At 37.3% G+C, this 72,089-nt stretch overlaps 3 protein-coding genes across 3 annotated transcripts in view; 1 reads left to right on the forward strand and 2 right to left on the reverse strand.

Moving 5' to 3' along the window:
- Positions 1–2,746: 2,746 nt before the first annotated feature.
- On the reverse strand, positions 2,747–34,166 carry LOC145772548 (low-density lipoprotein receptor-related protein 4-like). Its single transcript, XM_082584409.1, has 35 exons — positions 34,094–34,166; positions 32,412–32,567; positions 30,112–30,228; positions 29,775–29,894; positions 29,319–29,432; positions 28,814–29,005; positions 27,299–27,412; positions 26,543–26,659; positions 26,160–26,285; positions 25,416–25,532; positions 23,847–23,999; positions 22,322–22,558; positions 20,939–21,058; positions 20,158–20,314; positions 19,558–19,775; positions 19,042–19,218; positions 18,692–18,851; positions 18,275–18,443; positions 17,328–17,515; positions 17,066–17,200; positions 15,633–15,811; positions 15,096–15,339; positions 13,056–13,186; positions 10,484–10,636; positions 10,174–10,285; positions 9,620–9,788; positions 8,384–8,616; positions 7,714–7,978; positions 7,249–7,442; positions 6,660–6,795; positions 6,229–6,405; positions 5,576–5,698; positions 4,255–4,573; positions 3,966–4,059; positions 2,747–3,314 (listed from the first exon to the last, which is right to left on the reverse strand). Exons 1-35 carry the CDS (start codon positions 34,164–34,166, stop codon positions 2,747–2,749), a joined length of 6,057 nt encoding a protein of 2,018 aa, XP_082440535.1.
- Positions 34,167–36,999: 2,833 nt separating this feature from the next.
- Positions 37,000–47,450, reverse strand: LOC145772166 (uncharacterized). The gene is made up of 2 exons (XM_082584014.1): positions 46,161–47,450; positions 37,000–37,666 (listed from the first exon to the last, which is right to left on the reverse strand). The coding sequence occupies exons 1-2, from the start codon at positions 47,393–47,395 to the stop codon at positions 37,276–37,278; spliced, it is 1,626 nt and encodes a 541-aa protein (XP_082440140.1). The 5' UTR covers positions 47,396–47,450; the 3' UTR covers positions 37,000–37,275.
- Positions 47,451–68,612: 21,162 nt separating this feature from the next.
- Positions 68,613–72,089, forward strand: part of LOC145772306 (protein cereblon-like) — a 5,054-nt gene continuing 1,577 nt past the window's right edge. Inside the window, exons 1-2 of the mRNA XM_082584178.1 lie at positions 68,613–68,735; positions 70,927–71,129. Coding sequence (XP_082440304.1) covers positions 68,624–68,735; positions 70,927–71,129 — 315 coding nt within the window. The 5' untranslated portion in view covers positions 68,613–68,623. The remainder of the gene's footprint in view (positions 68,736–70,926; positions 71,130–72,089) is intronic.

Below are 72,089 nucleotides of genomic sequence, written 5' to 3' on the forward strand. Positions count from 1 at the left end.
AACATTGTTCAGCTGTATCGCTTTGTTTCTCACGAGCAGCCTTGTGGAAGTAAGCTATACAGTTCACAATGGGGTAAAAACGCCAATGAATTACCTCAGGCTACCTTATCTGTTGATAGAATACTACACAATATCTCACAACAATCCTTAAATCAAATTGTAAGCTTATCAAAACTGCAGCACTTTTCTGCATTGTCCCTTTTGCTTCTCGGTTATCTGATGCTCTCCAGAGAGAAACAATTTGCAAGTTGCTTTCGAAACGCCGGTCTCTGTATAATTATTACGTCACTCTACGAACAGCTGAATTTTGCTATCCTGGCTTTGAAACTTCTCTTCAACCGTCATAGGAATTTAATATTTCTGTTGCTGCTCAGCTGTTTATGTAGAAAGCACGGCGTCGAAACGACATAAAAAGACTTTATTCAACGCATTTACAATGCTGCCTCCTACCGAGACAGACCAAAAATACGAATACCATGTTACATCAATCGCGATAATAATTGCATTATGTGTGTGACAATTGGCGGGTGTGGTAGGTTTCTAAATATTCATCCTTAATTTTTCAGAAAATCCTACCACGCTAAGTTGGCTTACGGCTTACGCGAACTGCTTTGATGGGGTAGTTTTTTTTAAAGAATTTGATGTTAACCAAAGTTTTTTTTTCAACCAGTATCGTTGGCAGGGAGTCCGAGAGTTACTTTTAGATCAGTCCGGGATGATTTTAGAAGCCCAGAAGCTTTTCAGAGAGCCTGGAAAGTTGAAAAGACAACGCATCTCCAATTATTTTGTTACAATACAATCGCATAAAGTTCGTTTTAGAGACAACTTCTGCTTCTTTGAAAAAAACTAACTTAATTCTCAATAGTTTTAGCATTTAGTCAGTTTTCCTCGTTACTTTTCTCTTTTCTGAACAAGTGTCTTTTTTAAAGTTTCTTGGTTTGTGACTAGAGGATGTCTTTACTTTAGAGAAATTTTATACACCTGAAACAAACTTTCGTTTTAAAAGTTTTTTGTTCAAACAGTTTCAACCACTGTATGCTGAAAGCATTGCTTGAATGAAATTCAATTAATTAGGACTTCATTAATTAAGTGTCAACTGATAGTAAAATGTGAAATGGAGGTTTCTGAACATTGTAAAACCATAGATATACCGTATTTTGAGCTCACACACTTATCTCATGGCTATAACGCATGTTGTTCTAACCGTTTTGAAGAATTTTGAAAAAAAATAAACTTAGTCGGTGGTAAATGTAAAAGATCGAAATGCCATGAAACTTTCAACCAGCACGGTTGCCAGTACGAAATATTTTTCTTGATTTCGTTAATTAAAGAAGCAAAAAAAAAAGCTGAAGGGAATTTTTAAGGATCTGGCTTTTAAAGTTTAGTTGTCATATTTGTCGTGTCAAATATACTGTAAAATATAGCAATTTATTTACTAGCTTACGGAACATCGAATACTATTTCAATAGGCTATTGTTCCAAACACACAACTCGGTGCAGACTTGCACTAATGATGATCAGGGCCGTTAAGAGGATATTTTCGGCCCATTATCAATGAGACCCTCGAGCTCATAAATCAAGACACTTCTAAGGAAAACGAATAAGAACAAAACAAAGCTTCAAACAAATACCCGGTGCTTTCTCACGTTTTCGGGCACCTTGGAAAGATTCCGATCCCCTAAAATCTACCAGCCCGGGTCCAAAAGTACCACTGGACCCCCTGTTAACGCTACTGATGATGATTCTTAATATAGATCAGGCGTCTCAATCTCGATGGTGGTGTATCATTTCACTGCTGCGTCATCAGCCTCTTATAAAAACCGAACGTGCGGCTGTTCCTTCTTTTGATTAACGTATTATAAGACCAGACATCTCTTCAGATGCGCCCAAGAGGATTGTCGAAACGTGTGTGCGGTGGCATCTCTGAAGTTGCACGTATGATTGTGTGCAACAACATGCGCTGATGAGCTATGACAAAACATTTTTAAAAACGGAATGGCGGGTTCTGAAGAGTTGAAGGTTGCGAGAAAGAAAGATTGAACCAAGGATGTTGTTGGGATAGTTTGGGCAGCAACCAATGTAAACATCAGGGCCAGAAAAAAAGTTACCTGAAAAGAAAATAGTAGAAGACATAAAAAAATATGCGATGCTTTCTTCGTTACTGGAAAAACGTTAAGCCCTGAAAATCATTCCGGCCAAAGGAACAAAATTACATCTTGTACCCAACTGAGTCGAATCATTTAAAACTAACTTATACCTATTATATTAAGAGATACTTTTTATGGATGAATATCGACACTCACCCATAAGGCAAGATAGCATTAGCAAGAAAACTTTTTAGGTTCAAAAGTTGCTTCATCTTAAATAAAAAAAAATAAAAACTTTAAAAATCGTTTTGAGAACTTCCCAAAAATGTAATTTAGCTCAGAAAAATAAAAAAGTTAATTTAAGAAACACTGGTTGAATCAAGAGTTTGATCAGATAACTCATTTTTCTTTAATTATAAAATTATCTGAAAGAAACCACTGAAAGTTGTTTCGTAGGGAAGTCTTGAGTCGATATTATGAAACCGGTAAATACAAAACCCAACAGGTCTCATTTTCAAGAATGAAGAATCAACAACATAAATTCAAATTCCATAGCGACTCTATTAATCACAACCTGTGACAAGTTTAATAATTGTTTAAAAATGATGCACGCATGGTTAAAGGCTCATAAATGGTCTACGATATAATTGCCAATTATTTCAAGCATCAATGGATGACTTTGAATTGTTTACATGGCTAACATCAAGGAAATTTTGATAACCGTCGTCAGTACAAAAAGGAATTGTTGCGTACTCGTGGTTAGAAATTGAATCATGATCTTGTTGGGCAAAGTTGTCGTAATTTTTAGTCTCTTCAAGCAAAGGCAAAGCCGTCACTGGAAAGTTCAATCGTTCGTGCATAGTCTCGACCACATCGAACCTTTCAGGCGGCTTTGTAAAATTCTTTCTGTTGTCAAGACATATATTAGTTGATTTAATGGGAGGCAAATGTCTACCCTGTATATTGGAGCTACTATTTCTTTTGAAGCCGATTTCATTAGAGTTACAGAGTGAGTCATTTGTTTGCGAATTAGCATTCAACGGCAGTTTCCTTTGTTCTCTCTCATTGTTGCATATTGCATTCTGAGCATCGGGTGTGGGAGAACGTCTGGAAGTAATTTCATAGCTTGTTGCGCTTTTTGAATTGACAGAGTAGGTGCGATTGCGGAAGATAACACCGCTGCCACAGGATTCACCATTAGACTTCGCACATTTCTTTTTAAAGTACCTGAACGCAAATTTCATTTTTGTTAGAGAACGATTGTTCTGCTTTAAACTTAGTTGTAGTTGATTTGATACTGTGAAAAGTGTAAATAGGCTACTGCTCAGACAACCACTTTATCTAGTCCTGCTTATTACCCAAAAGTAATTTTACAATTGTCATTGTAATTATTACCAGATCTGGACCAGATAAAGTGGTTGCCTAGGTGCTATCATTAGGATTAAAACAATCATTTTAATAGACTGGTGATATAAATTTAAGCTTTGTTAGCAATTTTCCTAGAGAACTACGCAACTGACTAATTGTAATTCAACTAACGGACTACGAAAATATCAATTTAACATGCCGAAAAAATTAAGTTAGCAAATTTTGAAAACTTGTAAAATTTAGTGATAAAGCTTTTGCCACCTGATGGCGGTTTCTTCAGTATTTGGGGAAACACAAGTAAGCGAAAACAAAAAAGTTATGATAATTATGAAAATTTCCAAACCTGGCTGAGTGTAACTTTTAATTTTCAATAACATTGAAAAACGTGAAGAAAGTTTAAGATATATCAGCGATATATTACCCACTATATTATTCAAACTATTATTATTCAACTATTATTAAACTATTAAATATTATTATTCAAACTATTATTCTTCAACATCAACTTACTTGCAAATCAAAATAACAAACACTGCACAAAGTAAAAGCATCGCAAAAACTGCCCCAAGAACAGCAGCCACGAGGTGAATGACTGGAATTGAAGCTGAAACAACACAACATCATCAAGTCAGTAAGATAAAAAAAAAGTGTAAAATTAAATAAACTAAACTTTTGTAAAACTAAGCATTCTAAAATAAATGTTGCGGTGGTCATCTCAAGGAGGATGCATAATTTAAATTTGTTAATGTTTCATCGAAAAAGGTTAAAAGTTTATACATGACTTGGCTTGTGGACTTACGTGTTTCTTTTTCCGGTTTCGTTTTGTTGATTTTTGAAACAGCAACCGAAGTTGTTGCTGCTGGGATTGCTGTAATTGGTTCTTCTGTTGTGGTTGCCACAACAACAAGTGGTTTGAAAAGATGCAGATGAAAAGTGCAGTTTCTGATATGAAGACTTGCTTCTTCTTCAAAACTAATACTGTCATCCAAAAACGCAACATCCGGACATGAGCAGACGTAGTCACGAGGTCCTCGCATCAAGCAGAGATGAGTGCAACCTCCATATCCGGTGGTGACATCACAAGGATTAGTTCCTGTTTGACGGGATGAAGATACAGCCTTGAAAAATAAAGAATAAATATTGTGGTAAGAAGTATCAGACAGCTGCAATCGCCTGTATGTGTATGAAAGCAGAGACTTTAAAACTATGGCAAAAAACATTTCATTCTATTAAGTATTTATTAATTCGTAAACTTAATTTTTGTTTTGTTATTTGCGAGGCGGAGACCAAGAAGCAGTTATCAATGCGACGCTTTAGCTCCATATATGCTCTTCTTGCGGTCATAATTAAAGCACTTTTCCGGCACACAAAGTGAGGTCATTTCATCGAAAAAAGAGCCTTGTCCAACAAAACAAGGATATTCATTCACAGCTTCTCACGCCAGTGTCAGAGCCAGATAAGAGCATTGTCTATAATGTTTTTAGGTCATTGTCGTTACATGAAGGGGAGGGTAGTTGGTAAGAATGTGCATCGTCTGATTGTCTAAGCTACAATCACACGTTGGGTCGGGAGCCATCTTCCATCAAAAAAGATTGTTTATTTCTCCGGACTCCGTAGCAGGCTTTATTCAAGCAACACCACTCTCCTCTCTCAAGAGTGGGAGCTTGTTGAAGACTTTCGGAAGAATTGGGATAGCAGAATATTGTGTTTCATTGAACTCGGATGGCCATTGTTCTAATCATGCAGTTGCCCGCTTGTGTGTTCCAATTAAAGAGTTCGATATTTTAGATATTTCACTGAATTCTCAAATTTGTAGGCTGTATATAAATCTAGTTATTCTTAAAACTTTTACTAAGGATTAGCATGGATTTTTTTCATTTGAAATGAAATGTCTGATGAAATGCATGTGAAGCTACTTTGGATTAGCTTGAATAAAAAGTGCAAAATCCTAGTGTACAGTGAAACGGTACAAGCTGCGGTAGCCTGCACATTTTAGACTGACAATCCCTCAACTGTATACGTATAAAATGCCCAAAATGTTTTACCGATAAGAATATTCCCACTGCACTGTCGGCCTAAATATGAAGCAGCCTATTTAGTTTCTAAACTACTTAAGTTACCTTTATGTCCATGAGGTTGTCAATGTCTTTGATTATGGTAGTTCGTTTGCTTCCATTAGATCCAAGGACAGCGGAATGGATGTCGTGTGTGCGCCAGTCAGTCCAGTACAGAGTGTTGTACAACTACCAAAATAGAAAACATCATCAACCCAATAAAATAAAAATTGGTATTGTTTTGTGTTGAACTTCTCGGTTAAAAATTAAGTGCATTTTAACCGATTTTTAGAGAAGAGACTAGGTATTAACTATTTCGTCAAGTAGGTGCCGGCTAATGCTATAAGTAGGTTAGCTCAGTCATTCAGTCAGAAGTCTCTTTTATTACGAGGGCAAAGCTTTTTCTTTTGGCTTACGCTACAACAAAACAATGTTGGATTGTTATTGAATATAGATTGATTTGTGGCAAAATGAGCAACAAACGGCGATTTACAAAAGTGCTTACAAGATTAAATGCTCGCAAAGACACAACCGCGTGCTCATGGCAAAGGTCGAAGCGGTAACCCTTCAAGTAGGCTACAAGACTAGCTTGATAAGACTTCTGATGAAATGCTTAAAACCCGAATAATAAACCTATTGTTTTCTGCTTTTCTTCTAGCCAAAACACCCAAAAAAATAAGAATGCATCATCACGCTACAATCGTTAGTGAGAAGCTTACATATGTAATGGAAAACCCATGAGGAACAGGAGAAACAATAATTCTTCGTCTTTTTCCGTTGAAGTCGCACACCTCCATTCGATTAGACGCGTGATGTGCGTCGACCCAAAAAAGTCGAGAATTCGCGTAATCAACAGTCAGTCCATTCGGCCAGTAAATATTTTTCTTTACTAAGATCTGAAAAAAAGAGAATTTATGATGCGTGGTTTCACATTTCAAGTGCTGCCCTTGCAATAATTTGCCATATTTTATAGGTTTTAGGAAACCTCTAAATATGAAAAACATATAAAAACTTGCACCGTTGTTTTCACCAAATAAGCTAAGACTGTTTGGCAGGGTGGCACTTTAAATTTGAAAAAAGTACTTACTTTTTATAAAGAAACTGTAAACAGGTCCACTGCTGTTCAGTTTAGGATAAATAGCTGTTTTACCTTTCTATTGGAACCATCAAGATAAGATTTTTCTATGCTTGGTTTTTCTCCCCAATCTGTCCAGAACATGATTCCACGAGATGGATGAACAATCAATGCCCTTGGTTCGTCCAACTCTTGAAAAATAATCACTTTTCTGAGGAGAAAATGCAATTTGTTACAACACAGGCATATAAATGTTTCTCGGCAACCCAGTGTGGAAGAGTTGACAGCGGTTCAGATGTTTCGCCCATAAGGCTAGCTGTGTAAATGTAGTTTGGCGACTCGCCGGTGTTGAGACATTATCAATTCCCACTCAGCTTAATGTCTGTTCAAATATTATGGCAACCCCAGTGGGTGGAGAAAAAAAAACTAGCGTAAGTGTGACATCTAAAGAAACTTCGGAAAAGCGCGATTTTGCCTGATGAATAAATTTTCGTCTGTAGGATTCAGCTTGGACTCGAGCAAAGAACAATTCTGTAAGGTTGGTTTAAGATGTTGCATGTTTGTTCAAATTTATCAACGACGTGAAAGCATAATTGTTAAAATTAAATTGAAGATTACGTTACAAATATTTCACAAAATAAAAACATAAACAAATAGACTCCACCTGTTGCCACCATCAAGTCGAGACACAGAGATCATTTTTGTTCCAGCATCGGTCCAATACAAGTTATTGGCCACCCAATCAACTGCGATACCGTCAGTAGTGGTGAGATTTTTTGATACTATTGTTCTCACATCACTTTCGTTTAAATTGCACTTTTTTATGACGTTCAGATAAGTATCCGTAAAGAAAAGAAGCTAAAAACATATAAAGAGAAAAAATAAAGTTTTCGAAGACCAATAAAAGCTATAGACAAAGCTTCATGTCGAAAGTCTGCGAATGATCAGCAAAGTGAAATACTTAGTAAAACTACTGCATAAAGTAAGCCTAGTAAGGTATAGTCGTTTGTCCTAGCCTTTCTGGAATATTCCATTAGACATTGAATTGCAGAGGTTGCATTGCAATAATGCATTTGGTACATGCAAATGATAAAAGCAATCAGTTGTTTGCAACAAAAACGTAACCTACTTGCTGTCTAAAGTGATAGTCAAGCGCGATGACATTTTCAAGGTTCTTGATTGGTAAAACCACGTCAGTTCCTAAATCTGCTTCCAAAGAAGCTCGCCTGATGGATAACCTCGTAGCGAAAAGAAGATATTCCTGTGGAAGATCCAAGCAGGTTTTGCCATCAGATTGTAATGAAACACCGGTACTACATGCGCATGTGAATCCGGTTTCACTAACAGGACTGCGTAAGCATAAATGAGAGCAGCCTCCATTTGTTTCTCCACACCTATTGAAGCTGATGTAGAAAAGGTTCAGTTAGTGATTAATAAACTTAAAATAAATCCAAAACTTTTCTTTCGTAAACCTTTCAGGTTTATTGAGGTTTAAATTGGCAATAACAAACCAAGCACAAGAAGGAAATCCAGTTATGCCATCAATCTTGGTGATTTCTTTTGTACCTGTTCAGTGTTCAACTGTGAAAATTCATTTTGAGCTGTCATTAATACTGTAAACAGTCAATTTCAGTCTAGACATAATACTTTTTTGTCGAATCACTCCAAGGCCGTTAAAAGACCTAATCGAGACACAATTGAATAAAGAATCAAATGAGTTGATATGATAAGTTTTATTTTTATGTCTCTCCGTTTTATCCACCTAATTAAATTTCACGTAGAATCAAACAACAACCAACCTCTCTTCATTAACATTTCCCATGGACACAGCTTTGATTCCCATTGTACTTGGCATGTTAGCAGTGACAGTTTCCACTTGCGTTGTGTTATAAAGGTTCAGTTTTTCTATGCTTCTCGTCTGCCAGTCAGTCCAATACAAAAATCCGTCCAACGTTGTGACGCTGTACGGGTGAGAGGCATGAGAATAGATGATCTGTCTGTCACTACCCAACAAATCTGATCGTTCAATTTTCTGGAATAGAATTAAGCGTAAGTATCGTTAAGACTCGTGCAATAGACTTTTTGGTGTGTAAGCTTTGCTTGATGTTAGGTCAGATATAGTTGATTCAGTGCTATCAATCCAAAAGCTTGCACAAATGGTTATTTGGTACATTGTATGTATGTGCACAAACAAGCACAAACAAGCACGAAATGATAACACTGGTCTACAAAAAAAGAATTTTTTTTTGCTCCATGAACTTTGAAGACTGATTTAGAGTAATTTTGGGGTGCTGAATCCGAATCTGACCTCAGATTTATCCTATCACGTCAGGTTTGTGAAATATGATAACAACAAATTGCTACTTTCGTCAAAAGTGGAAGATTTGGCGTTGCGTTTACCACCAACATATGCAGTGCTGTAACGAAAGGTTAGTGTTAGACAGGCCAAAACAGCCTAAATATGGTTACTGAACAAGCATTGCCATAGGCTTGCTTAAATCTTTGTGGTTTCATGCAAAACATTGACGGGGGGAGGGGGTCAGTTACACTTATAGCCTCCCTTTTAGCTTGTTATTACTGCCTTGTTAATAATGTTGCTTAGAAAACAAATTGGTATCAAAATTATAATTGGTAGGTGTATTTCAGCTACTTATGCACCACATGGCCTGGATTTCTGGATCTTGCACAATGTGTATGTGCAATAAACGCAACGTCAAATCTTCAACTTTTGACAAAGTAACAATATGCTGTTATCATATCTCACAAACCTGACGTGATAGCATAAATCTGAGGTCATATTCGGATTCAGCACCCCAAAATTACTCTAAATCAGTTTTCAAAGTTCACAGAGCAAAAATCGTGTAGACCAGTGTAATCATTGAATCAGTATCCTTGCTATTTTAAGAAACTTGATACTGTGATTGATAGAAAGAAACAAACACCAAACTAAACTTGATAAGAGTGTAGAGTTCAAAATGAAAAAGTGCTATATTTTAAAGAAGAAACTAGATAAGGTTGGTCTAACAGGAAGCTACCTCGATTTGGGCATCTCCCCATATCACCCAACCAAGGTCCTTGTCAATGGTGATGGCATTTGGCCATGCGAGACCACTTGAAATGATCACCGATCGGTTGCTACCGTCGAGACTAGCACGTTCTATTTTTGCTGCAGGGTTGCTACCCCAGTCTGTCCAGTACATGTAACTGTCAACAACAAGAATAAAAGGCTTTTAAGTAGAGAAAAATAACCTTTTTTTTCAATTAGAGTTTTTAATAGTACACAATAAGCTTACTTCACAATAACATACAATTCACAAACATAGAGAAATGCTTAAGTATGCTTAATAGTGTTGAACAATTCAATCTGACTAGCCAGGAGCAGCGAAAGACCATTTGGTCATCCAGTCAGCTGCTCCCAGTTATAGAGTTTAAGACATCAGCTTCAAGAACAAATTTTTCTACCGCTCTCCTTGTTTAAAAGCTGATTGGGTGGCTTCATTTCTTGCATTTTTATGTGAAGTAGCATTTGTTTTTCTTTTACTTAATTAATTTAAATGTAAATGTTTGAACAGTTGAAAGAACGACTTACCCAACATCATAATGCAAAGCAATAGCACGGGGAGAATCCATGTTTGTGCTAATCAAGATCCGTTTGTAACCTCCGTCCAATGTAGACACAGTGATTGTATCTCTCCCGTCATCTAATAACGTAGGAAGGATAACTGATCTTCGGGTCAAGTTCGTGCTTTTAGACTTCGCTAGACGGCGGTCACGATCATATCTCAACACTACTCAATGGTTGGAAGGAGATTCCAATAGGTTTAAAATTTTTACTAAATTTGGAAATTGCTACACAAGCGTAAAATTAAAGGTTGAAAAACTTTATCAAAGAAACATACCTGTCCAGTAAAGCAAGCGGCCAATTACATCAACAGTCAAGCCATTAACAACTTCCAATCCTGAGCTAATGACAGTTTCTTCTGTTTTGAAGTCAAGTGACAGCAAACTGCGAGATATTGTACGGGACCCGATGTCAGACCAATACAAGTGACCTTACGACAAAAATTAAAACTAAATATTAGTTGTCGAAAAGTTATTTAAGTGCAAGCATACTGTGATAAGTTATGTTCAAAAGCAATACCTTAAGTTGTTGCAATATGTAGGTTATGCTGTTAAGTGCTATAAAAACTTGTAATGTTATACGTAATGGGAATTGAAAACTCCCGGAAAGTCCAAGCAGTGCCGGTCTTAGGGTATTTCGGCCCTGTGTGGAATATGCTTTGCGGCCCCAATGACAATGATCTAATTCAGTAGCGTAGCTAGGTATTTTGAAAAGAGAGGGGGTTTGACAGCCGGCGGGTGCAGTCTGACGGCGTGCTTTCCGGAGGCGACACCCAGCGGCGGGGGGTCTGGGGGCCTCTCCCACAAAATTTTGAAAAATTATTTGAATTTGTGCATTCTGAGAGCATGTTCAACAAAAATTTGGGTATGAATATTACTGTAAAATGGTGCTGTCCGGTGGCATAGCAAAAGGATAAGATCATGTTTTCTTTGCCATTTTTCGGAAATAAAACTGAAACTGCAACTGACTTCAAGAATTCCGGTACTTGCATATGAATCGAATTGAATTTTTTCCATTGGAAATGACAAAAATTACTGCATTTTCTGAGTAAATTGCGGGCCCCACAATTTGCGGGCCCTGTGCGATTGCACGGTTTGCACACCCTAAAGACTGGCACTGGTCCGAGTAAAATAAATGATGAAATAATGAGCGTATCTATACCGGGAGGCGACACCGGGGTGGTTAGCAAAACACAATGCTCGGTGTTTTCTTCTACAGTGAGCATACTCAGCCTTGTGCTGACGCCAGGTAGATCGTTTCTTCTATGCAAGGATTTCTAAATCTTATTAATTTTTAAAACTTATTTTAAAGACATATTGAAACAGCCATGGCTAAGTCGTTCGTATGAAATGCTATAACAATGTTATATGGTGTAACTAATATGTAAATGCTGCATATTTGTAACATCCTACCATGTTTTTAACTGACAAATTTAAATTATTAGAACGTTTAGCCAAAACTTATGAGGATTGCAATTTGCCAATGCTTTACAACTGTACAAATTCAAAACCTAAATTCTGTCTCACGGAATTTAGGTCACGCTTCCTGTTAACAAATGCCATTCTCACGGAATTTAGCTCACCATATCCGTATTTCTGAAGCGACATAACTGTGTAACCGTTTCGCTTTCATAACTCCCACCAGATTACTGATAAGAAGGCACCACATTATGAAATAAGCGGGGAATTGAAAAATACTGGTAACATATATAAACCAAAGAGCTTGTAACTTTGATTAATAACAAATACATTTACCTTTACGTTTAACTTTTTAATTTTGTAGGCAATCATACCTCTAGACAGAAACCCTAAATTATCCTTTTTATAGCTAGAGACTCAGAGCCTCTCATTAACTTAAGCAAAAGCCTGCTTAGTATAAAAAAACCTACATATTCACTTGACTACTTTAAATTCAGTTACTTTAGGTCAGGGCTTCCCAAACTTTTTTGCTTGCGACCCCTTTTAATCTCCTAAAATGTTTCGCGGCCCCTTTCTATTAAAACGACAAACAGTGCGAAATATACATTTGTGATATTTATTGAAAAGCTTAAATCTAACAAAAACCAAAAGCAATTTACCGGCACTCAGTTCAGTTTGTTTTTATTTATTTCTGACCACAACGACGAAACCTATGGGCAGCCTACTGGAAACAAAACAAAAAAGCAAACACATTTATTCAGTGTGAACAAAACAAGTCCAGCCGTGGCTCAGTGCCTGTTAATGCAGGTCTCAAGGCGGTTTCAATGTTGTTTAGGTTGGAACGGTAGGCGAAGTGAGAACATTTCAGATAAAGCATTTTGAAATTTTGGTTTCCAGATGTTCAATTTTTGATCAACGCATCAATTTTAGATTTCAATGCAAAATATTGATGTCTTCTCTTAGGAGGGACAAATTAAAGTCGTTCAGTTTTTCAAGCAAATCTGACATTTGGCATAATTCCAAAAGCTAGATGTCATTGCGAAAATGGTGGACCAAGACTGAATTTTATTCTGTTGAAAAAATCACGATTTCGGTTTTCAACATTTATTGGCTAGCGATTTTAAAGCTTGACTTTTGAAAGCCACCTCACTTCACGATGCAGTAAAAGAGTTTTTAACTCCGATTCCATTTCACCTCTTAAATTTTCAAAAATACGGGCAGCCTATTGAGTGCGCGACTCCTAATAAAGTTAATAACCGACACAGCATCTCGCACAGAAGTGTTAATATGCAGTAGGCCTATCTTGTGCAAATTAGTATACTTTCTGCGACCCCTGAAGTTCATTATGCGACCCCTTGGGGGGTCGCTACTCCCAGTTTGGGAAGCCCTGCTTTAGGCTACATGCTTTGATACTGATTACAATCGAAATACCTTTTGTCGGGTCAAAAGCCACATCTACAACGTTTCTTATGGGAGTGCGAATATTTAGCTTCACATCTGCTGAATAAGGTACGTCCAACGAAACAACCCGGATGTCCGATCGGTGGGCCAAGACAAGAAACCTGCGAAAAATATATTTGGGTAAAGTTGCACAACAAGTAGGTTGAAACAGGATGCTTTTTAACAGAAGATGGATGACCCAAACCAAATGCCGTAGCATACCGTTATTTATAGCTAAAGTTATTAGCCAGCAAACCTACAAGTTTTCCACGAATGCCGCTTATTTCAAAGCAGTTTGATCTACTAAGCTCATTTTCGAGTTCGTTGAAGAAATAAATTTGTCCTCAACTTTTTTTTATCATGATGCAACTGCGCTTTTGCAACTTTCTATTTCTAGCAAAATGATGTCTGATCAGTGCTTCCACTTCTGACAATTGATAAATCCTCTTCAATTTCCTTTTTTGTCCTGAAAAATCCCTTTTTTCTCAATCGGAAATCTTTCAAAATTTCCTTCATAGGCGAGGTTATTTTTGACGTTATTTAGGTTAAAAAAGGTGCAACTACAACTTTAAAATTATTATAACCTCAGTTAAAGCTATTTTAATCTCGATTTTATTCAGTAGCACCGGTATGTCGAAGCAACGTTGTTTTATTAGAACAGTAGGCTGCACAAAAGCAGCCCATATTTTACAATAACATGGTTTACTTCTTTTGTTCACTGTCCAGCCAAAAACCGCTTGTCAGTTAGTCGGTTCTGGGACATTTACCACCTGGAGTCCTGGACATCATTTACCAATTACCACTCTCATCTTTCCCACCCGGACTCCTAACCTATCCCTAACAGCGAAAATGTACAGGTGGTAAATGTCCAGTTTCAACGAATTATCCATCCATTAACAATTAATTTATTTTTGTGTTTAGTTTAGTTATCCTAGATGCGCTAAGCCGCTAACTTAACACTATTGGCTAGGTTGTCTATTTTTTCTCCTTGTCAGTAACGTCTTCACAATCATCTGAGACTGATAAAAAATGCCAGGATACTAGGCCTATTTATGATACTGACTCAGTCTGACTGTGTACACTATACATGTTGTATACATACTACATATCCTCTTTTATTATGACACCATAATCAGTTAGCATAGGCAAAAACTAACTTTTCTAAACCGGAAGGATATCACTAGCCTAAGCGTATCATACCTAACTGTACGTCGAACCTCAGTGAACTTTGTCATTGCTACTCAACTTCAACTGTAAATCAACGGATTACCTAATTTTAACTCAAAGAATTGAGAACTAACTCTCTTACTGCAGACTGCAATCACGTCCAATTCCCAAAATGGCGAGAAAAGAAATCAAGCGACAGAAAGGCGAAGATGGGAAAGAGAGTAAGAAGGGTTCTGGATGTCCAGTGACGACGGAAACCAGCTGATCATCGTTATTCCAATCGTTTTTAGAATTTTTGAAGGGGAATATTAATAAAATTTTCTTTAAAATTACTAAAAACAACAATTCCCTTTTTAAGACAAAATTTCCTTGTAAAATTGTTAAAAATCCTTAAAAAATCCTTCCTATCTTCATTTCCTTTTTTTATCCTTCAAAGCGTTGAAAAATCCCGATTTCGGGATAAAATCCTTCAAAGTGGAAGCACTTTGTCTGATAAATGTCTTTGCTAATCGTAGAATATTTCTATATTCTTAAAAAAGTATTCCTTTCTGATCATTAAATTTTTAAAGTGTGATTTTAGCCTAAAGGTGTATCATTGCGCGGTCAAGCACTTGCACTTCTTGGCTGGAGGCACCCGTCTTCCTACTGGCAGAAGCACCGTTTTAACTGTTGCATTAGAGCAGCTGACTATTAAAGAAATTAGAATACACTTAAACAACAGAAAAAAGAAAAATGATACAATTAGTTGATCAAAAACAGAATTGTCTATGACAATTAGTTAACTTGTTGGGTAGCTTATTTGATCAATATTGTGAACAACTCAAGCAACGCGAGCACAGTATTCTATTGGCCTACATAACTTACTTGTTCATCGTTGTATTGCAATTGCGTCGGTTCACCCCAAGAGAGAAGCCTGTTGGACAAGCACAAGAGTAGGATGTCTTGTCAGTTTCGTTGGTTGGATTAGGATTAGAGGCAAGCAAACAAAGGTGAGAGCAGCCTCCATTCCGTACAGAGCAAGGGTTTGGGGACTGTGGTCTGATAGTGTGATAATATCGAATGTCCATCAGGTAAGATAATTTTTCATGCAATACACCGCGATCAAGTCCTAGACAATAAATACAATACAAATAAAAGTCGAACAAAACATTTCCAAATTTTGAATCAATCTATAAAGTTTATTAAATACATAAGAATTAGTTATGGAGCCTCTTCCACACAATACACGTTTTCCTAACCCTAATATAAAATTGGTAGAATCAAAAGATAAAAGCTCGAAGAAAAATATGCTACTCCATCAGTAAGCGAATTCCATTCTTTTTACATTGATTGCACGTTTTAAGACGTTCAATCAATGTATATAGATGAATTTTGCTGGTTTAGATAGGCGTATGTAACTACCGGTAGCTTTGTTAGCATAGCTTATGGATTTTGCTTGCCAGTCAGTCCAGTATATTTTGCTTTCGTCCAGCGTAATACCAAACGGATGCGGAAGATCACTGTCTACAATCACTCTTCTAAAGCGGCCATCCACATCACAAGACTCAATCATTTTCTTCCCAGCATCAGCCCAGAAAAGTCTAAAATCAAACATGTCAATATGTAGAGAAAACGTTTATAAAAAAAGTTAATCTAATACTTTGTCCGTTTGCAAAGTATTGCCATCGAAGCATTAAAGTTACTTTGTTTTCTCTGGTAGAAAAGCACTTACAATAGTTATTGCATCTCTTTGACATCTCTTTTCTTACTATTTATAAAAAACATAAGTGCTTGTCTGATGTATTAAAATTTGTTTCATGCTGAGTGAAAACTGTACAGTGTTGCATATACAATTTGATTCTTCATGACTCATACGGCGCAACCTCTCCAGTCTCAACGCTCCGCCGTTATTTCAGTTTCTAGTTGATTGATGATGATGAACTGTTATATTTTGATCAACAACGCACGAGTACAAAATAATTGACACGGCGAGAAGAACACAATAAACATAGCCAGGTCAGAGACTTTAAAGAACCGGCCTGCCACGCCCCGCGGAGGCGGGGAGCGGCGTGATTATGGGGTGGCGATGCACCCGGAAGGGAAGTCCACCAGCTTAGGTCGCGGGGGCCAGGCTGGGGAGTCTAGGTACCTGTGGAAGGAAAGTGTGGATCGAAAATTTTGTGCGACTCGTCCGTAAATTTTAAAATGGCGGAACGGGCCAGGGAGACGGGCTTAGCTTTCCGCAAACGCAAAAAGGTCAGCTCACGACGGGCCGGGCGGCCCGTCGTGTGGAGCGACTGGTACCAGCAGAAGTTTTAAAGCCGGGCAGCGCCACGTCTCCATCACGTGACCGCAACACAGGTACGTTTGACTCCTATACCCGGTCTGCCCTTAGGCAGAGCGGATAAACTTTGGGGTCTCCCACGAGGAAGAGAAGCTTAGCTACAAGGAGAATTTAAATATTTTTTCTAGTTTCAAAATTTGCGGCGATAATTTTTGTTTGGAAGTTGAATTTCATTTTGCATTTGTGGTTGGTTCACAGCAACATGGTCCTGTGTATTTCCATGCCAGACAGGTAGTCACAGCCTGACCTATCTCCCTGAAGACGTCAATCGTGTCTGATTGACGAAACGTCAGAATAAAAGCAGATTATCACCTTATACATCTTGTGATAGTTCAGTTTAGTTTGAACCAGAAGAACGCATATCATGTTATTTATACTACTTACGTACTTACCTATTATAAAAGTGTTAGTCCTCTTGCGACAGTAACCATGATGGAGGATAATGTTTTAGCTACCGGTATACAATAAATAGGCAAGAGGCGAAGTTATTTTAATTACATAATATTTTTACCTGTCTGTGGTATGGTCAGTCGTGAGTCCATTTGGCCACAATAATTCAGAAGATACTATTGATATCCTGTTCAAACCATCCATTCCAGAACGTTCTATTTTTGGCTCTTTTCCCCAATCGGTCCAAAACATATAGCTAGAATCACAACACTTTGGTTTAAATTGGCTGTCATTGTGACGGTACATTACAGTTACGGATAAAGTAACGTTACATAATCGAGCAAGTCTTCATAATGCATTTGTTACTGCTATTCATAGCCTACCCATTCTTTGGGTGAACAACGATTGCTCTCGGGCGGTCTAATCCAGTCCAAATCAAAATACACCGCATTGATCCATCCAGTACGGCCACTTCGATGCGGTTTAAACCAGAATCAGTCCAATAAATCTTGTTGGTGATCCAATCAATTGCAATGCCAGCAGGCGAACTGAGACTACTGCTGATCAAAACCTAAAACAAATTCCACATTCCGTTGTAAAGAAGCAAGAACAGATGCTGATAGAAGCCTGCATTGGTGACAATAGCGTTCATTTTACAACCAGTAAATTCGTAAGCGATTGTCGAAATCGATTAGTGATCACAGTTTTATAGTGCTTGCAATCGGTTGTAATTACTAAAGAATCGAGAAATTGACTGAATGAGTGAATGTAACTGTTGCTGCTTACGGCGTAAGCCTTACGCTACAATAATATGTCTGACGATGTTAATAAAACAGAAACAACTCATTTGAAAGTAGGCTATTTCACCAAAAAGGTGTGCGTGTATAGCTTATGCATACAGTAGTTTGTTTATACTCTTGTTTTTGTGATGATTGCATGCAAATTCGATTGCTTTAAATGTTTGAGTCGACAATCTATATCAGACGTTCATTTGAAATTTGCCTTTAACTCTAATAGGTTACAACTAAGACTGATCTTCCAGCGAAGTTAAGAAACGCTTTTAAAACGTAGCCTATATTTCCTCTTGCAACAAAATTGTTTACTTAAAATTAGTTAATTAGCTTCTTTTTGCAATCTTTTTTCATATTTATGTGTGGTGTATTATAAAATACCCACGAAGCATTGAGCTTCTGGTACAGCTGCAAAAATCATGATCCTTTCAACTCAAACATTACAATTGCATTGCAACATTATGCTTGTTAGCAATCTTGTTTGCAAACAGGCGGTACACAGTAGATCTGGAGCTCTTTTTTGTAAAATAATTTCTCACTTCTTGTTTGTTTCCATTCCATTCTGCTTTACTGATAGTACCAGTACCAACATCTGACCAGAATATGTCTTTTGAATATTCACTGTGCCAATCAAGTGCCACGGCGTTCTTCAGCCCTTTAAGAGGAACAACTGCGTCCGCTTGGTCACCCCCGTCAAATGATATTCGTCTGTAAAGCAGAGTATGCCTAACAGCTGTACTCCAGTTTAAAATTCAAACTGATCAATGATCATGTCTGACAAAAGCGTCAATAAACTAAATTTTTCCTCATTCTGCATTTTGCACTGATCATGTAAAGTTTACTTCTCCGAGCAAACTTTGATCACCAGCTTTACACGACATCCTTCTCAAAAACGAAATATATAAGTTAAATAAAGCAAACAAATAACTTACAGTTAGAAACACGATAGCCTATACCTGATGTCAGTTTGTCGAGTAAAAACCAAAAAACTGCTAATTTCGTCTGCGCATTGAGTTGCGTTCACATTTCGAAAGCCGGTTGGGCATGCGCAAGTGTAGTTGTTTGGCCTTGGCAGGCACAAGTGTGAACAGCCTCCACTTAAGCATTTGTTTTCCCCTGCACATATGAAAGACAACATAACAGCTTGAGTTTCAAAGATAAACTATTTCTAAATTAATCAATTTTAAATACGTTTATGATCGGTATCTTGAGATGTAAATTCAGCAATGGCAGCAAATCAAGAATTAAAAAAAAATTTGCTTCGGTTAAACAATTAAACACGTCATTCAAGGTGGTCAGTGGTCACCTTGAGGTTGTCGCAATGGATGGTAAGCCTTTATGTCCATCGGAAAATGAAGGCTATTGCGAATGATGCTGACGTCATCTCCTGTGAACTTGTTTGCACTTTTCACGCTTTTTGTTTGCCAGTCAGTCCAATACACTTTATCTTCGAATACCGTAACTCCAAAAGGATGAGGAAGTCCTAAAACAATCAAAGTTTTAAGCAAGTTTGATAAGGGAGGCTTAAACAAATTTCCAAAAGATTTAAAATTAACATTTTATGTAAACACAGGCATTTCAGTTGCAAACGAAATTAGATTTAAATATCATTTCGCCGATCTGTAAATCCTAAAACAAGCTCAATGTTTGTTTCTTATTACAAATTTTCTAAAAGTTTTACAATTTGGAAGTTATACAATGTTATAGAAAAACACTTTCTAACACTTTTTTACGCCCACAAAATTGTAAACAAAGTTTTCTTAGATTATACAGAATTAAATTGAAATAAAGCTGTGTGACCAAATTTTGCATATAGGCCTACCACGGCTAGTAATTGCTCGTCTACGGTTTCCATCCAAATTAGCAGTTTCGATAACATGGTACTTTGCATCAGACCAGTATATGTTGTCGCTTGAATAATCGATAGTCAGGCCATTCGGCCAATACACGTTTTGAGATGCCAGAGAAGTACGCATGCTGCCATCCATGGCGGCTCTTTCAAGACAAGGCGTATTTCCCCAGTCAGTCCAGAACAAGAACCTACAAAAATGAACATGATGGCATATGGGTGCAGTTTTATCACAATATGCTACTATTTTAAGGTAATCTACCTTACAGAACACAATCTGATAGAAAAAAAGTGTAGATAGAGTTTTGTGGAAGCCAAGGAAACCAATGTTCGTGTGCAACTTCAACAATGCAATCAAGTGTTTTGCAGAAACATAACCACATGCTTTCGATTAAACCGGCGTCCTTTTGAGAGCTAGATAGACACTTTCACCAGATGGTTATACATCTGAAAGCCGTTATCAAAAACCATGCATTTGATTTTTGACTTAAATTTAATTTCAATAGACTATTTCTAACAACGTTGTAATGGTGTACGTAAAGTAATGGTAAACGTAACGTGTATTTTACTGACCCTTTGTGTGGATGAAGAACAATAGCCCTCGGTTTTTCCAATTTTTGCCATATAAGTACTTTCCTATTACTCCCGTCTAGATGGGAAACTTCTATTCGAGATGTTGCTGAGTCACTCCAATAAAGAAGATCATGTATCCAGTCCACTGCTATACCTCCTAAAGATGTGAATTATTATTTTTCACAATGCTTTATCCTTGCGCATCATCAATTCATTTTTGCTAAGTGGTTTTAACTTGCATTGCGAATTTGTCAATAAAATTCAGGAGCAATCTGCATTTCCTTCAAGACTGGTTTGTTTTATCATTAAAATAGATGTCTAGCTTGGCTTGTTTATCAGTAAACCAAAATCCAAGAAACCTCAGCCGCTCGCTATGCCTCAGCCTTATCCCAAATACATGTCGGCTGCGTAGCCGAGTGGTGAGAACGTCTGCACGACGTTCGAAAGGACGTGCGTTCGACATCGCTCCAGAGCACGCGGCTGTATCTCAGTAAAGACACTTAATGGCAAGCCAAAATAGGGGGAGCAGCTGACTCGAAGACTATATGTCACTTCGCTGCTTCCTGTCGTCTGTTGTATCGCATCTGTGATCGCAGTGTAGCCTACTGTATGTTATCGCAATGGGCGCAAATAAAAACACGATTATTATAGACTAACGACGTCGGAGATCAGTCAATAAAACAAGCAGGTTTGGCAACTAAATAAAACTTAGCAAGAAAAATCCCGTTTAAAACACTTTTATATCGCATCAGCACTTGCAAGTATTGAACAAGTTACCTACCTGGGTTTTCGAGGCTTGACGATACAACTTCTTGAACGTGACTTCCATTTATAGTGGATCTCATGATCTTGTTAAAAGTGACATCACTCCAAAACAAGTATCCTTTTTCAATGTGATAATCTGAGATGTGAATTGCAAAGTTGCTCAACCGTGTGAAAAGTCGATCAATTTATAAATCAAGATTTTGTTATTGTTATCCGGTTAAGTTTTTGCTTTCTTATACAGCATCAAAGTAAGAGCGAACATTGGAAGTTGCCGATATGAAAATGCCGCGATTTTCTTTCCGCGTATTGAGGACGGCTATGATCAGAGACGAAGTGGTGAGAAGGACATGGATGTGGGAAGCATGCGAAAGAAACAGAATAGAAGTAAGGTTAAGATGGAAGAGAACATGATGGCAGATAGGTAGAACCCCGCGTACAACCGTAAAAGTTGTGGGATCGAAAAAAGATGAAGCGCATTAAAGAATATGTGGAAATTGCAAATCTGCATCTTGACGTTAAAGTCAACAGAAAATTCAACGAAACCATTACAAGCACATCAAGAAATCCATAAAAAAAAATTCACAAGAAACAAAACATGAATCTCACGTCGACCTCAAGACCCTAACTCGGTCGCAAAACATTCACAAATTGAAGCATGAATCAAATCATGTGATAATTGAATCGGATACAAAAAGGACAATATTATTGCTATGTTGGTCGATCGGCCACGATGCGTTAAAAGGAGTGTTGATGATCAATGAAGGGAAAAACAACTAAGCGGCTTGATGCGTTTTGGGTGTTAACAGAATCAGCAAGATTGATCCAACGGGCAACCCTCAATCAAAACATTTCAGACCTCGCAAAATCTACAAAATGTTACAATGTGACACAGACTGAAATCTACAGATCTTTAGCTCAAACAGAAAGAGAAAAAGTTCAACATCATTGGGCACGAGCAACAATAATATTTTTTTCAGTAAAAAAGTCATGAAAATGTTGGTTAACCAACTTTACTACTACTTATATCACGGCATTACAAAAATATATTTAAAAATAAGTAAAAAAAGTTATTTTTAGAATAGGGAATATTTTCACTTCGTTTTCACAAGTGTGAATAGCAATTTTTTATAGCCTAATGAAGCCAGTAAAAAATGATATTAGAGTTTTTGGTTCCATTTTTCTATGAGTAAAAACGTGTCAAATTTGGACTCAAGCCTACAAGTTTTTCAAATCCAATGCTCGTATTGCATGGGCTTATCACTTTTACGACAAAGCTTGTGTTTTACAATGATGCAAAAAGAATTATTCAAGAATCACTGCTTGACATCGCAATGTCTTCATAATTACAAAATTGAAATCGGAGCATCCTGACAAAAACGTGCAACGCAGCAATTCTTACCTAAAGCAACAGCATTCTCCAAATCACTCAGAATCGGCTTCAGTTCCAACCGGTAGGGATCGATTCGACAAATATCAATCCTGTTTGTGAATATCAGAGCTGGAGCAGGGCCGGAAGCCTTGCAAGATTTTCTGTCTAAACCAAGCAGGTATCCCTCCTGGCAGGAGCAAGAAAAACTTCCAACTGTATTGTTACAAGTTTGGCTGCACAAACCATACGTTTCACATTCATTGATATCTGAAAGGTTTTAAAGCTGTGAATACTTAATTTCTTTATTATTTTTAGGCCTAGTCATTTATGTAATAATTACTGTTGTTTGGCATGTTTGCTGCATTTCAACCCTGACCTACAAAATATAAGACTAGTATTTTTAACAATACTTGCCCGTTCAATAATAATTTTTCGAGACTAAACATGAATCGCAAGGTTGCAGATGAGATTATACAACTTTAAACTGATGGAATCACTCAATTTTATATATTATAAAAATCTACTGCAAAAGATACAACTACTCTAACTCTTTCGCGCCCAGCATCATTTTAAAATGATTTGAGGTTTAACGCGAATCGTCCAGCATCATTTCAAAATGATGCTGTTTGATGCGTGATATAAAACTTTGTCTTTGTAGCAGAATATCTATAAATTTACTGGTCCCTTGTAAAATGCTTATTTTATTGATATTTTCGTGTTTTTCAAAAAAAAAAAATGCTCAAGTTTGACAAAGTGTGGTTACTTTAGCCAACAGTTAAAAGAAAAGTATGTACTAAAGGAACAAGGCATGTTTGATTTTTCCTTGACACTTCATATCATTAAAAAGTCCATTGAAAAAAAATCTTTTTAGGTTCTACAGAAAAGGTGAGAGTATTTTTTTGTAAGATGCTTCATTTTCACAAAATTTTTAACAAAAAAAAAGTTAAAAAATTACACATTTTGAAAATACTGCATCTTCAATTATGTTGTATTAGGAAAGTAGGTTCTAACATTTATAGTCAGAACTTGAAATTATCTTTCCCATGAGATATTCCATGTCAAAATACACAATCGGTGTCACGCGTGTCAACTCGTTAAAGTTAGAGAAAAAATAGCAAAAATGCCTGGGTTTTGCGGTCAAACCGTGCAAAATCGCTGGGCGCGAAAGAGCTAATATCGCATGCTGCAGTATTGACTACCTATTAAAAGCAAAATAATTTATAAACTATTTGTTTGACTATCCAATACTTTACTTCAATAAATACTAAAAAACATCTTGGCACTGAACACGTGGTATAAAGTAATGTAAGGATGATGAAACAATATGGCTCTGCCTATAAATATCAATCCATTGCGATTCTTAAAGTAGTCTATGTAAAACACATTGGCTTAGTTAGTGTGCTTTATTTGACGCGAATCTTTTACTTACAATTAATATATGCGATTGTTAAAATCTACACTGTGAAGTAATATAATTATTCTACATCGACTAAAAACGTGAAGCGGGTACAAAACAAAATGCAGTTGCCCAATTAAACACAGTACGTGTTCTTACCTTCACATGAACGCATATCTGCAGAGAGTTGAAATCCTTTTTCACAGATACATTTTATTTCACTACCGTTAGGTGTCTCCCTGTACAGGTGTTCGCAGCCGCCACTGTTCATTGCACATAGGGTGACGTTTGGCCCCAGCGCTAAAGAATGGTCTGAAGAATAAGTATGAAGCTATTATCGCTTTTGATGATGAAGTGGCCTCTTATTGAATTCATTTCCAACATCGATTCAAACCGTTAAAGTGGACTATGTTCGGTTTACAGCAATAAAAAATATCTACAATTTTACAGGAAACAAAATTGTAAAATTGTTTGAGACAATGCGGGAAAGATTCTCTTTTGAAGGTTTAAAATTATACCATAAAACAGTACATAAAATTTTGGTATAAGAAATCTGTTCAGTTTTTAAGTATTTTTTTAGTTTTATAAGTCTTTTATCATGGGCTCCGTTAGAGGGGGGCCGTGGGGGTGATTACCCCCCCGCCAATCGGAGTGGGGGGTAACTAATGCAAAAGTACCCCCCACCAATGTAGAGATAAAAATTTCATTTTTAATATATTTTTTACTTTTGTGTTTTATTTTCATGTTTTTATTTTGTTGCACAACTTTTGAGGTTTTTTATTGGAAACTCGCAAGACAACGCCAAGTCATCTATGGCCAAACTATGTATCCTGTCAAAAATACACGCTTCACAATGCCCTATGTGTGACGTCATAGTTTATCACTGCTACAAACTTTAATTTTGCTTTTACCACTCACGAACGAAACCCACTACAGTTACACTGTTTCAATGTCTTTATATTTTCGTTTGTTGTAAAAGTTAATGCATTTTAGCTTTTATTTTTTTCTGAATAGAATGTAGGCCTAAACCCTAGAACTAGATGCTGAAACTTTTTCTTTCACTATGGATGTTATGACACAGGTTATCGTGTTGTATTCATGCAATTGTAAATTTAGTTAAAGAAAGCTTTGACCTCAACGCTTTTGATTTTTTACATCTAACCATTTAGCGTCTAAAGTGCAAAATTTGGAGGACTTGAACCAAGGAATACAGAGAGGAATTTTTGCGTACGTCCTCTTTTCCAGTCAAAATTGTCTAAAAACCTCAAAAAATGTGGCAAATGTTAAAGAGCTTTTGCTCGCGATTTTAGATTCGTTGAAATAATTTTTCGATTTTAAATCGTGCTGAAGGGCAAAAATTTTGCGCCTTTGGGGCAAAACGTACCGCCTAAGAGGCTGTATAAGAAACTGAAGCTTTCAGTAATGCAAAGGAAGGTCTGGGGGGCAACCTCCCAGAAGTATATGTAATGCGATAATCCAATATGCCCTCCTGTCGATGTCAAAACATCGTTCCCGCCCCTGCTTAAATTACCCCCCACTCTCAGGAAGTGTCCGGAGCCCCTGTCTTTTATAACTTTAAACAAAGTTTTAGAGTTATTCGCATTCTCGCAAGTTTAAGCAAGAGTTTACATAAGAAAGTCTTAAGTGATTGTTTCTCACAAATTTTCCCAACTTGTGTTTCAGTGATTTACGTTGCAAGAGGCTGTACAAGTGACGAGGTTAACTTACTACAGCTGTGAACGGATCGTTCGTCGGAACCATCATCACAATCTTGTGCTCCATCGCACAGCTTCACCATCGCTATGCATTGTCCAGATGCACACTGGTATTGGTCGCTTTGACATTCTAAATTATAGTAATAACGTTGCGTTTTCTCATACAGTGAAGGCTTGGTGTATTTTAGCTGCTAGCCGCTTTTACTATTGATCAGATTTGTTCACAAGTTAAAAAAAATTAACAGGTTGCGTAAATTTGCAGAAAATTTGAGTGAACAAGCAAAAATTTTACTTTCCAAAGTTGAAAAATACAAAAAGGCGATATAAGTTTGGTTTTAAATCACTTCCAACAGCTCGCGTCCGGTAGCAACTGTAGGCTACATTTTCAATGTCGTATTCTTTTCAGCCACCGTATCAACAATGTGCACATATTAATACGTATGTCAACTTTCAGTCATTGCTTTATGGAAAAAAAAGAATCAATTTAAAATATAAGCCTAATTAAAGAATTCAGATAACATGAAACCAAGGAACTTTCAGAAATCATTAGTTAAACTACCATTCAACGTTTTATAGGCAGAGAAAACTTTTTCTCGAACCGTAGAAAATTTCATACGGTTCGAGAAAAAGTTTTCTCTGCCTATAAAACGTTGAATGGTAGTTTAACTAATAATTAAAGAATGATTAAGAAAACTGCGATTGGTTGAAGTTACATTATAAAAAGTATAAAATAATTTGATCCGAGCAGAATGCTTACGGCAATATAATTCATCACTTTCGTCTTCGCAATCAACTTCTCCGTCGCATCTCCAAAAATTCCTGATGCAACCTGAACTATCACGGCACTCAAACTGATCCTTGTCGCACCCCGTCTTGTCAACACCTAGATTTGCAACATTATTTTTAACTACCGCTCTACAGATATTTTAATTTAGTTTCTCCAAACTATGCAGCTCATAAAGCTTGTTTACGTGGCGCCGAGATTATTCACCTCGCAATGAAATGGCAATAAACAGTTGAAACCGTTTGAAACCAATGGATAGGGTAACAATCCTTAAAAATGGTGAAATCAATAAGGATGTTGAATGTTGATGTAAAAATACAAAAATAAAATAAATGCTTGAGTGTTTGAAAACTTACATTCATTTTCATCAGAGCCATCATTGCAGTCCTCTTGTCCGTCGCACCTCCACATTCTGCTGATACAAATTCCACTGTCGCATCGAAACTCACCTTCTATGCATGCTTCATTCTCCGCTGCACAAAATCACGTCATGATAAAAAAAAAAGTAGCTTTTCGATAAAAACTCGTATGACACGAATCATTTTCCCTTTTTTCTTGCCACGGGCATCGATTTTGATCTGAATGTGATTATAATTAACAATTGAAAATATATTCAAACCAATCAAGAAGCATTCTGGCATCAGAAGATTACATGCAAACAGTGGCATAGACAGGTGGCCCAGAGGGTACTTTTGAACCAGGGTGTGGAATGATTTAAACGTCATAGAACATTTCTAAGAAGCAAAAGAAGCTAAAAAATTGCATTTGCATCAAGTTTATTTTATTTTGAAGAAAACTGACACTTTCCTTGATAATTTTGTTAGTAGGCTACTTTTTTTCTTTAGATTGTTTTAGAAGTGTTTTTAGCGGTGTCTTATTTTAGGGTTCCAGAATATTACTGGTACTTGCACTAAATTAACCTTTTAACGGTTCAGCACTCAACTAACTCACGAATCTAAGCTTATTTTATTTATGAAGTTTTATCATTAATTTTGTGTTCCAACTTCCAAATGTTAATACCAAACGTCAAAAACAGCAGTCGTGATACTGAAGTTATGTATGCTGCAAGTGGTTTCTTCCACAGATTTTGAACAAACACGCACAATACTTACGACAATGCACTTCATCGGTTTCATCACCACAGTCACTATACCCATCGCAATGATCAGCAAGGCTTATGCATTGACCACTAGCACATCGAAATTCTTCATCAGTACAGGGTCGAGCTGTCAATCAACACAAAGTTTTCAATAAAACTGTAGCTCCCCATGTTGTGTATTTATTGTAGGAAATGATTTTCGGTTCAGCTTTAGCTCAGTATCATATTCTAAATTTTATACCATACTAAATACAGTCTACCAACATGTCATTGAATCTAAAGTGCTGTTAACAATGGCCGATCACCTTACCAGATGAGGTAATGCGTAGGGGAGAGTGGGGGAAGTTGGGCCGGTGGGGCACGTTGGGCCACCCATATATCTTGCGATACACAATCACTGCATGTCACATGATGGCGTCATGTGATGACGTTTCGTTCTCAGATCATACAATGGTGAGGTGAAGTTGATTGCAGTCACCGTTTATGAGTGAAGTAAGAAAGTTTAGTTTTTAGTGTTTTTTTGAAAAATTATCTACTTGAAACGTAAGCATGCAGAACTGTAACTGAAAGTGCTATACTAGTGGCTCATAGGCTATATATTTATATCGCCAGGGGATAAGTGTCAGTTTATGGTACTCAATTTTGTCGAATCTTTCACAGGTCAGTCTGGCAAGTTGTACAAAACAATATGGCTGCTGTTGGGGTAAGTTGGGCCACTTTGAAAAACATTAATTTTCGACCTATTTCTGCATTGTTTGTTTAAAAATGTTTTGTTGTAATTATGGGAACCTGTACACAATTATCCGAAAGACGCTTGCCCGAAAGGACACTTACCCAAAAGGACACTTGTCCAAAATGATACTTGCCCGAAAGGACCCTTACCAGCAATTGCACTTCCCTGAAAGAACATTGCATAAAATACACTTTATTTTCGGGCAAGTGTCCTGTTAGGAAAGTGTCCTTTCGGGAAAGTATCTATTTATGATATTAATTCATCATTTGCAGTTAACACTGACTTAGTATGGTTATTTCTTTATTGTTCTGCACACCGGCCCAACGTGCCCCATGCACGGCCCAATATATCCCAGGGGTGGGGGTACATTGGGCCGAAAAGTTATTGTTTTTTAAACCTTAATATCTTTTTGCCTGAAAGACTTAGAATAAATTCAAAATTCAGAAAAAATTATTCGAAGGATCAAGATCATAATGATGCATAGCGTTCTACAATCGAATTAGAGTTGAGTGATCTACATTCAAAAATGTGAAAAACGGCCCAACTTCCCCCACTCTCCCCTACTAAAAAGACAAACTCAGACAATGAGTCATGTCCGTGCTTTCTAAAAATCCCTAAAACATCAAACTCCTCACAAAATATTTGATTCATTTTTAAATAGAATCACTCTATGATGATCAACAAAACAACGGTAGCCTATTCCAAACGGTCACAAAATTTCATTTCAAAGTGTTTCGTTCCTTATTGAGGAAACTTTGTTTTTTATCACAAATATGGAATATTTAAGAAACATACAGCAGTTTTGTTCATCCAAACCATTGCCACAGTCCATGTCTCCATCGCAGAGGTAATCGAGGGGAATGCAAAGAGCAAGTTCTCCCCCTAAAAACACTGTCTCTTCCTTTCCACCTACATCACAGGAGAATTCATCGAATTCACAGGTAATGTTTCCATGAATGTTTTCCTCATCCGGCAAGTCTACATCGGCTAAAAACATAAAGCCCAAATATAAAAAAGAATTATCTTTATAATAAACTTGATGCAATTTGAAAAAGCCTACTACTACTATATGTTTTCTCAGCTTATTCGATTAGTGAAAAAATAATAAGTTGTTTACGAAAGTCATTTTTAGTTTTCAAAAAGATTCTACTTTTAAGTTTTTGTGCTTACCAAGCATTAGCTTGAATAGAAATGTAAAACACGTTTAAAAGAAAAGAAAGATAAATGATGAAGTTCCAAGTCATATCGCAACTAAAAATCCATTGAACTCTTGAATTTATCTCAAATCAAAAGCACGTACCACACTTTTCATCTGAGCCATCTCTACAATCAAAATCTCCATCACACTTCATCGCCGAATCAATGCAGGCGTGGTCATCGCATTGGAATTCATCTTTCTTGCAAGATTCAAAATCTGTGAAGGACAAAGTAACCTAAGTTAATTCATGGTTAATCGCAGTAATTTGTAGAAAACAATGTGTTTTAAATGTTATTTCAAGCAAATTTTTGTTTACATGGCGTGCAAAACCTTCATTTAATTTTCAAAATCAAACTGACATTGCCTATGATCTAGAAGTGAGTTTACCCTACAGCTTTTACACGACAGTCATCCTATCTGAACTATTTTAACTGAGCGAAACAAAACTCTTTAGCACGAAAGTTAAATGATCCTGCTTGTCTTATTCCGACAGCTGCACAAATACTAAAAATTTGTTCTTATCAAGATTGATGTTTTTGCAAACACATTGCTGCTTACCACACCCAGTCTCGTCGCTTTTGTCTGGGCAATCTATGTCTCCGTCGCACCACCAGCGCATTGGGAGGCATTGACCTGAAGTGCATCTTTTGTGCAACGTGGCATCGCACTCCTCTTCAGCTAAACAATGCAACAAGCGATTACTGGCTCTGAAATTATTTGGTTGTTTTGTGATGTGTGTCACAATTAATTGCCTTATAACTACTACAAGTAGCCTAACATTCGATATTTTTTGCATTTATGTTGTGTTTCATCAGCATTTTTATTTCGTTAGATAGGTTTTAATCTGATAGTTTAAAAACAGTTTGATTGTAGCCTACAGCGCTTGGTTACTTACGACAAGCTTGTTCATCCGAACCGTCCAAACAGTCATTTTCTCCATCGCACCTCCATTGATCTTTTATGCACTTTCCATTTCCGCATTGAAGCCAGTTTGGAAGGCAGGTTGACATTTCTGAAGAATGGTCAAAATTTTATCGTGAAACCTTTTGCTTGCCTCATGCAGTGACGCAACTGGAATTTGTTCCAAGAAGCCAAGATAATCGAACTGGCCTTCGGGTGCAATCTTGACGCATGTGTTTGACACAAAACATGAGCCAATAAGAGAGGCCATTTGTTACATTCAACCCAAGCGATATGTCAATCAAATCTCTGGCCTTTTGTTAGTATAAATAAACCATAGACACCTTAAATAGGTGAGTCTATCTATAAATACTGTATGTTTCTTTAAGGTGTCTATGATATAAACATATAAAAAGTACACTCCTATTCCCCGAAATTTGTAGTGTTGCCGATAAAGCGGCAACGCAACGGCAACGCGTTATTTTAGCGTCGCCACATCTTCTAGGTTGAATTGCAAACAAAACTTAGAGACCCACCCGCTTATTATACGTTGTGTTTCACATCAAAAAGCTGCATTTGCATCAAAAATGATTAGACTCCTTAAATATGTTTATTCTCTGGCTCAAGCCTGTAGTTTTGCTATTACCAGTAAACCATGCTCAAAAAGGCCCCTAATTGGCTCAAAAAACACATATCTCCTCCATTCATAAATTATGATGTGGGCTAATTACAGATTCAACACAAGATAAAATTAAAAGTAACAATAGACTATATAGCCTACAGTATTTATTTCATTTTAATATGTCGTTAAGCATCGTTTGAAGACATTTATGTGCGCTCTCTTCTTTGTGTAGGCTACTATGCCTGTTCCAGGCTTAGACGTTCATGCATACTTTTGCATAGCTCTTTCCATTTATCCCGGTGTTTGACTGTATTAAAAATTGTTGTGGTTGTAACGTGAAGATGATCCTTGTAATCATTGAGAAAAGTGAGGCGCTGTTTACCTTTAATCTTTCCACAAAAAGCAGTGTGTTTTATTTGCTCCTACTCCATGACATGGCCAAAAAAATTGAGTTACTCAGGTGCTTTCATCGCAATTTTTTTTATTTAGAACTTTGTTTTAAACTGTTTATCTATATATTGAATAAAATTCCTTTCTTTTGTCTAAATTTTATTAGGCCTACATTCAAACACTCTTACTGTAGTTTTAATCAAACCAATTTTCAACAAGTTTGCGTCTGTTTGCATCACATTTTCATATCTTAAAGTCATTAGCCTATAATCTCAAACGTAAGCACTTGCAGCGTAAGCACTTGCACTTGTAAGACTTGCAGCGCAACATTGACACAGGGCAAATTATGGACACAAATTCACTTTCAATCCTGCCAGCGCAGCCAAAAAGATCAGCAACAATTTCTGTATACATGGGGAAAATCACGCAAAACGAGCGTGGGCATTGAGCAAGTCCAACACAAGCATGCATTGGAACAACTTTTTCTGCGAATATCCGTTCAATATTGGATAGCTAATGTGTAGGTTATGTAACTTTTTACCGGCGTTTTAATCCCTCAAAGTTCAGAAAAATCAAACGTAAAACCAAGAAAAGTTAAGGTTGTAGCATGGCTACCTAAAGATGGCCATCTCCAGGTGGCCATGGTTGTAGTTAAAAGTAGCCTACATATATAACAACTCGAAGAAAGTCTGATTAATTGAAAATTCGTTCACTTTTTGTTCCGACTATCGACTGCACAACAAACCGAATTCGCTTTACTTTTGAAACAAAGACAAAAAGTATTGTTACTTCAAGACGATTCGAAGTATTTTGAAAGTTAATGCTTCTATTAGCTCTAAGACAAAATCTTTTAATTTATCAATAGGCTTACAAAGACATAAAAACTGCGCAGCATAGCAACAATATCACACAATAGAATCCCAACATGTTTTGGACAAAAGATAGTTGCAGATGCAGTATCGATTATAATCGATAATTATCCAATCTGGACCAGGGGTAATAAGCCACACTGTTCTCTAAGAATGAATTGCACCTGGACAATTGCATATTGCACATCTTGACAAATGTTATGCACATTTTTTATTGCCTATTTTAGCAGCTCTAACAAGGGGATCCAGGGGGTGCTTGTGGATTCGGGCTCGTGATAATTTTTAGGGGCCTCGAAACTGAAAGAAAACACAGCAAGCTATGTTATTCTTTTTTTTTTTTTTTTTATAATGCGCTTGCATTCAGTCTTGAATTTCTTTTTTAATTTTAGAGACAATTCCCACTCCTCGACTTACCGCAGTAACTTTCGTCACTCAAATCTTCACAATCGTAGTCACCGTCACATATCCAAGTGTTTGGAATGCAGGTACATTTTGAAGCAAATTCCGTTTGACACGCAAACAGCTTTTCTTCACATTTACATACAGGTGTGTTGTTTGTTTCTTCAGCATCTAAACAGCAAATTATTTTGCATTGATCTAGTAGGTGCAACAAGCACAAAGAAAAACTATGATGTCTCGGGCTACAATTTATGAAGTAATGAACAATTAACACTTACAGAGTAAACTGCTGTAAAAAATTCTGAAGTGCGATGTCGCAAACAATAAACTTACGTAGCCTTTGATAACAGATTCTAACAAACAGAAATACAGTAGTAAAAGTGGACCTGACAATTATTTGACACTAAAAATAGACTACAATACAGAATACAAACTACTGTAGCCTAATCGTTAAACTTTGCATGCCCTTGTGATGTTGCAGATTTTCTGTAGCCTACTGTAGTTAAAACTGCAAGCTGAATTTAAATCTTACACCAGTTATGGTCAAATCTATTACCTGTGCAAATTGAAGTGAACAAAACGGCAAGCAACATAAAAGTAACGTTCATTTTCATTGAATATCAATCTTGCGATATATGCTACTATGCACGTCACACATTGGTGCAAGATCCTCCAAAGCAACTGTTTTTTTTTATGCTGCAGCACAAAGCGAGTGACGATATTTCCCTTGAGAATCTTAGTTTGTTTAATTGAACAGCAGTAAAGAAAGAATCCAACCTGTGCTAGTTGTAAGACAACAAATATTGTATCAATGTCTTGCGTATATTTATGCCATGTAAGACGTTAATCACTGGCAAATTATGATACCAGAATCATCTTCCTTTGTTCCATCAATTGTGATGAACTGTTGACAGAACTTTCATCACGTTCTGATGTATAGCCTACACACTACACAGTAGGCTAAGCATTAAGCTGGGCTGAGTTTCGTTTCGAATTACTTTCTTGTGAAAACTTTTGTTTTGTGCTATTTGACAGTATTTCACACCGTCAAATTTGGTTTTGACTCTGCACTAAGTCAAGTTCTGACTAAGTCAAAGGTCATCGTTTGTGAATTTAAACTACGTTATATAGGCAACTGTAGACAAGTAAAAATCAATTAAACACATGTTCACAGCAAAACACTTCTTTAAAAACTAGCAACCTTTTGCTCTTTTACCACAATTCTATTTTGTCGATTCGAAAACGTTCTATGAGTTTGCCTTTAGCTGTTGCTTTCCTGCTGTATGAAAACAGACTGCAACTGCATGAAATCTTTGCTTTCTTCTTGAGTAGACACTAAACAACATTGTGACAAGTGTGTATTTTGCTTATTTTTTCTTCTCTGGTGGCCTTTTTTTAAAGAAATCATGCGACGATGACAATGCTTGAGACATTGCAGTGACTGCATTTAATTAGCTTCAGCCTTTGACTCTTTCTCGATCCATAATTAGTTGGGTTTGTGTAGAAAATAACCGGGAGATTATTTCTTTTGTTGAAAAGAAGTGCATCGTAATTACACAAAAGATCAGTCAGTACTCAGTTGCAACCTATTTATGTTACAGACAACCCATTTGATTTCGTCTGGAAAATTTGTGGATAAATTTAACTTCTTGCTCCATAAGCCTACAATTACATCTGATTTCTCTACGTGGGCTTACATATGATCAAAAACAAAACAATTTCAAGCAGAGTTTTGAATTGATTCACTTGATTCCCTTCTTCTTCTGACATTTTGCGCAACAGTCAGGCTAAAATAACAAGTTGGAGTCTCATTTAAATCTTTAAAAAAGCAATTTATAGGCAATGTGTTTAAAATTACTGAACACAACAACTACTTCGAAATCTTTGAATAATAATTAATTTGTGCCAGACGTTATTCAAAAAAAGTCTTTTGTTAAAGTTGCAAAAAAGAAAATTGGTTTGTTTTGAATCTTTATCCTAGGTCTGACAAACCCTTTGTAGGTTATTCCTGGTAGTTTTGTAGGTTATTACCTGGTATTCCTGGTAGCCTACTTGTAGAGGCTCTTGACGCAGGGCGGGTCACAGAGATTGACAAGGTGAAGCTTTCGATTGTTGAAGTGTTGTTATGGGGAATTATTCCACCCACTAAGTGCCGCTGAATGGAGTGCAGTCCTTGAAATGCGTTGCTCAACCGCACACCCCGAGAGTCGAACCAGCGCCGCTTGATATTGAGGCGGGCACGTAACTATTGAGCTAACGGGGTGAATATACACCGGCATGATAATTAATTTGCAAAAACAAGGTGGCGGCTCCTCTTGCCTCGCGCTTTAGGTCCCATCTTTGAAGATACAAAACATGTCAACACAGACATTCCACGAAAATGGCTCAGCTGTCGGGGCCAACGAAAGCTTAGGCAATAATAGGCTACTTTCGACAAGATAGCCTAGATAAGCTATTTTACACAGGTCAGACGCTCTACCATCACGTAGCTCAGTGTAGGAAGCTGCACAGCAAGTAAGATTAGAGGCATGAAACAGCTCTTATACAACAACCGGGCGGTGGACATTTTACTCGCAGCAACTACAACTACCGGGAATATCTTAGACAGGAAACAAGGTGTTTCTATATTAGTAGCCTACACGAGAGCCTGGACTGAGTTCTTGTCGATCAATCTGAAACAAATGGTTCGGTTGGTTTTTGAATCTTTATCATCGGACTGACAAAGCCTTGATAGGTTGTTTCTGGTAGTTTCGCATACTTGTAGAGGCTCTTAATATAAGGCTCGTTATCGAGATCGGCAGAGTAAAGTTTTCTGATTGTTGCCAGGGAATTTTTCCATTCACTAAGTGCCGCTGAATGGAGAGCAGTCCTGAAATGCGTTGCTCAAGCGCATACCCCAAGAACCGAACCAGCGCCGCGTGATCTTGAGTGGGCGCGTCACAAATGAGCTAATTGAGTCCAAGTTTTTTAAAATTGCGTTTGTGATTGATTTGGTAACTTTATCGACTACAGTTTATTTTGTTAAAGCATCGCAACTCCATCTACTTTATAGGCTAGTATAGTAGCCTAAGTCCATATTTACATTTTGTTGAACTATCGTAAATAGGAGTTACGATTGTTTTGCAACAAATAAAATGAGACGATAGCCTACTCTGCTCTGAAAGTACTTAAGAATTTTAAATACAGTACCGTACTGATTGTCTGGAAATGTCTGCTACTTTTCTTTCAATCGTTTCTGCATGTTGATGTTTGAAGCTTAGTTATAGGCTATTTCTTTCTATTTCGCATACCGGTACAACACTTTTGCTGTATTAGCCTACTGTAACTACATTTCAACATTTTTTTTTTGTTAAACAATCGTAGCCTATGTCCATATTCATTTTTTCTAACGTTCAATTTTTGCAACAAAATAATTATCGTTTTTTAACAACAAAACTCCATGTTAAAAACAATGTTTAGTTGTTACGTTTTCCGTTAGAGAACTTTTAGAAAGATCATACAATGCAGCCTACAGAAAAGACAACGTGAACTTTTAAATTCAATTTTCTCTAAAATGGCATTTTTGGAGTTACGTTTATTAGCTTATTAGCGACGAATTGAGACACGAAATGTACAGCCATAGCCTTTCTGCAGGGTTATGATATCCACGCAGGGCCGGATTTAGCTGATGGGGGGCCCGGGGCACTTTTAGATCGGGGGGCCCCCGTGCAAAGACCGTCTCTACGTCTACAGTAGCATCAGTCCAGTACTGCACAGCATTTTGCAGAAACTTTAAAGGCCAAAAGGAAAAAAATAACACAAAATCACATTTTTTCCACATAGGGGGGCCCTTCAAAAGTCGGGGGGCCCGGGGCAACTGCCCCCTCTGCCCCCCCCTAAATCCGGGCCTGTATCCACGCCAAGGTCACAACAGCAAGATCAAGCAGCGCTAGTTCGACTCTCGGGGTGTGCGCTTGAGCAACAATAAAGAATTTCTTTCGATTTCGCGGCACCCAGTAAGTGGACGGAATAATTATCCTACAAACAACAAGCGAAAACTTTTCTGTCAATTTCTGTGGACGGGCTCACGTCAGTAGTTTAAAACCCTTTCAAAATTGCGAAACTACCAAGCTAAAGGTCTCTCACTTTGAAGATAAAGATTTTCAGTCAATTTGTATATTGAATCCTAGCTGAAAAAGAGCGGGGTTCGTAAAGTGAAGGATCGCAAGACATTTAGCTAGGGCATTTAGCCTACTGAAATAAGTGTCAACTCCGTCTGGAGAGAAAGTAGGCTACCACACAATCGAAGAGTTTGCTACAACTACCTTCCGATCCTGCAGAACAATACTTATGTTGCCTACTCTGCTAGCAAACAATCTAAATCAAAATTTTTTTTTAAGTTACAATGTTGCCCTGAGTGCGTTTATCGTTATCACTCAGTCCTTTTGTTTACGGTCGCTGGAGCCTCGGTTTTGGTCATCTCTGCCATAGACCGTTACAGACCATTCTTTCAAAGCAAAACTATTGTTGGCCGATAATGGTTGTAGGAACTAAGTTATCTCCATTCTAGCAACTACCTTACTACAGTTACAGGCCCTACATTCTCCCAGTCAGTAAGTTATTTTGGGACTTCAGTTTTTGTATTTGTACGTAGTTTTAAATAACAGACGAAACGAAAATGATTTATTGCTGCGTTGCTATCATTAGATAAAAAAGTAGATACCCGACATTTGATACTTTCAATCTCAGTGATAAGGGTCGAACGTGATCACAGATTTGTGCAACGATAACTTGGGAAATGATTACGCATTTTGGGACAGCCGTTGATACTTTGGTTGCAAAAAGACTATTTGGTTGATCAATAACATAGAAAATTTGAGTAAATCTTCTATGGAGCAACTTATTGCAGTTGTTGATGGCATTCTGGAGAAGCGAGCACTTCATTATCAGTCTGCTTCGCTAAAGCTTCAACAGAAAGAATGACCTTTAAAAGTGGTTTTACTGGAAAGGGAAACAAATCTCTGGAGCATAATCTTTCAATTGAAACTCTCAAACGATTCATTGTTGACATAACAAATGAAAATGATTGGGTAGAGTTAGCTAAAGAATCACAACGCATGCGAAACGCACTGAAATTGATTGCAAGGTATTTCAAATATTTAAGAAGATACAATAAAAACTGTGTTTCGTTGGAAGTTAGCCAATCCAAAAGAACCGAACTGTCGAAAGAAACATGGCGCAGCAGCTCAACAAAGAGGGCATGTGGTGACAGCAGAAAGATGGATCCAGACCTGTTAACAATATATTTTTATATTAAGTGTACTCTGCTTGGCAGCCAATGTTGAACAAGTCGATAAAAAAATTAGTGGTTTTTCCATTACATCCCCTTTATTGTTAATCTAGAAAATTGTTATCATTAAAATCGTAGTTTTTCATGCATACTCTTTACAACAGCCACGAAGTAACCGACACAGTTTTAAGACTACTTAGTTCAGTTGATATAAGATTCAAAATTTAGTCTAAAATATGGCAAATTGAAATTTATCTCTCATCTATCACCATTATAGTAGTGGAAGCTATATTCAAAGAACAAAGAGTATTCAACTTTTAATTGTGACGTGGACACTTCAAGAACACGATCGCATTTGTTTTAAAGATAGTTGCATTATATTTTTATGGATTCTCACAGTAGAAGATTTAATCAACTGAACATTTGAACAACTGAATCAACCATAGGCGCCTAACTATTTTTTTGGTCGTGGGGGCGAAAGCGTGTTTCATCTGCAGCAACGTAAATTCAGCAAAATGTCACGCAGATGGATGACGTAATTGTGTCGTCACACTAGGATTGCTTTTATTGCCACACTCGGAGTTATCGCTACGTTCGACCTACCGTTAATTATTATAAACAAACTAGACCACTTCGCATGCCATGCGTTGGCTAGCGGTTGATGGAATGCGATTCTTCAAGCTAAGCACAACATAAAGTTTAGCAGCGAACTATATTTATTAACATGAAACAAGAGACGAAAAGGTTTAGCCTACTAAAAGGTATACTGTAAATGGAACGAAAATGCTTTGAAAATGGAAAGAAAATGCTAACATGATCAATGATCATACGGTTGAAAATAGTTCTGTTCAAAGCAAAATCATTTTTACATCAATTCAACAGCACGTCACGTTGAATAAATTTAAAAGTTGCTGGCATCCGGAGAATTACGACTTGGTAAAGTTCACACAATTTGTGATGGCGTACATAAAACATTGAGCACTAGTTGCAACGTTCATCTGATGAAATTGAAAGTAAAAGCAACAATAAACAAGACGGTTTATTGCTTCACTGACGTTTCGCGCACCATGACAATGCGCATTCTCAGAGCGAATGACATATAAAATAAAATTTCACAAGGTTATATACTGCAGTGCAATTAAAGGCAAGAAAAAATAAAACACACAATATTTTAAAGATTGGCCAATGATGTGTGAGCGGTTACTTTCCACGTTAAATTACATAAAAACTTCCAACAATAAGCATAAATTCGAAGCTGTAAAGACCAACAGAAAAAATGCGATTGAAGGCAAGAAAAAATAGAACACAATATTTTGGCAATCAATTGGCCAATCTTTAAAATAAAATATTGTGTTCTATTTTTTCTTGCCTTCAATCGCATTTTTTCTGTTGGATTTCATTGCTTCGAATTTATGTTTATTGTTGGAAGTTTTTACGTAATTTAACGTGGAAAGTAACCGCTCACAAATTTTCAGTATTCAGTGAAACGTGGAAATGCGTTACTGGTTTCAAACAGACAGACATGCACGGTAAATCAGTCAGATATGCAGGGCAAAACCCTACCATTTGTGTTAGTTTGACTTTGTGGTTAATCGTTCATTAACTCCGATTTCGCAAAAGTATTTTGTCGAACTTGATGACGATTAATCCATGAATCAATAATAGCCGGCTTGTTTAGTAGATCCACATCTTCCTTGTAGACGTTAAGAATAAGCAAGTGATTTAAGCGCTTTTGCGACGTTGTTGATCTCAGATACGTCTTAACACGGCGCAACGTGCTAAATGAGCGCTCGGCTTCGCAGGTTGTGCAAGGCAATGTCAGGTAAACTTTCAACAGAGCAGCAAAATTTTTCAAAATTACACTTCTGGTGTCATCTTCTGCAAAAAATTGTTGGATATCTTCAATTGTTTCCGTGGTTAATTTTTTCGATTTTTCTAGATCCAAAAATTGCTCGACTTCATGCTTCAATTTTTGAATATCTACTTGCGAGCTATAGATATTGTCAAGCTCCTTAAGCGATTTTTCAAAATCAGAGCTGTTGGGATCTTTACACAACAAAACAGTTTCCAAATGCGATACCATGCTTAAATCCTGACTTTCATGGCGCTCGAGCAGAGATCTAGATGCCCTTCCCAAAGTTGAATTAAACAGGTTAACAAAGTATATTTTTACACTTTCACTACCGGTATCGGTTTCTCTGCCCACACTGCCACTTCGTCGACCACAATTACGTGGCGCACTTGGAAACTCCACACCGATTTCATTTGCTTTGCTTTCACAAGCGTCATAGAATGCTGATGATTTTTCTTCGGATACGTTGCTTGTGAGCACATCTAGAAGGTGTTCAAGCATTCGCTTGAATTTTCCCACGGTGACGTTTCGGCCTTGCACTTCTACGTGCACAGGGTGAACAAACGAAAGCACACGTTGCATAACCTTCAGCATGTAAAAGGTGCTGAACGATTCCATAGAGCGCAAAAGACACGCAGCACGACTTCTTGAAGATTGTTGCATGGCCTCGTCCTGGCTCATTTGTAAAAGCCAATCTAATATGTTGGCGTAATTAGCTAAGAAAGCTTCAATAGCCGAATAACGCATAACCCATCTTGTTGGACAAAGCGGGCGAAGAGAAGGTGTGGGAGCATCATCGGCACGTAATTTGTATTTATTGAAATTAGCCAAACGCTTCGGGGACTGCGTTATGAAAGTTACAACAGATTGCAGTACTGCCAATGCATTTGTTCCTTCCTGAGATGACTGAAAAGTATCCATAACGATTAAATTCAACTGATGTCCAGCGCAGTAAATATGCAGCATGGCCGGGTAAACATCTCTAAATCGACGCTGCACTCCACTGATACGCCCGCTCATATTGGCGGCACCATCATAGCCTTGCCCCCTACAAAAGGACATATTTAATCCAGCGGCAATGGCGCTAGAATTCAATGCGTTGAAGAGGGTTTCTGCGTCTGTTTTATCAGTTTCAATCAGACCTATGCAGCACTCATGAATAGCGAATCTACATAACGCACGCACAACGATATTTGTTCTTTCCTGGAAATGTCTGTAGTTTCGTCAGCCATAATACTGAAGCATGTAGAATCATTTACCTTATTCACAATTTTACGAACGATGTCATGCGCTAGCATCTCGAGTATTTCATTCTGAATATCATGCCCAAGCCACTTGCCTCTTCTCTCTGTCATCCACGCATTTACATCGGAATTATAACACCCAAGAAGGTTCATGGCTTGAACGATGTTTGAATTGTTTTCCGCATGACCTCGTATAGCCAACCCCTGTCTACTTAAAAATATAAGCGCATCAAAAATGCTTTCCAAAGCTATTCTATTTTTCTTTAAATTTTTAGCGGTTTTATGGTCCACCAAAGAAGAAATTCGTTCGGTTTCGTTATGTTGCAGTTTAGAGGCTACGCTCTCTAAATGACAAACGCTCTTTTCATGATTTTTAAATCTATCTTTTCCCTTTTTCCAATTGCAATATCCCTTAACCCTTTGCTTTTCAACGTTTTTTTGGAAGTTAACTGCTCAAGGGGGGGCCGTTTTTGGATCAAATTCAATCGGCTGTTACGTGTTATCCGCTGGTGATATTTCAACAGAAGTTGCACTAGTGTGAAAACAAATCGTTTGTCTATAAGTTTGAAAAGTCATTATTTTAAAATTTTATATGTTAAACTTGATATTTCAATTTTTGCAAAGGTACCCAAAAACGACAATTTTGATTTATCTTGCCGCTATTTAATTACCATGCTAATCCGATTTCATGCAAAGTTCTGAATAACAAAGAGCTCAATCGACTGCACGAAGTGTGTGTGCGGTGTGCCGAATCATTGCATTGGTAAAGATTTGCGAGCAAATCTTATTGTAAGCTACTCACTGATTCTAAAATAGTTACAATCAGAATAATATTGTTACACGAATTTGAAAAAAAAAAAAAAACTGCGTTTGTTGTCTTACATTTTTGTCCTAAACTAATGCATTCCGAAACTCATGGCTAGCTTCTAGTTTTATGGAACCAAATTTCTCATAAGTAACACCTTAGCCTGCTTGAATAGCTGTTTACATCTTCGTTTGTGTATTTTAGGTCTACAATTGAGTTTGTAGTATGAATATTTTTAGTAGAGAGAAGACAATTGAACAAGTTGTTGAAATTATCTGAAATTTCTAAGTTCAAATTAGGTGCTTTTGAAATTGTGGATTTGTGTCAAGTCGCATCACAAATATCATGCAGGCTCCATCATAAGTCATTTCGCTTACGGGTGTTTATAAACATGACTCATAAATTACATCCACAAAAAATACAGCATTTACATCAACAAAGCTAAGTTCGAAGCCCACTTTTATTGAAGATTGCGTCAATCAATTTGAAAATACATTTTTAGTCCTCCAGCGTCGAAACAATGCAACAGCGAATTGAGGAACATGCGTAAACAAAGGAAATGTGAAATAACCCACAGTCAGCAAATCTACATAAATTTAACGTTTACAAATGTTGAATCAATGAAAATAGACTGGATTGCTAACTGGGTCCTTATTGTTTGAAGCACAAAAAATACGCGTAAAGGCGACAACATCAGCAAGGCAGTGATTATGTTTCTGGCCAAAAAAAAATTAACTTTTGACTTCAAAGATAAAAATGATTATAACGAAGCTTCAAAGTTTGTCGTAAAACATTTTACAGAGATACAATAAACATAATCACTTTGTGCCAGATTGTGAGAAGACTTCCTAGATTCTTTCCAACCATTTGCATGATTGCAAATTATTTTCTATAACTTTATATTGCCAAAAAATGGCTTCTTTGTTGAAACAACGTGGCTACAATTCTATAAAAAATTCTGAGGCCTACTACATTGAAGTAATGAAAAATTTTTTGTGATTTTGCTGATGACGTTTTACAATATCCGAGAAGTAAAAAATAATAATGATGAATTATTTTACAAAACCGTGGTTTGCAAGCGCTTCACAAAAAATTGTTGGGGGAAAATTTACTATTAGACGTAAAACGTTTGTAAAAGAAAATTGTCGGTTTACGTATTTATAATGTTTATTGCGCTGTTATCGAATTATAAATTGCCTGTGTTGTATACCTTTGTGGTTGCCGGCCAGCTTAGAGCAGCATGCAAACTACGCGTTTATGGTATTTGCATCGTGTTATGATTCTCGAAAATTTCCCACAAGGTCTTTATTTTTATCGTGATATTTTCTGCCTCTTCTGTCCTAAACTTGAAGTTATTGTGCAGCACAATCCACATCGGTTTTTAGACTCAGTCTTCATTGAAAATCTTTTGTGTGGTGCATCATTTCAAGTAGTGTCTTTCACTAAACTGTTACACAAATCGTCCAGAACCAGGTTGATTATTATGTATCTTACAGCCGTTGAGAGCCTGTTATTGTATGTGTAGAATTATTACTGTAGATGTCTGACTAAATTCATGCCAAAGTCGAGCAAATTCTGCTTTCGGGATCCTTGCCGTTATTTACGGTATTTTTTGTTGATAAGTTTAGGCAGCATTTTTCCAAGATAAATGAAGACATCGGTATTGTTCGTCATTTAGATTTAGTTTTCTCAGCATTGTTTATTCATTCTTTGATTCACTAGTTTGTCCCACTTTTGGTATAATCGGATCGTTTATAAATGGCGGGTCTTCACAATAGCCGGCCTCTTATACATTGGGGCAACGTATTCAGATGTTGAATCAATGAAGAAGAAAGCTGATTTGTTGTTTGTCTTATGTGACGCCTAACTTTATGCCTCGTCTACATTACAAAATATTTTGTAATGTACATTATGTACATTGTACATTTTGTTTGTACATTACAAAATATTTTGTAATGTAGATGAGGCATTATCATCTTTATTTTGCGCTCTTTGGAACAAAACACAGTGCACTGTGAAACAAAAATACAGGACATAACAACAAGTAGGCGACATAAAGCAGGGAAGGGACGCCATCGAGTTAGCTGCTATACGTGTAAATGGAGCCTCTATCTCACAATTTTGAGTGTATCTCACAATTACTGTTTGCAAAAACGCTATTTCTCCGGCTTCTCCAAAAAGCATTTGCAGTGATACATTTCCTCAATTGCAAGTTTTGTCAATGAGAGCATTTCCATAGAACGTTTATTTCGAAACCAGGTTTTCGTGTCTTTACCCAAGAGAAGATTTCTTATTGTAACGTTTTTTATTCGTCAATGAATATTATCTGCTTGAAACAACTGTTTTGAATAGTTTGTGGCCTCCATAGCCTACTATCTTGATCGTGGATTGCTATTCTTCTTTGTAGAGCTGATAACGCAAAAAACGTTTGCTATTATTGTTTCTAATTAACAGCTTTGCGATCACTGGCTTTTCTTTGTAGCATAAGAAATAACGCGCTTTGTATTATTGAGGTCAAACCAAACAAAGGAAAGCAAGAGGATGCTTCTCTCTGCTCGCGCATATCAATGCACGAAGCAATTATGAGCTTATGGCTTGTTATCGCAATGTAATCCATTTCACGTTTTGCTGGAAGTTAGCTAGAAATAGCAAAAATTCACTAAAATCTTGAATTTACAAGAAAACTACACAACTTTTAGCATCAAATTTAATATCATCAGATCCGCCTGGCAATTTTAGGAAAAGTCAAGAAAAACCAAGTGCATGGCGTTACTGTGCTTCAAATAATTAAAGGAAGTTTGAGGGGGGGGCCAAATCTGGCCTCCCTTTGAGGAGCAAAGTGTTAAGCCAAACCTTTTGTTGGCCCTCTGTGAGCAGCTGTTTGGAAGAAGAGCACAATCGATTAGCTCGGCGGCCTATAAGCAAACTGAACACCGGACCACAGTCATCAATGGATGGGGTATGTATTTCAACCAATAGTGATATTTTTCCCAATCACGTTGATATCTTCTTCCATCACGAACACCAAAACTCATTTCAGCACCACTGGAAGGACCGGGAGTGTCTAATTCTTCCACAACAACATCCGATGGGCTGTCAACCACTAATGCTTCTACCTGTGCAGCTGTTACCACTTGCACATCATTAGGACTATCATCTGGAGCGTCATTTGGTACCGCTGGCTGGTTTTCTGGGCCAATAGCCCTTGAAAAATAGTTACGAAGAGACGTTTGATTTAGTTTTCGACTTGACATTGCTCCCTCTTCACTACAATATAGCAACTTATTACTGACCTGCTTTCAATTCGCTGTAAAACACGGTTTTCGTGTTGCAAAAGAAACGAAAAGGTTGGTATGTGCGGGTTGCGGAAGAAACTTGCGAGTTTAATATCAGTGACGTAACAGACGCAACTGTGATGATTGAGATGACAAAATAGAGCATTTTGGCATCAGAGGTAATTGATAACGTGGTTTGAGAGAAAATTACTCCTTTGAAGAACAATGCTACAGTTTTCACACCGATTTAACATCTGGCGATGTTAAAACGATGTAAAAGCAGTGGAAATTGCGGTCAGACTTGTACCGCTAATGAAGATCCTCAATCCTCACAGGTTTGCGCAATTTATTTGATTTATAGCACTGGGCTACGAGTGGCAGAGTGGAGACGAACGGCGCGGCTGGACACTTTTGCTCGCTTAACGGCGAATCAACGTTGTTTAACGTTGCATAAATGTAACAATGGCAATAATTGACGCAAACTAATCGCTTAATTAGTAGGTCTAGTAGGGCCTACATATTATGGCGACAAAACCCTGCGAATAAGGTAAGTAGGCTAGTATTAGAAGGTGGCAGATGGTTACAGAAATTTTGGGACTTAAAATTGCATTAAATTTTTTTTTAATTCCTGAAATGTCCGGCGGGCGCGGCCCACCCGCCCTGGACTCGTCGCCGGTGATCGAGATAAGAGTCTGTTTGCAAGCGCATAAAGCTAAACGCACGCTGCGTCTCCATAGTAAATTATGTTGTTTTTGGGTGCATTCAACATGTGATGACATTGAATCGACGCGAAATGGTAGATTTTTGCTATGTGAGATTGTAGCACTAGCATCGCTACTCGCTTTGGTGATTATTTATTACGAAGCTGTTGCGGTTTGCACTTAAAAAATGTTTTCCCGCTCATCTATTGTTTTATGTATCAATTCAATACGGCATAAAAAGTTGCCCCCACGCAGAAATATGCGTGGGGGCCAGGCCCCCACGCCCCCACGGCTTAGGCGCCTATGGAATCAACAACTGAGCATGCTTGAAACAACTTGTATGTATGATATATCACTCCAAAGAATATGCCCTGTTTTCTCCTACTGTTTGGGGCTTTTAAAAAAATTCCAGCATGAAGTGGTTCAGTAACAATAGTAAACAAGAAGCATAGTAACTAGAAATTAGCATTGCATGTTGCATTTCACTGTGCATCCAACTGGTGGATGAACATTGAACAAGTCACATGTTTTTGTAATGGGACACACTAAAAACAGCTCACATGCAGAATTTCATCATGCAACAAGCTACCAAAATTACAACCTGCAACAACAACTTACAATTTTGAAGAAATGCATATGGTTAGATGGAGTAAGAGCATTTCAATCATGGCATCATCTTGTTCAATATACATGTCAATGATCTTTTCTGCAAGACTCAAGTCAGTTGGCATTACAACAGTAGCATTGATTAGGTCTTTCAGAAGCAATTCTGCAGGTTGCACAGCAAACTGTGTGACAGTGGAGTGAACCAAAACGCAAATAGCATTTAAAGCACTGTTCAAAACCAGCATTCTTTCAATGTTGCTAAATCCAATGAAAACTTTTGCATCACAAGCAATCGACTGTTGAGCATTCCGACCTCCAAAGCCAACAAATTGAGGTTGACATTCAAACAATCCCTTGAGCAATATAGCAGATGAACATATCGTTTCACAATATAACTTGGCAGAATCAACACAAATCATGGAATGTTCTAATCGTGGAGGATAGCAGTTTAAAGTTCCCAATATCTTGATGTACAATTTGCGATGTAATGGTGTACGAAGATGTAAATGAAAGTTTTCTAGAAGCAGGGAGAAATTTCTATAAATTGTGATGAGGAGTTCATGGGAATTTGCAATCATGGGTATAATTTCTTGATGAAAGCTCAAGTTGGAAAAAAATCTTCCTTCTATGACATCATTGTGAATAGTTTGTGAATGTTTGTTGATGAAATTTGTTATTTCAGTCAAAACAAGCTCAGGCAAATCTTTTTTGAACTGTTTTAACAAAGCAGTGATGATGTCAATTTTCCAATGCCATGACTTGTTTTCTAGAACAGACTGGTCAATTGTAACAAAAAGAAGTTTGACTGCACATTCAAAATATGTGACATTTTTGAAATTACTAGCCTCAAATGTTAAATGTGCAATGGTACCTTGAGCAGAATATCTCATAATTTTTTCGTGTGTTGTTGATAAGGTGTAAAGATACTGGAAAATTCTTTTAGAAAAGATGATATCAAAGGAAGGTTTCAAATCCAATAAGTGTGAACCTCCTTCTTGAACAAGAATTGTTGAGACTTTTTGAAACAAATTTACATAAAATAACACAACTCTACAATATTTCCAACAAGACGGATCGCTTAAAAGTTTTTTTGTTACATTTTCAAATTTGTTTGCAAATACTTTCAATAAACAATTGAATTTCTTTGTACAGCTAGCTTCAGACAAACTACTGGTAAATGATGATTCAGATACAAATTTAAGAATCACATGCACAATATCTAAATCGGTAAATTCAACTTGTTCCATGAGTTTGTAATAAAACAACCAAAGTTTGTCAAAGTCTTCGGAGTGTAAGGGTCACTTCACATTACCATTGGAGATTGTTGAGTGAGCAATAACCCAAATCGCCTTTTGCAAATTATTCTTTGACGAGAGTACTTGTCATCTGGTGAAAACCTGGCAGGATGTGCAGACTGAGTTGGTGTTCCTGTGGGTGTTTCACTTTTCAAAGTGTAAACACGTTTTCCATTTTCATCAAAATAATATTGTAAAAACATGCTTAACAAACATGTAATAACACCTATCAATGTAAGCTCTTTTAATAACTTTTAATGCACTAGAATCATTAATGTTCATGAAAAATACACAACACTTTTTTAGTGAAAATTTACACTATTTAAAGGTAGAATTGCACCAGCATTCATCCTAGTTTCAAATAAAAATATTGTAAAACTGGAACAAACCTGAAGAACAGAAGAATATTCAATTCAGCAGTGCATTTAACAAAATACTTCAATTAGAAATCATCACTTTCAACCTATTCTGCTCCATGACCTGGCAGGTAATTGATAACGAACTTGATTGCTTGATGAATTTATGCAATTCATTCTTTACAGCTGAAGGCTTGTTACAACTGGACTAGCAGGGTTGGAAAAAATCATGATTTTTTTAAAAAAATCGGATTTTTTTGATTTAAATCAGATTTTTTTTATATAAAAAAGCGTCGAGTCTACTTGGGGGAAGAGATCATTTTAGTAAGATAGCAGAATTATTTTTAACCCCTTGATTGATTGAAAGGCTTTGCTTTGCAAGTGTTTAATCATTTTTATTATCATATTGTAGGCTAGCCTGTCTAGTGTCTATTGCACGGTACTACGACAGTTTATCGAACGACAGTTTATTAAACGACAATTAATTGAACTACAGTTTATCAAAACGACAGTTAATCGAACAACAGTTTATCGAATGACAATTTATCGAATGACAGTTAATCGAAAACCTAACCCTTACCAGTTACCCCTAGCCCCTAACCATTATCCCCTAACCCCTGAGTATTCCATTGCATATGTGCTTCGTCGTTCGATAAACTGTCGTTTCGATAAACAGTCGTTTCAATGAACTGTCATTTCGATGAATTGTCGTTCGATGAACTTTTATTACGAAGGCTTTTATACGAAGGCTTTTATTACGTCTGACAATAGAAGGGCTTTTGTTTACGTAAATAATCTGTGTTTATCTTAAAATAACAATTGGCACCGATAGTAGTTTAATAAATCTTGTTATGATATCTTGCATTGCGCTATTAGCATTAGACCTGGATATTCACAGCATGCTCATGGTGGCTTGATAATTCAACTACCCATTTACTTGATTTACATCTAGCCTACTGCAAAGGCTTTGTTAAAAAAAACAGCTTACTGGTAACTTTTCAACTGTCTTTGTAAACAAGTATTCTTCGAATATGCTCTACGTAACATTTGCTAACTGTCTTCTGTAGCTCATTGTACCAGCTGCACTAAAAAACTTTCTACGATTTTAAAAAGAACCACATGTTTAAAGCACTACAAACTACCGCCCTGGTAGTGTCATGAGAATAAGGCAATCGCTGCGAGCCTTCATATCCCCTTCTCTAGATATCCCTGTGAACTGTCTTTCGATAAACTGTCGTTCAATGAACTGTCGTCCGATAAATTGTCTTTCGATAAATTGTCGCGTCAGGTTATGGCACATATTTTTAAGTAGGTGTGATATGTTGTTTTATACTAAATCATAATGTGCATATCGAGATTGAGGTATGTCTCAGACTGTCATCTCACTACACTAAAATCTTTTCTTACGTTTGAGCACACATTACTTTGCTTTTTTGCTCAACTGATGCATAGCCTACAACCAGACTTTTTGCAAAGAAAGTTTAACTGTGTAATATAATTATGTTACCGACGTATCATACCAAAACAATAAAAGTTCAGATGACACAAAATTGCAGTTTATTTTGCATTGAGAAGTTTGTACATAAGTACAAGCTCGCCAGCTTTTGCAGTGCCCAATCGATTTCGAACTTCTGATTAAACCAGACCAAAAGTGGAAAAAACTTGCTCAAAAACTATGTTTAGTGAACAACACTGTTTGTGAACTGCCAAGTAAACGAAGTTGCCTTTCAAAACATGCATAGCCTATAGCCTTAAGTATTTAAATATAACTTTTGTATTACAGAGAAGCAGTGAAACATTTGTTGATGTATTTATTTTTATTTTAGCAAATAAAAAATTATTTGATTTTTTTAATTGATTTTTTTGATTTTTATTGTTTGATTTAAATCATGATTTAAATCAATGATTTAAATCAGGGGTGGGCAAAGTTGTTCAAAGAAAGAGCCGCTCGTGGATAAACCATAAACACCAGCGAGCCGCAAAATCAGTTGATATAACATAACAGCAGTAAAAACACAATGATTGTTTATCTATATGAGTTTTGTACTTGACTCATTAATCTCTGAAAATTTGGACGATAAGTTGTTAATGCTGTGCGAATTAATTCTTCCAAGTGTTCATTTGTCAAGGTTGCACAATGTTTTGATTTTACAAAGTTATAAATTCTTGTAAAAATGAATAAGTAAGTTCTGGTACTATTTCTAAGCTTCAATTAATCGCTGCTTAACGACTTTACTAAACTTCCAATTGTTGCTGACTGAACTCAAAATGAGCCAGGAGAGGCACAATGTTGCTTTTGCAACGTCACAATTCCATTGTTTAACAATGGCTACAGTAAAAGAGAGACTCTTTTTTGATCTTTGTGTTGTATTGGCCGCAAATTAGATTTTGAAGACAATGTAGGCTAAGTCACAAATTTTAATTTATACCAACCAATTTTTGCGCCCCTATATCAATGTGGCACCCATGGCTCGAGCCATACCTGCGATGCCCTAGGTACCGTAAACCGGGGTGGCTTTGGCCCTTGAGGGTGACTTTGGCCCAAAATTTATAAAATTATATGAAATGGTGTAATTTTCTGACATGTTCATTTTTATGCTCAGTTTTGGTGTCAAATGAAAGATAACAATCTGTATTTTCAATTTCAGGAATCAGTGTTATGAATACAACTAATATAGGAAACTTTTTATGATATTATGTTGGGTAGGTTAAAGAATGCCAAACTTTTAACAAAAAAACATTCTCAAACTTCTCTGCCAAAGTATGTCAAATATAGTTTTCTAATTATTTTTTTTTCATTTAATGTGGGTTATTGGGATGTTGTGATGAGATGTATATACTTTTTTTGTTTCCACAAATCCTTATATGTCAGATAAATGCCAAATTGTATAATAGTGTATAAAAATGGCGTTTTCGGGGTGGCTTTGGCCCAACGGCAGTTTGTTTCAAACTTCACCTCCGACTATGCTACAGAAAATTTAATGAATGTGAGTCAGAAGTAGGGATGGGCAATTCAGAATATCGAATCCAGAAGGATTCGGATCCTAAACTATCCGAATCCAAAACGGCAATAAAACCGGGTAATAAGATTCGGTTTTAAAGATATACATAAGTCTTGTGCAAGCTGTCAGCTTGAGACAGTGAACTGAAAAAAAGTGTGGTTTGCACTTTTTCTTTGCACTGACACCATCCGCAGTTCCGCACTTTCAAAACCATTGTGCACGCGTTGTGCGCGCACGGCGCATGCAACTCTACGTCACTCGCTCGCATGAGCAATCAAAGAAACTAAGCGCGCAATTTTCTTCACGCTTTGTACACATGCACAATAGGGTGTTTTTAGCGTAATACGCAAAATTCTAACCATTGTTAATATTAATGTACAGGGTGGTGTTCATTTCCTTTCAGTAAAAAAATCCTTTTGGCAAATTTTTGTTGAAATCCGTCGACATTTACTACTTGCGCAAGGAAGCTAAAGTTTAGGTTGTTTAGCCTATAATCTAGCAGCGGAATATAAAGCAATTACCGGTACTTCTAGGCTACGTTACTTCACAGAACAAATAAAGCATTGTTACGTCACAATTGCAACACCTCGTAAAACTACAAAAATTACACTGTCAAGTATGTTGTGCTGTTGCATTTATTTCAGTTTACTAACAGTTTGCGGTTGTACAATGGCTGTGCCAAGGTCTAAAGATAAAATTTGGCTGATAGGTAGCAGTTCAGATCATTTCAGCGCTGTAAAATTACCATCGAGGGGAGAAGTGCTTCAAGTTTTGTTTGATTTTCATTGTAAAAAAGGTTTTGATTTGAAAAGTAGCTGTCAAGAACACAGTATCTTTGCTTTTGCCTATTTGGAGTCGAGCACGAATTCCAACACGCCATCAAAACCATGTGATTAATCAGGTGAAAAAATACACCAGGAATTGCAAAACTTGAAAAAATCTATCAATCGTAAGAGTGTGCTTGAGTTAGTCAAACGGACAGACTTTAAGAAATCATTGGATCACCTTTTCGATATAGCACACAGTAATGCTTTGGAAATAATCAACATAGAAGAAGATCGCCAGTTCCTTCTTGCCCAGAGAGAAGAGGGGCGCCTAGGTTCCATGGTTGGCGTTGGTATGGTTCTATGCAGGAGAGACGAGCGAGTGAGGAATAGAGCATTAAAGGAGAGAGAACGAGTTGAGACGGAAGCAGTTCGTGTTGCCGAATCTACTAATTTAACCATACTGGAATCCAGTGATTCAGAAATGGATACTCAGCAAGAAGGTAATCTCGACAGGTCTGGAGATGGGCGTCATCCATCAGCTGGTGGATCGACGTGCTCCGAACAGCCTGGGTCCAGTGCTGCAAGCTGTCTGCTGAAATTTCGACAAGGTAAAATTGCTGTAGTAACCCCCGAGATAGCACCAGCATTGGACAGGACCAATACTACCTCGAGAAAGGCCGTTCATATTTTAAATGCACTGGCGGAGTCCAAGCAATTGCTCCATCCAACCGGTGATCTGATGATTAGCCCAAGTTCAATTCACAAAGCTCGCCAGATCTATCGCCAAAAGCTGTCCTACGAAATTTGGGAGGCTTTTGACCCTTGCACCCCACTGACCATACATTGGGATGGGAAGATCATGGGTGATTATGAGCAATACAATCACATCAAAGTAAACCGTTTGCTAATTTTAGTGTCTGGCAAAGACGTTACCAAACTTCTGACTGTACCAAAACTAGAATCGGGAAAATCAATCGTCGAAGCTGAAGCAGTGGTCTCCGAAATATATAGTTGGGGCATTGCGGGTCTTGTACGTGCAATGTGTTTCGACACAATCAGTGTCAACACTGGCTGGCAGAACGGAGTCTGTGTTTTGATCGAAGCTTCTCTCAAGAAACAACTCTTGAATTTAGCCTGTCGACATCACATGTCGGAGATTGTCCTTAAAAAAGTTTTCTCTCTGGTAGATGCTGTTTCTAAGTCCCCAGTCATCGACTTATTCGCTCGGTTCCGCGACTTCTAGCCAAAAAAAGATCAAGCAAACTTCAGCACATCTCTGGACGATCCTGCTGTTTCTGATCAGTTACAACCTGTCCGCGCAAAAATCCTGAAGTTAGCGGCCGACAAGCTGGATCTCAATCATCCTCGGGACGATTACGCCGAATTATTAGAACTCAATATCATATTTCTCGGAGTGCCGAAAAGAGGTGTCAAATTCCGTTACCCTGGTGCACTTCATCGAGCCAGATGGATGGCACGAGCGATATACGGTAGTCCCTTAAAATATGGCTGTTCAGGAAGCAATTCCAACTGGACCTTTGTACCACTGGCCGAAGACAGACGCAGCCCAAAATGTCCAGTCAATTGCTACGCATGTGCTTATTTATTGTGTTTACATGGGCCACTGGTACAGCTGTGATTCAGCCATACAGGCACCTCTCAACGACCTGAATTTTATGAAGAACTTAACAACGTATGCTGATGGAGAAGTATCTCAATTAGCCTTCAAGGCTTACTCCAGACACCTGTGGTACTTGTCGGAAGGTCTCATTGCCTTTGCACTGTTTAACAGCAGAGTCACTGATATTGATAAGAGGGAAATGGTTCCCAGAATTGCAGTATGGCAAACAGTCATGGATCCGAAGATCCGCCAAACCGGGCCGTGGTACCTACCGATAATGCTGAGAGAAAACTGTCTGATTTCTGCACTACTGCAACTGAACGATTATTTACAATACTTGGTCTAGACAAAAGCTTCTTAACCCTTGATGCTAAATACTGGGCTGAAAATGAGGCATACCGAAGTGCCAAGGAAACAGTTTCTGCCCTGAGGGTGACAAACGATTTGGCAGAACGAGGAGTGGCGCTTATGACAGAGTTCAATTCGACATTGACCAGAGATGAGTAGCAGAAACAGTACGTTCTGCAGGTGGTGGAGCATCATCGAAGAAAATTTTCCGTAGTTTAATGCGATGTTCTGAAGTGTTTGATATCTTTTGTTGGTTCATTGATTGGAACAGTAACTTACTTCTGCGGAATCGCTCTTGATTTAAAGTATGGGGCCGTTCAAATATCATATGTTGGTATTTGTGGCGATTCTGGACCGCTACACGGCTGACTGACACAATGTATTGCCCCCCCCCAATAAGCTTTCTAAATACGCCACTGCTTCTGATCATCTCGGCTATGGGTGAAACACGGCGTAAAGGTTGTTAGAGGAATAGTTGCTTTGTTGCTATATTTGCTTTGTTATCCTATAAACGTGCCTGAAATGCGTGCATATTAAAAGTACTGAATAAAGCTGGTTATTTGGTTGCGTGTTGTAAAGTTGCTTGTTTTATTGATTTTGCAAATTTTTCAACCTCCTTGCGCAAGTTGTAAATGTTGAAATAACTTCTTGAAATTTGAAAGACATTGTTTTCTTACCAATTGTAACAACCTGGTGCCCTGTACAAATCAAACTTACGATATGAGAAAATTAAAAACACCCTAATGCACAATCGTGCACTGCTTTTTTTCAATTCACGTGCGTATGCGACTCTGCGATAGTTTGACTGGTGCGCGTAACAACATTGAGCAGATGCCCCCTGCTAAAGGAGTTGGCGCTGAAACACCTCAGCATATCTGCCACATCAGCATCTTCCGAGCGATTCTTTTCGACTGCGGGTTGACGGAAACTAAGCTGCGCTCCCGTTCAGCGTTGCCAGATGGGGAGATAGAATATCAAATTGAAAAATTCTGGTGAAATTTAGAGGTCTTTATTGCCAAGCTTTTTGACCTTGGAACCAGATAACTTTTTGGTGAAATCTGGTGAAATTTTCCTTCTCAATTTTTTCAAGAAAGTTTTTTTAATTTTTTTAAACTTTTTAGCAAATAATTTCTGCTCGTATAGAAAACGTTTTGCAAGAGGTTTGCATATGGATGATGGCAGTGTCTCATGTCTTAAAAACTATTTGTATTTAAGCGAAATTGCTTTATTTAGGGTCAGGGGCGTAGCCAGACCGCAGAGCAAGGGGGGGGAGGGCAATTTTTTTAGGGGGGGCCGAAAATTTTTTTGGACAAAATCATTATAATTGTTGCTGTTGCTCGAGAATGTTGAGATTTTGCCAGGGGGGGCAAAATTTTTCCAGGGGGGCAATGCCCCCCTGGCTTCCGCCTGGCTACGGGCCTGTTTAGGGTGTTTTAAATATCTGGTGAAATTTTAGTTACTTTTTGTTGCCAAGCGGCTTCCATCATCTGGCAACACTGCTCCCATTTTGCTGGAAGTCATTTAGAATGCCTTAATGTGTTGCATTGCAACAAAAATTTACTTTGAATGTGTAGCTTTTGTGTCTGAAATTTTTTACTTTTTGTGTTGCTGGAGCCTGGAAGTTAATAGGATTTGGTATTCTGGATTCGATTCTGGATTCGGTTTAGTATTCCAGAATAATTCTGGAATAGTGAATTATTCTGAATTGCCCATCCCTAGTCAGAAGTATTGTATATACATGCTTATTAAATCACAATCAGATTAGGCTAAATAGTGTTTCATTCATAAGTTCATAACTTAAAAAAACGTACTCACTCACCCTACCTGAAAATCCATGAGGAAAATAAATGTATCTGTATGCCTAATTGTCAATGTGTTATATTGTGACATGCTGTATAGTGTATACTATACTGCCATTTTTTAACCCGTTTTGGGGCAAAGACACCCTCCTGACTTTGTTGCATTGTTCAAAATTAAATTTGGGTAGGATGGGAAGGCAAAAGCAGACATGGGCCAAAGTCACCCCAACCACGGGGTGACTTTGGCCCAAGTTTTGTTAAAAAAACAAACACGTCAAATTGACATAATTTAAAAATGATTTTTGGGTTGTGAAAACAACAGAGCTCTGTCTACAAAATAATAGTATAAAATCAACCCTAAGTCATTAGGTAATCAGAATATCACAGAAAACATAAAAAATAATAGTAAAATTGGGCCAAAGCCACCCCGGTTTACGGTACGCCACTGCTTGGTTGACAGTCCGAAATAATATATTTATAAAGAAAAATCTTAATTTTTTTGTAATATTACGATTCAATACAAGAGCCACAAAATTTATGTTGAAGAGCCGCAGTTTGCCCACCGTTGATTTAAATCATTTGATTTAAATCAGCCAACCCTGTGGACTAGACGTCTAATCCTAATAAAATGGGTTGACCAGTAGTGTTAAAATAGGCTAAGCTACTGATGCATGAAGGGTCTGCTACTATTCGGTGAGTCCGATTCGGTGAGTCCGATTCGGTGAGAGCCCTATTCGGTGATTTTTTTGAATTTTTTTTTGAAAATTATCGGGTACCGTAGCCTAATTAAAACCCCTAACCCTAACAACCCTAACCTAAAACCCCCAAACCCTCAAAAAAAACCAAACCCTCCAAAAAACCCCAAAAACCCAAACCCCCCAAAAAAACCTAAACCCCCAAAAAACCCCATCCCCCAACCCCCAAAAAACCCCATTCCTAACCCCCAAAAAACCCCATCCCCAACCCCCAAAAAACCCCATCCCCAAAAAACCCAACCCCCAAAAAACCCCATCCCCAACCCCCAAAAAACCCCATCCATCAACACCCAACCCCCAAAAAACCCCATCCCCCAAAAACCCCCATCCCCCAACCCCCAAAAATCCCCATCCCCCATAAAACCCCACCCCCCAACCCCAAAAAACCCCCATCCCCCAAAAAAACCCATCCCTAACCCCAAAATAACCCCATCCCCCAACCCCAAAAAAAACCCATCCCCAACCCCCAAAAAACCCCATCCCCCAACACCCAAAAAACCCCATCCCCCAAACCCCAAAAAAAACCATCCCCAACCCCCAAAAAACCCCATCCCTAAAATAACCCCATCCCCCAACCCCAAAAAACCCCATCCCCTAACCCCCATCCCCTAACCCGGCAATGATAATTAGGCTACGGTACCCAATAATTTAAAAAAAAATCACCGAATAGGGCTCTCACCGAATAGAGCTCTCACCGAATAGAGCTCTCACCGAAAAAGGCTCTCACCGAAAAAGGCTCTCACCGAATCGGACTCACCGAATCGGACTCACCAAATCGGGCCATTCCGTTTTATTACATAAGTTAAATCTTGCAATAACTGTATTTACAAAACAGAACCATACCGTACATGTTCGATAAGATACCGGTAGTTCATACAAATCTGCACAAGTTATTGCATCAATTTTGGATTTAATAAGCAGTGGATTGGGTACTATATTTATAATTATATGTCATACAAATTGTGTTAAATTGGATTTGATATGCGAATGGATTTACTTAGCGAGTTCTACTGTATCACATTTGAACGAGTTTTAGAATTGTCATATATGTGATGACAGAGTTAGCATATAAATACTGATAGTGGAGTACAAAAACAAGAAAATGATATGGAGCACAGCTCCAGTGGAACTTAATTTAGATTGGCAGTGGCTATTTCACCGGCGCCGGTCTTTGAATCTGAAACACTATTTGACCGTCATTACGTCATTATACAGCCACTTTTTTCTTTTTTCAAGCAAAAGACGAGAAGCGCGTTATATATAAGTTCTAAATCCGACTATTTTATTCAACTCGTTACATGGAGAATGCGATACGTCGCCGCCTCCTATTCTAGAGGAACTGAGTTCGATATTACCCGGAAGCGTTCTTTTTTTTTTAGCAAAATTTTGACCCGAAGTGCATTTTTGTAGTCAATTTTTAATTTGAGTTGCATTACATTTACATACCATTACCATTTTTTTAAAAGAAGCATTGTATATACCTAACTTGTTGAGCAAAAATGTAATGCTTCGTTAGGCAAACACCGTCACATCAATCAATCAACCATTTTATTTTTCGTCATTAACGCGTCAGGGACGAAAAAGATACTAACTACAAAAATCGATATAGACCTCCCAGCACGTTAATGAACAGGAAAAGGTGGCAAAACCTTGAAAGGTTTAAAACGTGCCTGAATGAAAAATTATTTAGTAGGTATAGTTAGCACGGCCACAAACGGAAAATTACCAAGAGAAATTCTCAAATTCCAGCAAATTAAAAAAACTCTAACTTTATTACTCTGTAGACAACTCAAATTAAAAATTGACTACAAAAATGCACTTCGGGTCAAAATTTAGTTAAAAAAATAAATAAATAAAAAAAAGAACGCTTCCGGGTAGTATCGAACTCAGTCCCTCTAGAATAGGAGGCGGCGACGTATCGCACTCGCCACGTAACGAGTTGAATAAAATAGTCGGATTTAGAACTTATATACGCACCTCTCCTCTTTTGCTTTGAAAGAGAAAAAGAAAAAAAGTGACTGCATAATGACGGTCAAATAGTGTTTCAGATTCAAAGACCGGCGCCGGTCAAATAGCCACTGCCATTTAGATTGGTCTATCTCAAAAACAAGTGCTTAATTCCAGCTGAACATGACACAAACATGTTGGCTACTGCAGTCTTCGAAATTAGCCTCGGCAATTGCTGAGGTGATTGCCGAGGCAGATGCATGAATGGCACATAAGCCTCGGCAATAAAAATGCCGAGGCCACACGAGCGCTAGTAAGGACCACAAGATTACAAAAATAACCCTAACTTTCTCAGACCACACCAGACTAGGAGGTTGATTCAATCTTACTATTGCTTAATGTTTTTATTTGGGTTACTTTCTACTTCGCCAGCGCTTACAGAAATATCACCCTATTTGCATTGATTCAACGCTAGTAGACGTCAAATTATTGTAAGCATTTACTCCTTATCGCGCTTCGCCTTCCGTTATCTCGTCCAGTTGTATCAGAAACGATCGCGCCGCTTTCACAACAAACCACACAACATCAACAGACGTCGAATATATGTAAGTAATAGGTTAACGCGTTAACCTTTAGAGTGAGCTTTGTTAATTGCGGTTTGTGATAGATGTCTGGTTGCGTAACAACAACAGGTGCAATTTTATGCGCTGACAATGCTCATGTGAACGGATGCAACCTAGTTCGTACCCTGAACAGTTCGGACCCTCAGTTCGTACCCTGAAAAGATCGAGAGAAAAAATTAAAAAAGCGGAAGTCGCTGATCGCAGTTTCCGCAAACATTTTAAAATTTTTCCCCTGAAAAGATCGAGAGAAAGATAGCACAAAGCCGAAGTCGCTGATCGCAGTTTCCGCTAACCCTAACCATAGACTAATCTATGCTCTAACCCTAACCCTCACTGATCGCAGTTTCCGCAAACATTTTTCCGTAGTTTCCGCTAACCTTTACCCTAACTCTAACCATAGAGTAATCTATGCTCTAACCGTAACCCTCGCTGATCGCAGTTTTCTCAAACATTTTTCCGCAGTTTCCGCTAACCTTTACCCTAACCCTAACTATAGAACAATCTATGCTCTAACCCTAACCCTCTCTGATCGCAGTTTCAGCAAACAATTTTCTGCAGTTTCCGCTGACCTTTACCCTAACCCTAACTTAAGTTATAGAGCAATCTATGCTCTAACCCTAACCCTCGCTGATCGCAGTTTCCGCAAACATTTTTCCGCAGTTTTTGCTAACCGCAGTTTCGGCTTACCCTAACTCTAACCATCGAGTAATCTATGCTCTCTAACCCTAACTGATCGCAGTTTCCGCAAATATTTTGCCGCAGTTTCCGCTAACCGTGGTTTCCGCTAACCCTAACCCTCGAGTTCGGCTTTGTGCCATTAAACTGCAATCAGCGACTTCGACTTTTTTAATTTTTTCCCTCGATCTTTTCAGGGTACGAACTGAGGGTCCGAACTGTTCAGGGTACGAACTAGGTTGCACCCATGTGAACTATAAAAAAAGTTTGCAACCTTATAAATACTGGCTTAATTGTTACGCAATAAGTTATTCTTTCATCGAATGCTTGCTATTTACCAGTGTCATTGCCAATATAAATCATGGTAAAGGAAGAGAAGATACAGTTGGGTCATTCTATTATAATACAGTCAAAATTTTGAAATTTTGTAACCCATCCTCTCAGAATTTCTTCATTTTTTAATATGTTAGAGCTACTGGGAAAAGATGAAGATTGGCATTCACGCTGTCAAAATCCATCAAGCGGTTTTCAAGATATCGACAGTTACATTTTTGCCACTAGAGGCACTGTTTTCGCATCACAAAAACAAAAATGGCTTATAATTCTTATTTTATAAGATACAGAAATAATGAAAATATGTATTCTTATAGTTTTTGGGGCAAGGAATTCAAATATGTTATTACATTTGTGAAAAAAGCAAAGGAAAGCACTTTATTTTATTGAACAAAAGTTTTGGGGTGCTTCATTTCAATGCCCCATATCTCAAATCTGCAAAAAGATTTTTTTCCCCAACCAATGCTAAACTGCAAGAAAAGCTACCTGCTTCATGTGCAGAAGTATGATAAATACGTTTTGTTTCAAACTTCTGCAATTGACAAAAATGTTTCATTGCTACATTCACAATGTTTTCAATCAATAGACTTGGAGTGTAATACATGATCACATTTTATTCTATTTGAATAAGGCACTAATGATGCTCTACCAGGCCTCGAAATATCCGGCGGTCATGGCGGACATGACCTCCGGAATGACCTCGAATGTCCGCCGAAGCCGGCTCATTGGTCGGTCATAAATGACCGCCGCAAAATTCTTGACAAAAATAGAGCTAATGCAGCAAAAATATATTTTAAATTTGAATTGTTACAATTGTTTGTTTAACGCGAACAAATACGGAACTGAAGCAATAATAGTAGGGATGTGCCGATTACAGAATTTTTGCCGATGCCGATTCTTAAATATTTGCCGATTCCGATTCTTTGGTTAAATGATTAAAGCTGCTTTTAGTTGGCGCTCTACAAGTGGTTGCGATTTTGATACAAGTTGCTGCCTTTGAAATGTCTAAAAGCGTTCACTTTGTCGCCTGCTCTAGACAGCGTGATTTTTTACGGTAGTTCTTCGCTTCTTGCGCGCTACAAAGTGGTGATAGACACGCGTTTTATTTGTTGCGGAAATCAGTGAAAAGAGAAAAATCGCCATTGCTCACAGAGTGCAAAATCAACGTAGCTTAATGCAGTGTGCAAAATATTATCTTGTGCGGTTTGCAGTATTTTTCTCGCAGAATTCAAGAAGGTGCCTGAAACAAGAAGATAAAAAGACTAGAGTGTAAAAGAAAATGAACGCAGCGGTATTGAATATACAAAAACCTTTAAAAAAGTAACACACCAGCCTTGCATTCAAAGTGCATCAATAGGCGAAAAAAGAAAAACATCTTGTGAAGAAATTAGTATTGTTTTCGAACGCAGAGTTGCAGCCAATCTTGTTGCTTAGCAAACACGTGAAGATTACCGGGTAGCTGGTTTGATTACGTAAAACTTGCGCAATCACACGATCGTTTGTTGAACGCATTAAGCGTAATAGGCCAATACTTGGAAGTTACTTCTCTCTGCTTAGTAAATTAACATTAAGCAACTTTCAGTGACTACGAATTTTACAACGATTAAACAATAATTACAAAGAACATTTCCGCTTTTTAATATTCAAAATTAAAGGCACGTAAATTAAAATGCAATATCATCAACTTTTCTCCAGTTGCTGGAGTAAGTCTGTTCCGTTGAGGCGTAAAAATATTGCCACCTGTGCTAAAAATTCGTTCGCTTTCGATCGACGATGGTGGTGACGAAAGCAATTTATTTGCAATTTTGCTCAGCTCAGGAAACATAGTATTATTTGCTTTCCACCAAATCATTTCTCTTCTTGCTGCGCTAAAAATGTCTGCATTAAGGTATATTCTACAGAACAAAGAAAACTCCCTAATTTTGACGAATGCCGACTAGAGCCGGGACGCGAAATTTTTTTTCCCACGAGATTTCTGTCTCATTGATTTTAGTCACTCTAAAAGTAAGATTTTCCGAAAGTGTTTTGAGAGATTGGTTGATTCAGATTGCAAAATAACTATTTACCAATGAAATTCTGCAATGATAATAAAATATAAGCTTTCCCTAACCCTAATTTTTTTGAAAAGCTCTTGTGCACCGCAAAAATTAATTTAAAGAAAAAAAAAGTTTGGCTGTAACATAGTCCGTTTCATGGGTTGAACAAACAATCAAGTGATTATTGCGCAAACGAGGTAATCTTTTTTCACGTGTTTGCTAAGTGACAAGATTAATTCACTGCAATTCAGCGTCTGAAAAGATATAACTTGCAACTTCACACGTTGTTTTCCATTGACGCCCTTTGTTTTTTTTTCTAAAAGCGTTTTGAATCTTTCAGACTGTTGTTCTCATTTTCTTTGCAGTTTATACCCACTCGCTTTTTCTCGTAACTTGCTTTTAGCGCCTCGCATACTGCAAGCTAATAACTATTACGTAATAATCCATTTCTCCTTTAACTTCTAACCGTTGTGTAATCATTCAACTTTTATATTTTATCTGGTCTGACTTTCTCTTTGAACGTTTTTCGTCATTTCAAAGAAAGAAAGTATTTTGATTTCGTGCCTACTAAACAAGAGTTTACAAAATGGCGGACAATCGTCATAATTTAGAGTTTTAGACTACCGCTCTCCGAATGCTAGTTGACGCTGATGCGGTTGTTCAAAGAAGCCGTTTTTTGATCGGTATTTCCACGCGCTCGCGCTACTTTTGATTAGGAAACTTTGATAAAGAATCGGAAATTTTTTCCGATGGCGATTCTCCAAAAATTGCCGATACCGATTAATCGGCACATCCTTAAATAATAGTACAGGCAATTGCTTTAAAGATTACATTAAAGTGGCCTGGTTAACGAGCTGATGTCAAAAGTAGCCATTTTTACATCATTTCAATGCCTTGCAATGTTGCCTTGAAATAAAGTTGTCTGAACTTTTCGGCAGGATATATTGTATTATAATTTTAACAATGCGGATTATTGCGTTACAGTGATCGTTTGTTAAAACGATACGTCACAGAGAAGCAAGTCTCAGCCGGGTTCCGCACGTGCTTAGGCGAATGTGGCGACCTTATTTACGCTGATTTCAATTGTGTTTATTGCGTCATTACACGACTGTCATTAACGCACTGATTTATTTGCAAGCAAACTGCTCCAGTACACTTTAGGGTCGGTTAATTAAGCCATCAACCATTGCAGAGTTATTCTGTTGTAGAAAATCTTCTTCTACAAACACGACTACTGTGATGTGATTTTGTGCAAAATCTACATGCAAAAATTATGTCCGGTTGAGATATTAAATGTCCGCTGAAAGGGCCAGTCTGGTAGGACATGCTTGACCGCCGGAAAAAAGTACAAATTTTGAGGCCTGCTCTACAGTAGCAGAGCGAAATGCATATGCCATAAATAGGGCTCTGCTGATTCTCTATGCACTTTTAATAAAAAATACATGATCACACAGCATATGCATTATGATGTCAATCATAGTAAATGCTCTGGAGTGACAAGATATCCACTATCCAGGCTATCTGTTTTATGTGCAAAAGTAAGATAAAAGTAATTTGTTGCAAAATTTTGCAATTGTCATTAAAAAAAACAACAATAATAGACAAACAACATTTTATGGGTATATACCTCGAAATACACTTCTACACAGTACACACTAGTTAGTGATGCTATCTATGATTTGATATGTAGATTGAATGTAGAGCATACACAAAACTGCAATATATCAGGATTAAAAACTGCCAGTAATAAGTCAAGGAGAAACCAAAATAAAGAGTGCAAGATTTTGCAGGGTTGATCGGTTTAAACTGCCCGGTTAAAACCTGGTTTAAACCGGGCAGTTTTGACTACCTATTACTGGTCAAAACTCCTTTAGTGTATGAATCAAGTTGCTTTTCAATTGAATTAAAAATATTACCCTCCATGTTTAGTAATGATGTTCAACTATATTTTGTTTTGATCAACAATAATCTAAATGCTGGATTTAGAACAAAAAATATTCAATTTCTCTGTTTATTTTTGATATTTCAACCAGTTGGTATTTTACTTATTGATATCTCAATTGCGTGGCTATTTTAGTTATCGAGAAAATTCGAATTCTAAAAATAAGTTTCTGATGAACCAAAAAATGCTTGGTGGAACGATGAACCATTTGCACAGCCAACTGAAGTACAAGAATTTATTGCAACATTGTTTTTTTTTATGAAAAATATTTGCCATAAAATTTGTGCTGCAACATTTGCCCTCCCGTTGCGTAGCACATAAGACGTAGCACGACATGTAATTAAGGTAGTAGTCTTAACGCTGTTTGATGTCTTGTTTTTGGCGGTGCTGAAACAAGAGAAAAATCCAAGATAAATATAATCTTTCGTATGAATTTTACAGGCAGCCATCTGTGACTGCCTGACAGGTCGGTATTGGCGGCCATTAATGAAAGTTTAGGCGGCCATGGCCGCAGCTATTTCGAGGCCTGCATAACAAAATGGTCACAACTGCTTTTATATTTCCTAAATAGCCCATAGTCCAGGTAGCCGACCATTCACTACATAAAAATATTATTCTGGGTTTTGACCGGTTTAAACCTAGTTTTCACCGGTTTAAACCACTTAGTGGTCAAAACCAGTTTTGACCACTTACAGATCTACCCTGATTCGATAGTTTAACAAAAATTTCTCGCTAATTAGTACAGTGGCAGCCAACCCTCAAATAAAGAGAGGGCACTCAATGATGATGAATAGAAAATTACAGCTTCCACTAAGATAAAAACGCAAACTCTGCATCAGTAATTTGATAAACACGTCCAGCTCTGCTGATGCTCGGTGCAGCAACTTTTGATATATATAACTTTTGTCTTAGGAACATATAAAATATCATCATGTTTTGGCCATTGAAACGTTTGACGTGGCCCACTGGGATGCATGAACTTGACTAAAAGTTCTTCATCAGCCGCTGTATCATTCAAGATAATACCAATCCACCATGCCTGGTCGTATTTCACTGCAACATACTCCTCAACATTGAAGTTTTCAGTTTGCTGGTGGCTATCAAAAAATTTGAAACAACCTGCAAACAAATGATCCTCTGCTGTGAATTTAAACTTGATGCTTCCAATACATTATGAGGAAAACAAATGATAGTTTCTGGTGCCTGGTATTGTGTGGCCTTGAATGTATCTTTTATTTAAAGCCAGTCGAATATCAATGAGCTTTTCTTTAGATAAAAAATAAAAACTGATTGAATGCATCTAGCCGATGTGCAATAACTGTAAGCATCTTTCGCTGTCAGAATTTGACTTTGGCATGGCTGAGCTAAACTTTTGCGAAAAAGTTTTCGTTTAATTGCCCCACCAAGTCCATCACAAGAAGTCTTGTCATGACTTGTAACGAAGAAATTCCAATTTGCAGAAAATCCAAAGACCTGTTGATGATAGGTCAGACTTGAAAAAGTTTTGAAGTTTTTTGTATTGCCCAATGCCCAGCACACCCATCTGAAAAGTACATACTCGATGGGTTGAATGAATGCATAGTTTTGTTTTAAATAGTGAGCCAATTCTTCTTGCATTGCAAACACAAAACTTGTATTATGATTCAGGTCATCAGAAAAGAAGGCCATGCTCTGTTGAATATAAGATGAAGTAGATACTGTAGAGCATCATTAGTGCCTTAATTCAAATAGAATAAAATGTGATCATGTATTACACTCCAAGTCTATTGATTGAAAACATTGTGAATGTAGCAATGAAACATTTTTGTCAATTGCAGAAGTTTGAAACAAAACGTATTTATCATACTTCTGCACATGAAGCAGGTAGCTTTTCTTGACAGTTTAGCATTGGTTGGGGGAAAAAATCTTTTTGCAGATTTGAGATATGGGGCATTGAAATGAAGCACCCCAAAACTTTTGTTCAATAAAATAAAGTGCTTCCCTTTGCTTTTTTCACAAATGTAATAACATATTTGAATTCCTTGCCCCAAAAACTATAAGAATACATATTTTCATTATTTCTGTATCTTATAAAATAAGAATTATAAGCCATTTTTGTTTTTGTGATGCAAAAACAGCGCCTCTGTGGCAAAAATGTAACTGTCGATATCTTGAAAACCGCTTGATGGATTTTGACAGCGTAAATGCCAATCTTCATCTTTTCCCAGTAGCTCTAACATATTAAAAAATGAAGAAATTCTGAGAGGATGGGTTACACAGTGTGACTGTATTATAATAGAATGACCCAGTTAAAAAGTGGAATTTACCTGCTATACCGTAGGTTATGAAACAGAGGGGACAGATAGAAAAGTTAGTGTAGTATTTTGCAAAATTTGTAAAGAATTTTATGACGGAAACAAATCGGAATTAGAAAAGCTACGGGCCCAGTTAAAAAAGTAGTACAAAATTGGATAAACGGTACTTCGGCAGTAAAGAAAAGTACGGTAACGCTTCCGATCATATGACATCGCGCGTTCATGAACGGGCGGTTTTGCGTCTTCAAGCGTCTTAAGAAATGACGTCGTCGTCATTTCTTATTGGGCATTGTTGTTACGCAATACAACCGGTCGGGAAAATTAAATCGATTTGTGCTGACTCGAACGTTGAATCAACACAAAATTAACATACTCTCCCCCTCGTGAGTTATTTAACATGAATTATCGTCACAGCGTGGGTATCGCGTTGCTCGCTTTATCGCTACTTTTGGTACTATTACATCACAACAAATCAAACAATGCGGTCTTGATAGATTACTCTATTATATTTTTCGCTTCTCATTTTACATGTTGTGGTAGCCTACAATTTTTTCGTACCGTACTAAACGTTCACAGCAATTGCCGAGGCAATTTCAACTTTTGCCGTTTGGCCTCGGCAACGTTTTTGCCGAAGTAAAATTATGCTAATTTCGAAGACTGCTACTGTAAACGCAAGAATTCAGTAGTCAATAAACACATGATTGAAATGAGATGTAAAACTAACCAGTTTTTGCGCCACTTATAAACTACTCCAAGTCACAGCAACTGGCTGGTGTTGTTGTCTAATTTCCTTTAGTAAAACTAAGACTGTGAAATATGAAAATTTTTGTGTTTAAAACTTTGGTCTTGCTACATGATTAGTAAAATATTTATTTGTTACCTCATTTCGATTAACTTAAATCCACTAAGTTAAGAAAAAAAAAGTCCTGACCTGCTGAGCGTCCAACGGCAAGCACACTATTGTACACCAAAGCAGAAGCAGCAGGCAAAAGCAAATACGGTAGGCAATTCCACAATTTAATTTACACACGTGTGTGCGCAAAATAAGCAGTTGCAGAAGAGTTGCCAGGTTGCTGAAAGCGTTTTTAGCCACAAGACATAACAAAATTAGCCAGTCCCTATATCGACCCTAATGAAAATCAAAAGTCACATGAAACAATCAAAACACACTTCAATTAAAACAACTGACACAATTAAAAATTCATACAAACAATGTCAAATTCTTGCTCAGCAAGTTCTCCAAGATTAATGGTTCTGGTTTCTCCCTGTATTTGTTTGTTTAATTGTTGCCACATATCGTTTGTGAACAATTTCAGCATTTTGGCTGTTACTTTAAAATCTTTGCAGCAGTTCTGATTTAAAGTTAACCGGGACTTAATTTTTAATATTGAATCCAGTGTAGAGAGATTTAACTTATTTCTTTGTTTGCTTTTGACATTTAGGACAAAAGAAAACACCCGTTCCACAAATGAATTGCTTATAGGAATTGAAAATGTATTGAGAATGGTTTGAGAAATCATGGCAATCAAATACCGTATTAAAAATTTTTCAATTCACAACAGCAACAAAACTTCATCTAACAAATAAAAAACAGCAATAGAGCCTACTTGTTAACACTAGAGACTTTAGTTAACACTAGATGTGGAAAAGGAACCAATCAGAGAACTAAACTTCAGGCATTCATTCCCAAGCCTAGTGCATCATAAAAGCGTTGAAAACTTCCACAGTTCCACTCACACTCTAACTCCTTGTAAATCAGCCAAAAATCAAGCGGCTAAAACTCAATTTTTTTTCTAGTCAAGCGCATCAGAAATTAGCCACAATGGTTAGTTTTAGCCACATCTGGCAACTCTTTAATACAGAGATAACAAGATTGCCAGATGTCAAATTTAGGAAAAATTGTTGGTTGGTTTTGACTGCTTGAATCTTTATCCTCGGAGTCGGACTGAAAAAGCTTCTTACAGAGCTTAATCCTGGCAGTTTCGCATTTTTGTAGTGGCTTTGAATCACTGACGCAGGCCCGGTCACCGAGATTGACAGAGTGAAGTTTCCGATTGTTAAAGTCTTATTTCCGGGGAATTATTCCATTCATTAGGTAGACATTACTTGTAGAAGCTGATACTATCTATTTCATTCCATAATGATGGAAAGTAAAATAATATGGGATTTAGATCCTCACATTATGCCTATTTATACTTTTTAACATGTAACACAGGGTTACTTGAATGGTCTTTATAATAAATAAATAGCAGCTCAATAATTCCAAGCTATTTATATTGGACATTTTAAGATTTAACATTTCAGTCATGTAAAATAAGTATATATAGGTACTGGTAAATTTTAAATTTTAGCCTCAAGAGAGTTTTGTTGGATTAATTTTTGATCTTTTAGACCACCTCATTGCAAATTCTACAATACATGTAGCCTTTGCAAAGTCATGGAATATTTAGTTTGCAATTTATTTATTTGTAATCAGACACAAAGTCCATAGATTTCAAATTTTCTATTCAAATTTCGAATTCAAATTTTCTCAAAGGATAGACATTTGTTCAATCACGATTAAAGTACTGGTAATCATCATCATTCATTTGATGGTAATGATCAATTTGAAAAAAGTGATGTGATGCCTCACTTTAAAAGTGATGTTTTTTTAATATATATTTTGTTTTTTAGCTGTAGGTGATGTGCTTAAATCAAAACTTTTGGAAGTTTATGCAATATTATTTAATTTTTAGTGCTTTATCATGGAGTGTTTTGCTTCGTTATGGAAGTGCATGTGAAAGCTCCAATCATGGTAAAGTAATTACCACCATAGAAAAATGAATATTAAACAATTTACTTGCTTCACAATAGCTGAGTGGTTTGTTTGTTATAACAAATAAAATAATTTAATGTTAAGACGTGCCAATCCAATTACATTAACTAAGTACGGTACGTGAAGAAAGGCGTTCTTCCCGGCTATCAGCACAAGGCTGATTACTCACTAGCACAGCGAGCAGCAGTAACGCTTCGTCGACATTTTTAATGTAAATGGTCGATTACTCAAGTGGCAAGAATACGGTGCGATACTGATGAGCCCAGCCTCATGGGTGAAACACGTGTCTATCGCTGTCTATTCGATGCTACAATCGGCTGCCAAAATAACTTAAGTACGGTACCTTGTATCAAACTAAAAACAAGATATACCGGTGTAACGGTCCAGGAGTTACTGCGGTCTGAAAGTTACCGTAACTTCTGGACCGCGTATACGCGGTCTGAAAGTTACTGCCAGTCCAGAAGTTACTATAACAGGGTTTTCAAATTTGACGCTTGCAGCAGATTTGTATAAATGACTTCAACATTGGAAGCATGTTGAACTTGAAGACTTATCCACCATTGCATCTTAACAACATGATTTACTGCAGAAACGTAATTGGGAATGAAGCGAAAATAAGATGAAAGTTAAAAAATGAGTTTTGTAGCCTACCAGAAATTGTTGCTGTATTGGAATGAAATTTGAATTTGTAACCTAACAATTTACGTAGGCTATCATTTTAACCTGATTTGTTTGTATTAGGCTATACCATTTGAAGTTGTGTCCGTGCCTTACGTGCGTTGGCAAATAAATTTGCATGGGGAGGTGATTGACTAGATGACCACTTAGCCTATAGTCTTTTGCTGTCATCCTGATTGTGCTATAATGCAACCTACGATTCACAATGTAGCATTATGAGTGTTTTATTGACTCGTTGTAGGCTATAGGCTATGGCTCTGTTGAAACAAATAATTTAATTGATCATCGCTCCAAACATTTCAAAGTTTAAATCGTGGCTATACGTGAATCGGTGGCATTTAATAAGCTACAGGCCTTAATATATCGTGCAAAGTTTGCATTTGAAGGCTGACTTGTTAGCCGCTGGTCTTGAGTTGTAGTTGACGAACATAGTCTTTGACTATATTTTATGTAGGGTAGGCCTATTTCATGAAAGTTAAAACCAAAGTTTTCTAGTGAATGAAGCACTGAGCCTATTTTTGGTCTGGTTTTTCATAACTATCGTTTTGAAGAAATATAAAGTAACTTAGGCTTCATGTAGGCCGACTGGTAGTCAAAACGCCATCAACCTTCAGTGAGTTCACACGCGGTGAAGGCTTTAGCTTTTACGAAGGTGTTGAACGCTTTGAGATTCCAATGAATTTCTGTTGGACTCCCATCGAAAACACGTGGCACGAAACTTAAAGTCTAGAATTATGGTTTCGTGATGAGAATATTTATCCTTGGGATTCATCTTTCGCATACTTGCAGAGGGTTTAATCTACTAACCAAGTGAAGTTTCAGTCCATTTACAAATTTTCCCAAAAGAATTTCGTAAAAGCACACCTACTTACAATAGCAGTAACTTTTGGACTGCTTCTGCGGCGTTGCAGTCTGGAAGTTACTGTCAGTCCAAAAGTTACCAGCGGTGCCCGGCGTTTTTGCAATCGATAGAAAAGCGAAAATTGTTTTAACTAAGTGTAATGAATTCATTGCTCTCAAACTAATGCAAGCTTTTCAGTTAACATTAAAAAATACTTATAATTATTAATCTGACCTTTTAAGAGGTTAAAAATTTAATTATTTTTCAAAACAAAATTAAATAAAATTTAAATGAAATATTTGGCAACTCTTGTAACTTTTGGCATGCAGTAACTCTTGGACTGCTACACCGGGTAGACCACTCAAACAACTGTAAATCACGTTTTTTAATGGTTTGATTACAAGCGAGAGATGGATGTATTTGTACATTTGCTGCAAAGTAGGCTTTGCAATGTGCGTACATCTTTGAATTGGAGTATATATATGAAAAACGGTGTGTTTGTATCATAGAATTCTTCCCACGAAAGATTGATAAAGGCCATTGGCTATTACTCATGTATGGTTATGTCAATCAACAAAAGTAATGATTTTGTATATGTGCACACTTTGTTATTAATAAATTTCTCATTAATTTACTATTTTTGTCTTTCAGAGACATTTCTTTGCAAACAATGCGGTGAAACAATAGCAAGTGCAGCTCAGCTAAATCATTTTCCAAGTATCCTTGCTTTGAAGCAGCTGAATCAAACATTGTTGGGTGTGAAAAATGTACCTGTTCAACTGTTTGAAAATCCACAAAAACGTCTATTTAATGTTGTTACGTTGAAGAGTGGAAACATTCAGGCTTCAGAAGAGGTTTGTTATGAAACATAACCTACTAGATTTGATCATGAACTTACGTATCAGCTTAGGGAACGTTCAAATATTACGTAACGCCTTCGAGGGGGAGGGGGGGTTTATGCAAAGCGTTACGTTAGCGTCACATCGGGGGGGAGGGGGTTCAAGCAAAATGTTACGTAACGCTTTCGAGTACGGAATGGTAGTTTTTTGTGCTGAATTCGTAGTGAAAAAGCATTACATGGGGGAGGGGGGGATTGAAAAAAGCGTTACGTTGGCGTTACATGGGGGAGGGGGGGTCAAAAATTCGGAAAAAAGCGTTACGTAATATTTGAACGTTCCCTTACAATGTGAGCTAAAGTGTATTCTGGATGAATTTAGTGTAAGAAATTTGTTTTACTTTGAAAATCTTTTTCATTGTTATTTGATTTGAGTAATTGTGGAAACTTATGAAGTATATATACCAAGCAATACCTCCTTCGTATGGATTAATAAAATTTTTCTGTTTTTGTGAACCAACCCAGCAAACTGTCCACTCAAAGCAGTTGACTCTCTCGTATTATTAGTATAAGCCTTGTTACTCAACGCAACAAAAAGTTTACCAGCCTCATTTTTTAATCATAAATTGATTTCGTTGTCACAGCACCGTCATTATGATCATGTGAAATCAATATATGATTAAAAAATGATGCCTGTGAACTGTTTGTTGCTTTGAGTAACAAGGCTTATAGTGTACTCTTTTCTGTGGGATAGAGTTAACCTTCAGGAAAGGTGGTGGATACTGAACAGTCAGGGCGGCGTAGCTGTTCAGTACTGATTCAGTTCAGTACTACTATGTATTTTGTAAAGCACCTTATGGATAGGGCACTAAAATAATTCCATGGTTTATTGGTTAGCAGTTTGTTCCTCCATACCACATTCTGTTGAGGAAGTCAACTCCTCTTAAAGTGCATACTGGAATAGAAGTAATTGACTCCT

Source organism: Aplidium turbinatum, chromosome 6 (genome assembly GCF_918807975.1).
Source record: "Aplidium turbinatum chromosome 6, kaAplTurb1.1, whole genome shotgun sequence".
NCBI classification, from domain to species: domain Eukaryota; kingdom Metazoa; phylum Chordata; class Ascidiacea; order Aplousobranchia; family Polyclinidae; genus Aplidium; species Aplidium turbinatum.

Bases quoted from the DNA above. Each gene is read 5' to 3' on its own strand.
- LOC145772548 (XM_082584409.1), bottom strand. From the start codon at position 34,166: ATGTCAGAAGAAGAAGGGAATCAAGTGAATCAATTCAAAACTCTGCTT. The intron at 30,229-32,411 runs GTAAGTCGAGGA...ACCATTCTTCAG, and splicing joins GAGTGACGAAAGTTACTGCG to AAATGTCAACCTGCCTTCCA. The intron at 18,444-18,691 runs GTATAGGCTATC...TCTGCTTTACAG, and splicing joins ACTCGACAAACTGACATCAG to ACGAATATCATTTGACGGGG.
- LOC145772166 (XM_082584014.1), bottom strand. From the start codon at position 47,395: ATGGAACAAGTTGAATTTACCGATTTAGATATTGTGCATGTGATTCTT. The intron at 37,667-46,160 runs GTAAGTTGTTGT...TATTGTTAACAG, and splicing joins ATATGCATTTCTTCAAAATT to GTCTGGATCCATCTTTCTGC.